General features: G+C 36.5%; 9 protein-coding genes and 1 non-coding gene across 11 annotated transcripts; 3 read left to right on the top strand and 7 right to left on the bottom strand.

The window, feature by feature from the left end:
- The first annotated feature begins 1,802 nt into the window (after positions 1 to 1,802).
- On the top strand, positions 1,803 to 4,778 carry LOC147273800 (uncharacterized). Of its 2 annotated transcripts, none has more exons than XM_086227772.1 (2): positions 1,803 to 2,152; positions 4,661 to 4,778. In XM_086227772.1, the coding sequence occupies exon 1, from the start codon at positions 1,938 to 1,940 to the stop codon at positions 2,106 to 2,108; it is 171 nt and encodes a 56-aa protein (XP_086083898.1). In that variant the 5' UTR covers positions 1,803 to 1,937; the 3' UTR covers positions 2,109 to 2,152; positions 4,661 to 4,778. The 2 variants fall into 2 exon arrangements, with proteins under 2 accessions (XP_086083898.1, XP_086083899.1); XM_086227773.1 differs by lacking the exon at positions 4,661 to 4,778 and adding an exon at positions 3,546 to 3,563.
- On the bottom strand, positions 4,672 to 7,200 carry LOC147273799 (uncharacterized). Its single transcript, XM_086227771.1, has one exon. It carries the CDS (start codon positions 6,943 to 6,945, stop codon positions 4,672 to 4,674), a length of 2,274 nt encoding a protein of 757 aa, XP_086083897.1. The 5' UTR covers positions 6,946 to 7,200.
- A 2,489-nt stretch (positions 7,201 to 9,689) lies between these two features.
- LOC147273798 (uncharacterized) lies at positions 9,690 to 11,990 on the bottom strand. The gene has a single exon (XM_086228273.1). It carries the CDS (start codon positions 11,988 to 11,990, stop codon positions 9,690 to 9,692), a length of 2,301 nt encoding a protein of 766 aa, XP_086084399.1.
- A 4,725-nt stretch (positions 11,991 to 16,715) lies between these two features.
- On the top strand, positions 16,716 to 21,784 carry LOC147273797 (uncharacterized). The gene is made up of 15 exons (XM_086257670.1): positions 16,716 to 16,846; positions 16,954 to 17,140; positions 17,250 to 17,301; positions 17,392 to 17,440; positions 18,059 to 18,112; positions 18,345 to 18,457; positions 18,580 to 18,645; positions 18,736 to 18,863; positions 19,086 to 19,146; positions 19,268 to 19,329; positions 19,429 to 19,533; positions 20,181 to 20,256; positions 20,826 to 20,938; positions 21,321 to 21,380; positions 21,470 to 21,784. Exons 1-15 carry the CDS (start codon positions 16,759 to 16,761, stop codon positions 21,573 to 21,575), a joined length of 1,320 nt encoding a protein of 439 aa, XP_086113796.1. The 5' UTR covers positions 16,716 to 16,758; the 3' UTR covers positions 21,576 to 21,784.
- Positions 21,785 to 27,448: 5,664 nt separating this feature from the next.
- On the top strand, positions 27,449 to 28,802 carry LOC147273796 (leukocyte receptor cluster-like protein). Its single transcript, XM_086227736.1, has 2 exons — positions 27,449 to 27,532; positions 27,982 to 28,802. The coding sequence occupies exon 2, from the start codon at positions 28,013 to 28,015 to the stop codon at positions 28,679 to 28,681; it is 669 nt and encodes a 222-aa protein (XP_086083862.1). The 5' UTR covers positions 27,449 to 27,532; positions 27,982 to 28,012; the 3' UTR covers positions 28,682 to 28,802.
- A 712-nt stretch (positions 28,803 to 29,514) lies between these two features.
- On the bottom strand, positions 29,515 to 29,586 carry TRNAD-GUC (transfer RNA aspartic acid (anticodon GUC)). Its single transcript has one exon. It is a non-coding gene; the product is annotated as a tRNA-Asp (tRNA).
- Positions 29,587 to 30,358: 772 nt separating this feature from the next.
- On the bottom strand, positions 30,359 to 31,581 carry LOC147273794 (small heat shock protein, chloroplastic-like). Its single transcript, XM_086227515.1, has 2 exons — positions 31,123 to 31,581; positions 30,359 to 30,909 (listed from the first exon to the last, which is right to left on the bottom strand). The coding sequence occupies exons 1-2, from the start codon at positions 31,349 to 31,351 to the stop codon at positions 30,500 to 30,502; spliced, it is 639 nt and encodes a 212-aa protein (XP_086083641.1). The 5' UTR covers positions 31,352 to 31,581; the 3' UTR covers positions 30,359 to 30,499.
- A 1,593-nt stretch (positions 31,582 to 33,174) lies between these two features.
- On the bottom strand, positions 33,175 to 37,350 carry LOC147273793 (vesicle-associated protein 1-2-like). The gene is made up of 8 exons (XM_086256184.1): positions 37,024 to 37,350; positions 36,826 to 36,896; positions 36,300 to 36,381; positions 36,078 to 36,193; positions 35,820 to 35,984; positions 35,675 to 35,725; positions 34,413 to 34,490; positions 33,175 to 33,693 (listed from the first exon to the last, which is right to left on the bottom strand). Exons 1-8 carry the CDS (start codon positions 37,073 to 37,075, stop codon positions 33,583 to 33,585), a joined length of 726 nt encoding a protein of 241 aa, XP_086112310.1. The 5' UTR covers positions 37,076 to 37,350; the 3' UTR covers positions 33,175 to 33,582.
- Positions 37,351 to 38,888: 1,538 nt separating this feature from the next.
- Positions 38,889 to 43,319, bottom strand: LOC147273792 (Sec14p-like phosphatidylinositol transfer family protein). The gene is made up of 11 exons (XM_086227742.1): positions 42,742 to 43,319; positions 42,311 to 42,410; positions 41,477 to 41,743; positions 40,964 to 41,041; positions 40,516 to 40,617; positions 40,366 to 40,415; positions 40,102 to 40,210; positions 39,904 to 39,984; positions 39,449 to 39,490; positions 39,318 to 39,359; positions 38,889 to 39,228 (listed from the first exon to the last, which is right to left on the bottom strand). The coding sequence occupies exons 1-11, from the start codon at positions 43,083 to 43,085 to the stop codon at positions 39,178 to 39,180; spliced, it is 1,266 nt and encodes a 421-aa protein (XP_086083868.1). The 5' UTR covers positions 43,086 to 43,319; the 3' UTR covers positions 38,889 to 39,177.
- A 7,983-nt stretch (positions 43,320 to 51,302) lies between these two features.
- Positions 51,303 to 53,057, bottom strand: LOC147273791 (Eukaryotic aspartyl protease family protein). Its single transcript, XM_086227478.1, has one exon. The coding sequence runs from the start codon at positions 52,953 to 52,955 to the stop codon at positions 51,510 to 51,512; it is 1,446 nt and encodes a 481-aa protein (XP_086083604.1). The 5' UTR covers positions 52,956 to 53,057; the 3' UTR covers positions 51,303 to 51,509.
- Positions 53,058 to 57,287: the final 4,230 nt, after the last annotated feature.

The raw sequence follows: 57,287 nt of genomic DNA, 5'->3' as shown, positions 1-57,287 counted from the left end.
GATGTTCGGAAGTTGGTAGTTTTGAGCAAGGTAGACTCCGGTCACTGCGCCCAGTAGAAACTGGAAGCCGCTTGTGATGATGCCCATTGTTGATTGCTGCACAATTGCAATGTCTCTCTCTTCTTACAGTTATCACTTATCAGACAATTTTTGGGTTTGAATTTGGGGGGTTTGGATCGGTGTCAATTTTATAAGGAGAAGCTTCTTGCTCCTCAAGTCTCCAAAGGAGAGGTTCACTCCTTGCTTGCTTGTGTGATGGGTTAACTCCTTCCTCAAGTATGTGAAAATCATCGTAACCATAATGAATTGTTATACAACTCTAACTTGTTTTTTAAAATAGAATATTACGGTCTATTATATATGGATTGGAAAACAAGATTATATACATATTGTTTTAGTCGGTCAAATCAACTTTATATTGAAGTCAAAAATCTAGTTGGTTAGATACCTAAAATTGTAAGAAAATACAAAAGAAAAAAAAAAACCGTGGTGTTAAACGGGCGGACAAGCACAAGCATGACACAAGCACAACACAAATAAAACGGGTACAACATGACACGAGTAAATGGGATAGGCCGATCTGAAGTTTTAAGTATATCAAGCACGACACAAGCACAAACATAAAATGAGCACGACTTATTTAACATTATTTTTTTCATTTTAAAGAAATTTTTTTAAAAAATTCAACTTTTCAAGAAAAAATGTTAATATTTTAATTATAAGAAAGAAAAAATATTATAAGGTTAGTTTCACTCCCTAAAAAAAAAAAAGAAAAAAAAAAAGCACATGGGCCGGCCTGTTTAAGGCACGACACAAGCACAAGTAGACCATAAGCTGTGGGCCGTACTGAAGTACACCTTAGCTATATGGGCTAGCACGAGCACGACACGAAAATATAAATAGACCCAACTTAAACCTAGCTCTAAGCCTAATAAATAAGGCCACAAGTTACAACCTAATGTGATGTCAATATGTCACATTGATAAATATATATATATATATGTTATGTTACATTATTATGTCTAAAAAGTAAAATGTATGAATTGTCATTATATTAATAGAAAGAAATCTTCTATACTTGGGCATAAGGCTTATATTGGTGGCTAGGGGAATAAGAAAGCCTATTTTTTCTTCAAGGGGCGGCAAGAGTACTTTATTTTTGTTGGGGTAGGAAAAAGTAATTAAATATGAAATTGGGGTGGATAATTAAACATCATTTTCTTTGTTGTGTGTGTTTTCTTATAATTGTAGGTCTTTAAAGGAGTTTAATGGATTTTAAAATTCATATAATTCATCAAAATTCAAAGAAATTGAATGAAATTCTCATGAAATTTGTTATGTGCAAAAAATGCATTCAAATCCATCTAAATCCATTAAAATTTTTCACATAATGAAATCTATAACTTTTTTAGGACACCTGGATTTAATTGAAATCCATTAAAATCTGAGTTGGGAACACCTAAATTTCATTGGAATCCATTAAAATTTAAATTGGGGACACCTAAATTTTATTGGACTTTTAAAATCTAATGAAATCTAAGTTGGTGACACCCTCCTTTAATTGACCAAAACAAAAATTATAAACTCGATCTTCTTTTCTATTCTTTCTCCTAATATACCACATTTTAGAATAATAGACCACAATATTCTATTGTAAAAGATTAAAGAAAAAAAAAAAACAAGTCATAATTGGATATCTATAACAAATTAACAATTCATTTTTCTTTATGATTTTCACTTGGGGAAGGAGTTAACCCGTCACCCAAGCAAGCAAGTAGTTAGTGAACCTATAGAGACTTGAGGTGCAAGAAGCTTCTTCTCCTTATTTAATTCATACCCCGATCCAAATATCACCCAAACCCTAAACCCAAAAATCTCGGATAACCGTAAGAGAATAGACCCATTTTTCTGAGGACCCAAATTGTCAACAAGCAACAATGGGCATCATCAAAAGCAGCTTCCAGTTTCTACTGGGCACAGTGGCCGGAGTCTACGTTGCTCAAAACTACAACGTTCCCAACATCCAGAAGCTCTCCACCACTTGGCTCGTGATCGCCAAGCACGTCGAAGAGAATTACCGCAAGCCCAAGAAGAAGGACGACGAGTAGAAGATTCAGTAGATCCCCCTATGCGAAGTCGTTTTCCCAGACAGGTTCTTTTTTCTTTTTCTGAAGAAATAAAAAATGTAGAGGGGACTTTGTTTCCAGAGATTCGTAGTGGATTGAAGGCGATTATAGATCATAATTTGGTTGGGGGTTTTTCTTTTTAGTATTTGGTTCTGATGGAAATCGGAGCCGTTTGGTTCTTAGTTTCAGTATTTTAATGTAATTTAAGCTGTGAATTCGTTTTTTTTCCCCATTTGGTTGCTGAGAAAGTGTAGGAAATAGAAGGAAAATTTTGGAACTTTTCAAAAGTTTGGATTTTTTCTATTGGGTATTATTCAATGAGTTTGGAATTATTATGAATTCATTTATTTTCCTGTTTGGAATTGTTCAATGCGCATAGCTACCATCCTCATCAATTTGTTAATGCTAATTGCTGTGCAAGTGAATTCTTCATAGATAAAATGGACTTGCTTTTTTTTTTTTTTTGGATAAGAAACACAATTCCATTAAACTTTAAAGATTGCAAGTCAAATGGAAGATACCCACCAACAAACAGAGAAACCATGAGCAATAACAACCCTGCCCAAGCTATCAACCCTGCAAGAACAATGCACCCACACAAAAAATGCAACCCAGAAACCTAAATAACTGCAGCTCTTTACTGAAAACAATTGGTAGATGTTCTGTTGCCATACGATGTGTACTTGATTATGGTTAGTGACTTGGAACAATGCTTGCTGAATTTGATGGAATATATAATTAGGGCAATATGGATAGTGAGACCCAATTTTAATTGAATTAGAACTAAATTCATTAGTGGACAATATTACCTCAAATGTCAAGAATGCAGAATTTGATCGAATTCTAGTAGTTAAGGATCAACTATTCATGGAATCTTGGAGGTACTGCTTTCCATCAACTAATAATTATCGCTCATCTTTCATGCATTGTAGTCTTTTGATTTTTGCCTCTCATGTGCATGTGATGGATGATATTCCTCGTGTATCCTAACTTTTCCATTTTGCATTTTTATTTTAGTATTCAAATGGGTTATGTATCTTTACAGTTTTTCTGATTTATTTCTGTTGGTCAAGATACAAAAAACGGACTATGTTACATAGACATTGGCCAAACAGCTTCCATTGATATCTGGGTTTAAATAGAAGGACTATTTTTGACTAAGACAATTTTCTTTTACTTACCATTGTGATTAAATATTGTAGATAGAGCCATGCTATCAAAAGAACCAATTGGGGGCTATTGTTGGTAGCACTGCCTTAAGCATTTAACAAATCATGGAAGAAACCTTAGTTGGATCATTTTAGATTACAAAAAAAACAGGGATTTTTATGGGATGGAAGCTTGTTTGTAGATTTATGTTTCAAGCAATGTTTTGGTGGGTCTCTCTCTCTCACTGTGTGTGTGTGTGTGTGAACGCAGGTCTGTGTTTGTGTGTGCATTCTTACTAATCCTAGGTGATGGTCGTTGGAAGAAAGTCACAGACTCACTAGATTGTTGGCTCATACCAGCTTTTTGAATTATTGTTCAAATATGCCTATGTTTTTGTTTTCTTAATTTCATGTCATAGATGTTAGATAATCTTGTAACTGTATGCAACATGAAGGGAAGAAGGGTTAAAATGGTTGCTTTTTCGTTTTTGTTTGTTTACTACTCTAGATTCACTGCCCTTGGCTTGTTGAATTATTTTTTCCTTGAAAAATAGAGCAGCCATAATCTTGTTCTTGCTCAATAAGTTATATCAATATGAACAGTCTCGAGCTTGCATGCATAGTAATCATCAAGTAGAATCAACTGAATCAATAAGGTTGAAAGGTAAAGCCGTTTGCTCAAATTTGAAAAGGAGATCATACTTTTTCCTATTATTGTCATCCTTACTAAATCCATAAATTTTGATGCTTCCGGTAAAGGGATTTGGTTTGAACGGTTCATACAAATCAATGGAAATTAGGATTTAATCTTTTCTTGGAATTCTTGCCATGTGGTTCTGTTGAATTTATCATGCTTGTCCAAACAATTGGATTTGGATATGATCAGAATGTAATTCAATGTCAATATGCAACTGATTTGAGGTCCTGAGGTCAAATCAATTTCCTCCAGTTAATTACAAACCATGTATTCCTATCCCCAACAAAAAAAAAAAACAATACAAACCATGTAATCTCACATGGATGGTAATAACTGATGATCATCACTTGGTTTTAGATTTTAATGCCTTTCAAGTGGGTACTTTAGTATAAGTTGCTCTTCATTTTGTATGCTCAGGTGTTATCTTGTCTGTGGTAGCTTTGCTAATGGTATATTTCTAAAACTGCTGACAGAAATTAGGAATGACATCCATCCAAAATAGATAAGATCATGAAGTCTATTATGTAGTTTTCCCTCTAGATGAAAATCTCTGTTACATATCTACTTTAGTTACAATATACACATAAAAAAAAAAAAAAAAGTACATATATGAAGCAGAAGTTGGAAGTTGCTTCAACTACTTTTGTACTGACATGTGAATCATAAGCTACATCTGTTGTGAACTCCAGGGTTGTGAATTCTAGTCAATGAGCAGATAGAAGTCACTTAAAACAGAAGAAGCTCTGCCACTCTCCGATAGAGATGAAGAAGGGAAGGCCAAAGGGCTCTTCTGCTTGTGCAACAAACGCCACTCATCCATGCATGAAATTTGGTGAGGGTCCAAATTTGGGGGAATTCTCTGGTCTAGAATATTCAGAATCTTTTCAGTTTTACCAAGAATGTAAACTGCATGCCTCACACTTTCCTCCCTTTCTTCAATGGTGCTGCACAAACATTTCATGCTTATAACTTTCTGTAAATTAGTGAGACAAGCACCCAGTATGTCAGAGATCATGACAGTCAATACTTCAAATAATCTCTCATCTGTCAGGTTGGTGCTGCCTTCATAATTTAGCAGAATAGTTTGACTTATCCTATACATGGAATTAGCAGCCAATTCGTTAATGGGCCATTTTGAAGGACTATCTCTTAAACATACATTCATAATCATTTGCTTCTTTTTAGATTCTTCAAATACGAGTTTTGCAGTTTCAGAAAGTCCTTCAAGTATTTCCTTTGAGCTCTTTCCCTGAAGTGACAATTTACGAAGATCCACATCCAGCCATTTGTGGTAGAGATCCACTCCTAGCCACACAACGGTTGCTGCATTTCTGATGTTGGTAAGATCTTCTTGACTATCCAGGTGACTTTCAATGAGATTTATGTACATGAGCCCTTCATTTACACCACATATCAACTTTTTGATTACACAGCTGCTGATGTTTGGAAGTGCAAGAGCGATACTTATTAGTGTTGCAACAGGTAAAGCCCAACAATTTGGAGGTTCTTCAGAATCTAGAGAGGGAACTTGGTCACTGTCAAAATCTGCTACTCCTCTGAATCCTTGAGAAAATGGTGCTTTCTCCAACATTTCAATGAGATATTTAGGTTCTCTTTTCTTTCCTCTCTGAAACCAATGATCAGTAGCATCACAGTTGCATCTCATCATGAGCTCAACCAACGCATTCTCCCCTTCAAGATGCAAAACATAACAGCTAAGATCTAGCTTTGGGTTTGGCTGTGACTTTAGCCCTGAGTCATTGCTTACAACAGCATTGAATCTTAACTTCTTCTTCCACAGTTTGCAGCAGTCGTAGCATAACAAGATCTGACTTACAAAGAAAATGGAAATGAGCCGAATCACTTTACTCGCTAGGACAATCCCTGTCTGCATTCCAATACATAAGTCCAACAATTTGTTTTTTGTCTCATAAGCAAGTTTCCTGCAGTGCCGATTTTGGATTCTTAAAGTTAATGGACACCTTTTCCACTCTACCAGTCCCTGGATCCAGTATCTTTCTAATTTGAATTCTTTCTTGTAGCTTGTGTTTCCTCTTTTTGCACACCTGAAATTTATGGCAATGAACCATCTAGATGCTGGAGCAATTGTACCAACTCCTACTGCAATCGTCTGTGTAGCAAGAACCAAAGTGGTTGACCACCTGTAGTCAGACTCCCCGCTGCAAAATTTAAATGACCAGGGCATCAAGTAAGTTCGAACCATGGTTTCTCCTAAAATCATGGCACTCAAAAGACATAATGCTCCAGAAGCAGTGCATGTTGCTGAACGCCCCATCACAAACTGGGGGCTAGAGGTATGAGCCATCATCCAATATTTCGTCAGATCCTCTCTAAGTTTGCTAACCACTCTTCTACCAGTTTCATTTGAGCCTTCTTTCAGAGCTAATTGGTGCCTTTTATTGTACTTATGTTCTAAATAACGTTTACAAGTTGGAACAGTTAAAGCAGAAAAATTCAACATGATAAGTAAAACAAGCATGATGAACATGATGCAAGCATGCTCCAAGCAGAAAACAAAGATTGCACCAGTAGCTAGTTGAATGCAGATATTCACGATAAGGGTAATAACTAGAATTCCAAAGGCCATTGCATTCATCAAGATTTCTTTATTCTCCATGGCTCCAAGAGAAGGCATAGAGTTACCCATTACTGTGCAGATCAAGACAGAGCTGCTGAGTTTGGCAAGTTGATCCTGGCGGTTAGGCATCGGAGTATTTAGATCTACTGACAGTTTAATTGCTACACCTATCAAGGTCAAAGAAGTGGCATTGATAGAGAAGAACTTGCAAGGGAACCAGAGTTTCCAGTGTCGGAAGCCATGGATAACATCTGCAGCCATTGCAACTAGGCAGGCCAGGGATGCTACTGCTACATAGATTCCGATCCAAGGCAACGGCGCGCTGAACTTCTCCTGATTCAAGTTCCCATCAATATCACAGCCTAGCCTACCCATCTTTCTGAATCTCTGAATCTTTTCTCAGGTGACCTATTCTTGGGTGAGAGGTTTCTGTTCTGGTTGTGTCGCTGAATGTTATCTAGTCAAGAATTGCAGGTCCACTTGGTTGTAAATGCTTGACATGTTGACACTGTTACATGGCCCTCATTAGTGTTTGACTGATTTTGGACGACTGATGAATCATGCATGAATAAGAATTATTCTTTTTCTTCCTATCATTTATTGGTTGGACTTGTTGAGAGCAGGTTAAGCTTTTTTGTATTTTACTAATTGCACTCAAGTGCCGCAGTTTGGGTAATACTCATCTTGCTTTTATATAATATATTACTGATGGCTGACGTGTGTGATTCCGTCACCAAGCATGGCTTCAACTACAACGAGTAAAGAATGAGAGCATTGATCTCTAGATCTTGGATTGAATGATGAAATGAATTGGTCTTGGGTCCCATCAGCTAAACTCTCCTCCTGCTTGTTATGTTTTGTTAGTAGCTGAGGCCCCTTCAAGTTGTGAGTTTTCTTTCTTTGTTTGAGCACTGGGCCCTTTAAAAAAATTAAATAAATTAAAGGAATGCTTTTGTGTAACTTTCAAGTGTGCATAGGTGAGCCTTTATTTTTGTGATAGAAATCTTCCAGCAATTTATGGTTATATATAAATGAGGAATCTTGCTTGCCCAAAAAAAAAAAAAAAAGAGGAATCTTGCATAAATTAAAAAGTTTGATAAAAATATAGGCTCTGATCGATATGTATGGCGGCAATGGCAGCGTTTGTGGCAGTGGAAGATTATTGGGAAAAATGAGAGACATAAAGCCCGACTATGACACAGGGTTCACTTGTAAGTTGTAAACTTGTAACACAGGGTAGTTCTTGAAGCAACTTCTATTGGAAAACCGACACTATCGAAATACTTATTTTTTATTTCAAAGTCAAGCATAAACAAGCATGGAAAATATCTGAATTATATAAAATAAAAAAAATACTTTTAATTCTATAAGAAACTAAACCAAACTATGATGGGACCTCTCGTCTTCCATATATTCTATACTCCATTACAAATATGCCTCACAAATATAGTCTTATAGAGTCATAATCATCCATCAACCAGAGTTTAAGCTTATACATAGTAATTCCGTTCAAAAAGCTTAGACATGGTAATATAAACTTAATGATAACCAAAGAGAGAGACATTGTGAGCCTACAATGTCTAGATGAGGCTGAAGATCAATGCTTCAATTATTTATGCTAGTGGCCCAATCTCTGAATATGTGCTGCTATCTGGGGAAGAAAACACAAAACGTAGTGAGACAAATCTTAATATATAAGCTCGAATCATTTTCGAGCTTTGCGAATCTATTTTAAAAACTTGTTTGAAATTAAGCATTCTCTAAAATTCATATGCCAACATAGGTTAAGACTTCAGATATACAACTGAAGTAACTGAAGAAATCTTTTGATACATATATATGCTATCAATATAGTAAAGATATTGAGTGCGTACGTTGTAATCTACTCATCATATGATAGCTGAGCAGTACATCGATCATATATTCATATACCAAATAAATATCATATACAGAATGATAAATCACGTTCGATTGCAGATCCAAGTTATGGAAGAAAATCATAATATGTTGCAAGCACTAAATCATCATACATGGGTTTTCAAGTAATAACATGAGTAAAATATCAATAAACATTTTGAGTTTATTAAAATATATTTAGCAAACAAAAGTCCTTATAGTTCAATTAGAGCCATGTTGCATGCGAGAAAATATTGTGTGTGACTGTAACACCACATGATATAATGATGTGGCGTTACCAATTCACCAAAATTATAACACGTGTACAATCATTAATTTCTAAAACCCTAAATCTTAAAAAGTACCCTTAAAATCGTACATGTATTATAATTTAGTAAATTGGTAACACCACGTCATCATGTCACGTGGTGTTACAGTCACATACAATAATTTTCGTCGTATGCATATACAAATAAATAATTAAACTAAAGACCCACCACAATTCATGGAGTAAAACATTCATACAACGGATGTTTATAATTATTGTCTTGTACATGTATCTCTCTTATCACGTGATCTAGTATATGATAAGAGAGAGATAGATATATGAAATATATACACCCGTGATAGGTAAATCTTTCTTCAATTAGAGACTGCACCATCCATACTCGCGAATCTCAATTAGAGACTCTTGTCACGCATGCACACTGAGGTGATCATTCTTTTGGAAAAATCCTAAGAGAAAGACTTCCATGTAATGAGTGTATACACCATTGTGTCTATCTCTCTCTCATCATGTGCTAGATCACATAATAAGAAAACATAGACACATAGGGTATACAACCGTGATAGGTAAGTTATTTCCATATTGTAATTATCAATAATCTGTTAACAAGTGTGTATCTTCTTATTTTCACTTAAACACATGAGTACTATGACATGTATTACATCCAAAATTTTAAAAATATTTTATTTAGATTATATACGGAATGCGATTCATTAAGCATGTTCATATAATATATCCATTACTGTCCTATTGTTATTATTATTATTAGTTATTAATATTAATTGTTAGTATATATAGTACTATGATGTAGTTTTTCTGCTAGATAAAAATCTCTATTACCTATTTACACTAGTTGCAAATATCACAAAAAATATTATATATGAAGCAAAATTTCAAAGTGGTTTCAACTAGGTTTTGGACTAACTTGTAAATCAAGCTACCACTGTTGTAAACTCTGCACGTGTGAACTCAAGTCAATGGACGTGTAGAAGTGATCACTTGAACCAGAAGAGCCTTTGTCACTCTGTGATCGAAATGAAGGCAGCAAGCCAAAAGGGGTCTTCTGTTTGTGCCACAAACGCCACTCATCAATGCCTGCCATTTGGTGAGGATCCACGTTTGAAGGAATTCCCTGGTCCACAATGTTAAGAACCCTCTCAGTTTTGCCAAGAATGTAAACTGCTTGCCTCACACTCTCTTCCCTCTTTTCAATTGGGCTGTTAAAACACTTCATGAGAACAACTTGCTGTAAATTAGTGAGACAAGCACCCATTATGTCAGAGATCATGACAACCAGTACTTCATATAGTCTCTGCTCATCACCTGTTTGATAATTTAGCAGAATGGTTTGGCTTATTCTGTACATGGAGTTAGCAGCCAATTCCTTGACAGACCATTTTGAAGGGCCATCTCTGAAACATGAATTCTTAGCCATTTGCTTCTTTTTAGCTTCTTTAAACATGGATTCTGCGGTTTCAGCAAGTTCTTCAAGTATTTCCTTTGGGGTCTTGCTTTGAAGTGATGACAGTTTACTGAGGTCCACATCTAGCCATGTGTTATAGAGATCAATTTTTAGCCACACCCTGTTTGCTGCCTTTCTGATGTTGGTGAGATCTCCTTTGCTATCCATGTGTTTTTCAATGGCATTGATGTACATGAGCCCTTGGTTCACACCATGTATCAAGGTTTTGGTTAGACCACTGCTGATGTTTGGGAGTGCAAGAGCAATGCTTGTTAGTGTTACAACAGGAAGAGCCCAACAATTTGGAGGTTCTTGACCATCAGAGTCTAGAGAGGGGACTTGGTGACTGTCAAACTCTGCTACTCCTTTGAACCCTTGTGAGAATGTTGATTTTTCCAACAGTTCACTGAGGTATTTGGGCTCTCCTGTCTTTCCCTTTCGAAACCAATGCTCAGTAGCATCACAATTTGCTTTCATCATGAAATGAACCAGAGCATCCTCACCTTGAAGATGCAGAACATAAAAGCTAAGATCTTTCCTTGGGTTTGTTCTTGACTCCGGTCCTGTGACATTGCCTAAACCAGTACTGTTGAACTCGAACTTCTTCTTCAACTCTTTGCAAAAGTCCCAGAATAAAAACAATCGACTCACGAAGAAAATGGAAATGAATCGAATCACTTTGCTTGCTAGAACAATCCCTTTCTGCATCCCAATACATAAGTCAAGAAGTTTGTTCCTCGTCTCATGAGCAATTTTCCTGCAGTGCCTATTTTGGATTCTTAAAGGTAGTGGACACTTTTTCCACTCTACTAGTCCCTGGATCCAGTATCTTTCGATTTCTAGTTCTTTTTTGTAGCTTATGTTTCCTCTTTTTGGACACTTAAAATTTATGGCTATGAACCACCTAAATGCTGGAGCAATAGTACCAACTCCAACTGCAACAGCCTGTGTAAAAAGAATCAAAGTGGTTGAAAACTTGTAGTCAGACTCGCCGCTGCAGAACTTAAACATCCATGGCATCAAGTATGTTCTTAAAATGGCTTCCACCAAAATCATGGCGCCCAAAAGACATAATGCTCCAGAAGCAGTGCACGTCACAGAACGGCCCACCACGAATTGGGGGCTAGAGGTGTGAGCCATAACCCAATGCTTAGTCAATGCCTCTCTGAGTTGCCCAACCTCTCTTATTTTATCTGAGCCTTCTTTAAGAGCCAATTGGTACTTTTTCTTGTAACTTTTTTCCAAATAACGTTTAGTGGTGGGAACAGATAAAGAAGAAAAAACCATCATGATGAGCAAAACAAGCATAATAAACACGACTGCAGCATGTTCCTTCCAGAAAACAAAGATTGCACCAGTAGCTAATTGAATGCAAACATTCACTATAAGGGTTATGACCAATATTCCCAAAGCAATCACATTCATGAACATTTCTTCATTCTCCATAGCTCCTAGAGAAGGCATGGAGTTGCTCATTGCTGTGCAGATCAAGACTGAGCTGCTGAGCTTTGCAAGCTGGTCCTGGCGGCTAGGCATGGGAGTGTTTAAATCTACTGAAAGTTTAATTGCTACGCCTATCAAGGTCAAAGAAGTGGCATTGATAGAGAAGAACTTGCAAGGGAACCAGAGTTTACGGTGCCTGATGCCAAGGATTACATCTGCAGCCATGGCAATTAGGCAGGCCAGGGATGCTGCTGCTACATAGATTCCAATCCAAGGCATCGGCGTGCTGAACTTTTCCTCATGCAGTTTCCCATCTATGTCACAGCCACCCATCTTCTAACTCAGTCTCTGTGTTTATAAATCTTTTCTTATATTCTCTTGGAAGAGAGCTTTGATATGTTCTGATTGTTTTGCTGAATGTTAATTATGTCATCAAGAGTTTCAGGTTGACTTGGTTATCAAATGCTTTAGTATGGTGACACTGTTTACATGGATTCATTGATTTTTGATATTTGAGTACGTGTGGAAGAATGTTGGATGCATTTGAATATGTTTTCTTATAGTCTGGTTTTTACTTGTTGTTGAGAGCAGGTTAAGGTTGTTTGTATTTTAGCTAGTCAGGGGAGTCAAGTGGAGTGGTTTAAGCTTATTTTAGTATTCAACCGTCATTAATTGATGACTTATGTGCTTGATTCCGCCACAAGTTATGGCTAGAAGTCTAGAACGAGCATTATTTTTTAATCTTATTCGGTTTCAAACTTAGATCTTTTAATATTGTGGAGAGAAATACCACTATCTTAATGATTAGAGGAGTGTTCTAAAACTAACCAGTTAACAAGTTAATACGAAGCTAACCATGCTTTTGGGCCCACCATATCACTAATCTCATAATCCAAACCATTAATTATTTAGGCCTTACTTCAAAGATATCATTGCAAAAAATTAACTAAATCGAAAATCATGTAGCCATCTAATTGAGATCAAATAAATAGACGATCAGTATTTTCGATAAAAGGCATAGAAATAGTTGTTATTATAATCAAATTGCTAAATGACTTCCGATTTTGAAGATTTTTTTACAGAAATGATCTTTGAAGTATGGCCTAAAAAATAAACGGTTCGGATTTTGAAATTACATTGTGCAGTGGGCCCAACATGGTGGTTAGTTTTATATTAACTTACTAACTAATTAGTTTTATAGCATTCTTGCTAATGATTAATTGTTGTTATGACGAATATTACTAAATACATCAAAATCAACTCCAAACTTTTCATTGCATATTTAAGTTTACTTTTAATCTAGAGTGCTGCTATTTGCACACCCTTTTTTTTCTTTTTGCACACCCTTTTATAAAAAAATAATAAAAAATTAAAAAAAAAGACACACTTACCCTCACCCAACACACCCCAACTCCATTTTTTCTCTTTTGCACACCCCATCAACAGACAAAAAAAAAACACACACACCCAGCCACACACACCCCCCTTCATCTCCCTCACCCGACCACACCCACCCACCCACGCAGCCCTCTGTTTTTTTTTCCTTCCAAGCCCGGCAGCCCCTTTCTCCTTTCCACTCGCCCAATCACCACCGCGCGCAGCACCACCTTCCTCGGCTCCTCCATCTCTCTCTCTCTCCTTCCCTCTCTCCTCTCTCCCTTCTCTCTTCCCTCCCTTTCTCTGTCGCTGCGGTTGGTTCGGTAGACAACCACCGAACGAAACTAATGGTTTCGGCAAATGACTGCCGAACGAAACTAACAGCTTCGACTGATGGCTACCGAACGAACCCGCCGGTTTCGGCGGATGACTACCGAACGGCCTGCGCGCGAGGATGGTCCGGTGGTGGTACTGTTGCGAGCAGAATGGTGCAGAAGGTGCTGCGCGGGTGTGTTAACAGAGAAAGAGAGAGAGGGAAGGAGAGAGAGTGGGGCCGGGGCTGGGTGGAGGGGAGGGAGGAGGTCGGGCTGGGTTGGGCGCTGCGCGCGGTGGCTGGAGGGCTGGGGTGGTCGGGGCTGGGTTGGGCGCGGGGAGGGTGGTGCAGCAGGGAGGAGAGAGAGGGGTGGTGCATGGTGGTGGGCACGGGGAGAGTGGTGCAGCAGGGTGGTGGGCGCACGGTGGTGGTGCTGCGCGCGGGGAGGGTGGTGCAGCAGGGTGGTGGGCGCAAGGTGGTGGTGCTGCGCGCGGGGAGGGTAGTGCAGCATGGTGGTGGGCGCGGGGAGGTTGGTGCAGCAGGGTGGTGGGCGGCGCACGGTGCTGCGCCAACGGCACGGTAAGAAAGCAAAGCAACCATAGGCAGCAGTGTTATTTGAGTATGCCCTGTGCTTTTTGCCCTCCGTCTATTCACTTTGTAACATATTTCCATTTAAAGGCCAAAGAAACAAATATGCTCAAGTTGATAGAGGAGTATGCCTATCGAGTCTGTAAAGCAGCATACACGTTGCTTAATATCTGTTTGGAGGCCGTACCAGTCATTCTCCAAGAGAATGGTTTGTTGGAAGGAAGAACTTCAAAGTCTACCAGTCGCAAAAAAAGTGTTTCTGGTTGTCTAATAGAAAATAAAGAGATAACCCAACAAAACGCTTTGAACTAGCTATCAGCCCACAATTCGAATCCCAAGTTGTTCAGGTTTATATATACATTACAAAAAGAAAACATGCTGAACAGCAGAGCTGAAGCTGGTGCATGGTTCTAAGTACTTCTAAATAATGGCATTCACCAAGACAAGGAATTGGGAATTGCGTTGCCTCAGTAGGCTATCAATATATATGCCCCAAATATGTGAAATCTTGCACCAACGGTGGAATCAAGTTCAATCTTGCACCAACGGTGCTGCGCGAGGGTGGTGCAGCGGTGGAGAGGTGGGGAGGGGGTGTGTACGGGGGGGGGGGGGGGAGATGGGGATGGGGTGTGTGAGTTTTGGGTGTGTGTGTGTGTTTTTTTTTTTTCTGTTTAGGGAGGGTGTGCAAAAAGAAAAATGGATGGGGGTGTGTGGGTGAGGGAAGGGCCAAATGGTCTTTTCTCTTGAGTTTTTTTTTTTCTTTTTTTCAAGAAAGGGTGTGCAAAGAGAAATTTAGGGTGTGCAAATAGCAGCACTCTTAATCTATCTTTAACCAAGTCATCAATGTGGGTGTGTTTCATTTTATATTTACGTTCACTCTGAGTCTTATTTATTTCTAATCTTGCATCATATAGTTTAAATGACTAAAATAATAAAAAAGTTCAAATAACTCTAGTCTCGGATTTGACATTTGATTTAGGATCACAATGAGTAATTAAAAATTGGAACATAGAATTGAATGATCTTTCATTAGACATAGTTCATTAATGAAACATTTAAATGGTCATTGCAATCCAAATGTGACTATTTTGATTCTATTGTATTGAATTTTGCTTTGATCTTACCTTCCTTTTAAGGTTTAATAGTCATTTTGTTCTATCAACTATGATGCGGGGTGTCAAATTGCCCTTTAAATTAAAAATTTGGTTAATTTACCCTTACAACTTTTAAAAATAGGCCAATGTGATTGTGTCAAAATTCCATCAATATTTTTCACCCAAACACATGTTAGTGGCATGTAAGTGAGGATAAAATTACTATTATGCCTAAAATAAAATAAAAACCCAAAAAAAGATTAATAACTATTATTTATTATTTATTTTTGTTGTTTTTTTTTTTTTCAAGTTTTTAATTTATTTTTAATTTTAGGTATAATGACTATTTACCCCAAGTTTGGACATAAAATTATTCATTTTACTCTTATGCGCATGGCCCATGACATGCGTTTGGATAAAAATATGAATGAAGTCTTAAGAAATTGACGAAATAAGCCACATTGACTTATTTTTTAAATTTTGAGGGGTAAATTAACCAAATTTTTAGCTTATGAGGCAATTTGACGGGGGAGCCATAGTTGATGGGGTATAATGACTATTAAGCCTTCTTTTCATTAAAAATTTAAAACTATGTTCAATTATCATAACGATGTTCATAAGAACACCATCAACTTCTCATCAGAGCAAAAAATATCGCAATCATTGAGGTCATGATATATGCCATACTAGACAAGACTTGACTATACTAAATTATAATGAATTAGACAATATTTTACTATGTGAAGTTTTTAGAGCTCTTTAACAGTACTTAAGCTTCAAATAAATTTCAAATTTGTGCCTAATACAATATATATCTAATGTACAATTAAGTATAGTACGGTGTACCCAACACGCCTTAGAATAACGTTATAATATTCACTAATCATATTATTGATTTTTGACAAAAAAAAAAAGGAGATATATTATTGATTACATCTCTCATAATCAATGATCATTTAGTCTAATGAATGTCACCCGCTCTCCATTTGTTGGAATATGTCATGAGTTCAAATTTGATAGACCACAATTGATTAATAATAATAAAAAAAAGGCTCAGGCTATTCCGATCACCTTAAATTTTTGAGTTGACTATCATATTTTTAAATTTCAATTTTACCCTTAAAATAAAAAATTTTAATTTTATTCGTTAGGTCATTCGACATTTGTCTGTCGAAATATTTGTGGTTATTCGGCACCTAACTGTCGGACATTGACGAAATTTTTAATAAGTAACTGCCGAATGGAAATGAAAAAGGCGTTCGACAGTATTCTGTCGAACATTGTCATTATATTTAGCTGTAAACTGCCGAACTCCTTAGTATATTTCGGTGGCATGCTGCCGAATAGGTCTGGGTGATTCCATAATTTTTTGCAAGAAGGGGTAAAATAGGAAAAATTTGACCAAAATATGTTAAGGTAGTCAATTCAGCAATGAAGGGTGGTCAGAATAGCCTCCGCAAAAAAAAAAAAACTTCAATTGATCAATTACCCAATTAACCTGTATGGGCTTGAGAATTGACCTTCAAGTTTCATCACTTCTAAGTCAACTGTCATAGAGAGCCCATCTCAAAGAGGCCCAATCTCACTTTCTCTTGGGCCCATACCTTCCTGACCCATCACCCCCTTCTTCTTCTTCTTCTTCTTCTTCTTCTTCTTCTTCTTCTTCTTCTTCTTCATCGGACCACACCTCTTCTATATATTTACTCTGCAAAACACGCAGAGCTAGAAAATGGGGACGAGGACAAATTTCTACAAGAATCCTTCCATTACTTACAAGAAAGATCTCAGTCTCTCCTCCGTTCTTCATAACCTGAAAGGTACGCTGTAAGCACCATTTACCTTTCTTGTTTTTTTCCTCATCGACCAAAACCGACCTCCAAACGCTACGTTTTGGTTGGTTTACCTCAATTTCTGCTATTTTCAGCTTACAACGTCGCCACCGGCAATGCTGCACCGGTTGAAGAACAGCCACGACCTGCGCACGGAAAAACGGCATGTCGTAAACGCCAGCGCAATCCGAAACTACCTCCGACTCGTCGTCCGAACCTCGAAATTGAAATCGAAGAGAAAGATGGACCTATGTCTCACCAGGACTACATAGACAAGAGAAGGCAAAAGCTGATTCTAAATTTTTAATTCCAATTATCAAATTCAAATTCTTGTTGTTGTTTTTTTTATTTTTTATTGCTTATTAAATTAGTTTGTGAAATGCATGAGCAGGAAAGAAGTTTGTGCAACGCAAGGTTATGAAGAATTAACTGCGGATGTTTTGGTAATTGAAGTTGTTTGCCGTTTAATTTGTTTGCATTTTAGTTGATAATGTCGCATTTTGAGATTTGGTTTCGGTTTCTTGCTGTGGCAGGGATCGCAGGGAGCTTCCAATTCGTGTTTGAATTTGGTACAATATGAAAGTAAGTATTTTTTGTGGGTTTGTGTTATTGTGTTGAAGTTTCAGCAATGCTAGAATTGATCAAGGCTCGCTTGCAATTTGATGAGATTACAGTTTAGTTTTGCTTGAATCATGGATAATGAGTTCAAGGGAGGGTAGTTTACTAATTTTACTTATCGAAACCGAAAAATAAATGTTAAAAGGAAATCACTAGTTGTAAAATAGTAAAATGATTTGAGGTTGTTGATTAGTTGGTTTTCTTCATTTTAGTGGACCAGGGCAAAGGGGTGTTGGATTCAAACTTTAAACGCAAAAAGAAAATAAAATGCATATCTTGTTATCAAACTTTTTGGAACTTTGTGATTATACTGGTAAATTGGTACTGCTACGGTTCATCATGTGACCATGCATGTCCAGTTTGTTAAATTTGAGATACGGTTTACTGGTAAGTTATTTTTGGCTTTATGTTATCTAGTGAGGCAACCTTTTCTTAGGGTGGCTTTGGCAACTTTTTCTACTTCTCACTCCTCATTCTTTGATTTTGGTCTATGGTTTTTGCTTACTACTAGTAGAAGTTTGTCAACTGCTAGATTTTGAGATTTTGCAGCCAATGTTTATACATTGTAATTTGAAAATATAGGCGACGAAAGTACTTCTTCAGAAAGTGAAGAGAAGCAGGATCCTCCAAATTCTGGTTAGTTATATTCTTGTATAAAGAAATACAGAAAAATACATGAGTTTGCTGATAATGTCTCTTCTATATTGTCATAATCTAACTGGGTTAGGTGAATCAGCTAAAGCATATATGCATTCATTGATGTTTCTGTCTAATAAATAACTTTTTTCATAACTTTAAGGTGGCTAATCAGCCAGGCATTCATTGATTTGCCCTTGTTTATGTACTTCTCTTGGTATGCTTCTTTCAGGTCACATAAATGAATCTGATCGAGTAAAGAGCAGAAGTGAACAACGTTTCCCTCATCCAAGAGAACCTGTTTGTGTAATATGTGGTAGATATGGAGAATATATATGCGACGAGGTGGGCTCTGACGTTATGTAAACTGCATATTAAGTATTTTTAAACTTCCACTTACTGAGTCTCCTTTTCCCCCCCTACACGATTATCTCTAGACTCTAAGTAGTGTTTATCTGTTTAAATAGACCGATGACGACATCTGCAGCATGGAGTGCAAAGCTGAGTTATTGGAAGCTCGTAAAGTTGTGAAGGTGTTTAGCATTACAAATTTACAAGTTTGATGTAATGTTCAATTTATTGCTTCTGTTAGTCTGAAGCCCTCCCGCTTATTATTTTCTCAGGAGCCCTTAAGCAATCAATGCCCAGATGTCTCCTCTGGACCCAAATGTATCTTACCAGGTGAGGATACTTGGGATTATGAACACAATCGCTGGTCCAAGAAGAGCTCCAGTCTTTCTACTTATGAATGGTATTTATGTTGTTAAACATCTTGTTTTTGGTTCATCTAAGTTTCTCAAGTGTAAAAACTGGCATTAATGTTGGTTCCATGCACCAGAGGGAGGCAACTACTGTTATTATAGATTTTTTCGCCATTATATTTCCCTAAATAAATGCACTTTTTAAGTATAAAATCCATTTTCTGATCATTTTAGCTCTTTATTCACCTGTAGTTGTGAACTTGTCTGTGTAGTTGGAAATGTAAGAGGCCTGGACACCTTGCTCAAGATTGTTTGGTGGTGACAAGTAACCAGGTTCATTTTTATTTTTGGTTATATCTATGAGCCTGCACCTTACTGCTGCCATGATTAGCCTTTGTAATGAATGAAAAAGAAGGGAAGATGATATAACTTATTAAATCTATGTTTCATGTAGGTGACATTGGGCCAAAACAAATTCAATTCAATAGCCGCTGACCTTCTTGCATTGTACAGAAGGTTTGGAATCTTAGTTTTGTAAATAGTTGTTTTATTTTGCCTTCTTTCCCTTTTGGCATTTATTGCTTGGACCCTTTTGTGGCTGTTTTGTGTTTGCAGATGCCACCGGATAGGCAAAAACTTGTCAGCTGCAAGGTGCAATGAATGCTACAGCTCATTAACTTTGGCCACTTGCCTTGATTGTAGCATTGCCCTCTGTGACAAGTAAGCAGTATAGTTTTTTATTCTGTGGACTGATATTTAGTTTACTTGGTGTCTTATTGTTGAATCATTTTTGCATTTTTTAATCTACAGCTACCAGTTTATAATTTATTTCGCGAATGTTACAATTTGTTTGGCGTGTCAGTAATCAATATTAGCAGATGAACCTGTTTGCAACCGAAATTGCATGATGAGTAGTCAATAGTATTTGAATTCTGTTTTTCTTTTGAAATTTCTAGCATGGAATTTATAATTTATCTTTCATGATTTTTCAATCAGGTTGTTTTGTTTGCTTTTCTTAACATTTCAAATCAGTTTGAAAGTAGAAATGCTCTTCAGAAAAATACTTAAACCACTTGATATGTTTTATGCTCTGACATGGTACTGTAGAATCTTTTGTTGCTTTTGTACCATTCATTCATGGGACAGAACGAATGGTACAGAAGCAAAATAACACAAGGGAGTGAATAATACTTGAGGAAAAGAACATCCATCATAAATAACATTAACATAAGGGAGTGAATAGTAGTTCGATGTTGTTCATTGGCTTGCAAATTAATCTAGATATTTTCTATGAACATCTTCGTTCATGTTTAAATTCCATGCTCTGGCACCCAGAGCATTGATAGACTTATAATCCTAATTTCCAGTGCAGGTCATTTGAATGAGCATATACTGAGGCATCCATCCCATCGACACTATTATTCTCATAAACTCTCTCGTCTGGTGGGTACTTACTTTGCCTCACTGTTTACCTAAGGTTTTTAGAGAAGCAAGAGATGATGTATATACTAACCTGTCTTATAGTTTGAGGCTGACATGTTGATTTGTATAAGATCTTGTTGTAATAGTTTATGTAAGTGTGGACAGCATACAACATGAATATGTTCTTTCACTGAGCTTAGGGGAGTAAATCAATATATGCTAATTATTTTAGGATCTAACTATCCCTATAAAGCTTTTCCTTTGCTTCTTTTACCAACTTCTTCTGGGAAGCTGTGAGGACACGCAGTCTCTCAGGCTTCATAGTTATCACAAACACTAATGTAAGTTGTGGGCCCAAATGTAGAATAACTCCCTCTTGCCTAAAAAAAAGTAGCATTGGTTGTTATTTATTTACTTACTGACTTTTGTTTCCTTGTAAAAATAATAGAACCACTATGTAACTCACGATTGAAATCATGAATATGCATTTACGGGTAAACCATAATCCTGGTACATGTTAGGACCTATGATTCCTATCATTCAGTGGCTATTTCCTATGATCGTTAATAATTTATATTTTATTGGTGCAGGTGAAGTGCTGTAAATCAACATGCAAGGTGACTGACATCAAGGATCTTTTGACATGCCAGCGCTGTTTTGATAAAGCTTTTGATAAGTTCTATGACATGTATACTGCAACTTGGTATGGAATAGGTGACTGGAATCATTGTTTAATTTTTCAATTATATTTCGGGTTAATTACATCTTGCTACCTGTGGTTTGGCCTGAAATTAAAAAGACTAAGGACTGCTGTTCTTTTTTATTTATTCGAACTTAACAAACTTATACAAAAGAATAAAGAAAAAAAAAAGATGAGGAATCTTGAGAGAGTTTTCTTAAATAAAAAGTTCAAAGGGGTGGAATCTCAAGGATTAGATGAATAAAAGATAGAATAGAATTTAAAAGGTTAAAGGATAAAACAAAACAATCGTAAAAGATTGTAATGCTTATATTTATTTTTCATTTTCCTATAAACAAAATGATCCATCGGTGTCTAATAGATCAAATGTGCACTTGTGTTGCAGGAAAGGCACTGGGATTTCGATCATATCAGGTTCTATTTGCTGTGAGGATCACTTTGATTGGTATGCATATTAGTACTGTTATATTCTGCTTTTACCATATGGCTTCGAATCATGTCATTGATCTTCTTTATGGCCTGTTAATGCTGCAGGCATCGGATGAACTGTATGAATGCTGGTGTGGAAGACAGTGCATATATTATCAGTAGGACTTCCCAGAAAGACAAGCGTATTCAGCTTAGTGACTTTATTTTCTGAAGGGATCGCCAAGGCAGACAACTGAACTTGGGTTGCTCATAATGGTACCTCTTTGTATATCCCTAGTAATATTTATAAAATAGGGCCTTTGTAGACGTTCTAAATTTCTAATGGGTGCATTCCATGTTACATGTAATTATCTGAATGTGAAATATGTGTTCATGTATTGCTGCTGCTTCATGCACATTGTATTACTGTTTCACTTTTAATTTATCCTTCTTTTTGTTGTTGCTTTTATGAATATACAATACGGTGATAGCTTGTATGTCTAATTTCATAAAAAACGTAGAAACTTTTATTTCCATATTTTGGGATTTATCGAGTTCCCTACATCTGCACATAAAGGAGGCACTTGGATCACCTACAACGGCCGGGCATGGCATAATCTGCAAGACACTCTAAGATACCAGCTAGAAGATCCATAAAAAAACTCTTGGAAACACAAAAATATGAGCTGAGAAATTGACCCTGTTGGAATGTAATGCATTTCCCTAGTTTTGGAAAAAAAATCCATCGATAAAAAAGGTAATATACAGGTTCGTTAATGCAGAACTGAAAATCAATTGGCTAATATTGTTATGATAAAAAGAAAACAGTACTCACCCAGTTCTGCAACACTGTATTTCATATCAACATATTGATCCTGGAAAAGCAACCATGTCAATGTGTCATACATTAGCAATGCAAAGGAAGCAACCCCAGTTGGAAGAAACGAAAGAAACCACATTCTAGTTAGGGCTGTCAATGGGTCGTGTCATTTCGTATCATTTTGTGTATGTGTTAAACACTAGTCAACCCTAATCTGATCCGTTTAATTAATTGTGTCGAATGACTCAACCCTAACCTAATCCGTTTATAATCGTGTCGTTTTCGGATTGATCCATATATCTCTTGAACCAAAACTTAAACATAATTTCTTGTATTTTTAAACCAAAGGAGTTACTTATGCATTACCTATAAAATATAAAAACATATTTAATATAATACTAATAAAACGATAAACAAATAAGTCATAATTCTACAATAAGTTATATAATACATATTAAAAAATGAAAAAAATTATTCATATTATTCATATAATACTAGTTAAACGTGTTTAGTATGTCACAATCGTATTATAATGTCTGATACTAATCCAACCCATTTATTATTCGTGTTTAGCGAGTCGTGTCATATTTATGTTTGTGTCAATAAATGGTCAACCCAAACCCGCTAACTTCGTCTCGAATTCGAATCGTGTTATCATGTCATGTCAAAATTTGTCGCCACTACTTCTAGTGAATGTTTAACCAATAAAACCCACCCAACGTACCCTATACAGTATGATACAAGCTGGGGGATGTAGAACCTGAAGCAGAGACGGTGAAATGCCTAATTTCCATCACAAAGTGGTCAACCATGTCAACTTTCAATCACACAACAAATTAACTTTAAAAAAAAAATGACAATTTAGAATAAAATAATCAAAGCTTCGTCGCCTTACACTCTTAGGCCTTAAAAGTGGGATGACATCTACTTTTAAATCGGGCACAAACCCAACGGACAGAACAATCCCTCGGTTCAAATTATGTTCATTTTATTCAGTATTCTCATCACTTAGCACAAGGATGTAATATAATCAGCATAATCTTCATTGGCGCCAAATGTTCTTAATTTACTTAAGCAATTCTATAAAAAAAATAAAAGACAATTATTAAATTGGTGTAAAGAGAAAGAAAAAAAAAAAAAAGAAGAGAAAGAGAGAGAGAGAGGGGATAGGTGGCCGACGGTGGGAGGGGATAAGGCGCCGGTAGGGAGGAGTGCTTCTCCATCTTTTTGCTGTTCCCATGCATTTTTATAATTCTCATCAAATTTTATTCAGCGTAAAATTTGAAATTTTAGAAAAAAAAAAAAAAAAAACACAAACAAACTGTAGGAGTATAGAGAATAAAACAGGGGGTTTTGAATATAAATTTTCTTTAAAAAGTTACAAGGTAAAATTCAATTCCATCTAATTTTTTGACAAGGTGTTAACCTTGTAGGTGAGAGAACTTAAGTGAGAGTGGGTTCAAATGGACAAAAAAGTCAGCACAGTGCATGCTTCTCACATAGCGTCGAGTAAAACTTGTCTATCCCCGAGATAAGGGATGTGGCATCACACTAAGAGAGAGAAAGAGAGAAAAACAGAAAGAGAGAGAAAGAGTAAAGAGAGAGAACATTTTTTCTCTCTTTCTCTCTCTTGGAGTGATGCCACATCCCCCTACTCGGGGATAGGCAAGTTTTACTCCATAGCGTCAAGTCAGTATAGTGTATGTTTCTCACGTGTTGTCATGTTAGCACAGTGCATGCTTCTCACGTGTTGAGCACAGTGCATGCCTCTCACGTGTTGAGCACAGTGCATGATCACTTGTTGAGCACAATGCATGCTTCTTATCGAATGTTGTCATGTTAGCACTCCGTTAACAATTTACACATAGTTGAGCTTTTGTCGTGGATTGCAAAGTAAACCAAACTAATATAATTGCAAACTTAACTACATGATAGAAAATGGAGTCAAACTATAAGGACCAAAATATAATTTTTCAAAAATAAAAAAGCATCAAATTGAATATTCATGTCCATTATTCCAATAGTTTCATTGGTAATGTTGAGAAAAATCTCACGTCGAAAATGTGAGGCATTGTATAATGGTTTATAAGAGTCTTGAGTGCCTCATATTGTCAATTGGAAATAGATGCCTAGATTTTTTCATGGTATCTGAGTATATATACTATCCACGTGTTGAGCGCAACAATTACATGTGTTCCTATGTCACTCGATATGAATTGGTTTGAAATCAGCGTACACTACAAATGCGAAGGGAGTGCCTGATAATCCCTATAATGTTTTGTAAAATGTCGTCGGTCACCTTAAAAAACCCTCGCTAGTAGAGGTGGTGGGAGGTCCTTTATTATTATTATTTTTTTTGCCATTGGAGGTCCTTTATATATTTACGGGGTTGGTAGCACAAAATGACACTATTTTATGTGCCATAACAATTCTTTTTTGTCTTTTTACATTTGTATCTAATTTGGCAATGAAAATCCATCAATAAAAATTAGGGGTGTGTTTCGAAAATAGGGTGTTCCAATTCCAATCCAAAAATTTTTGAAATTTCTATTTCTATTTCAATTTCCATTCAAAAGAATCAGAATTTCAACACCTCATTCTGATTTGGATTTCTCCTAATTTTTGAATTTTTTCAGAATATTTTTTTTTTGAATAATAATAAAATTAATTGCCCCATCTTCGATCTCCCCTCCCCCTAATAAAAACAAAATAGTAATTACAACTACAAAAAAATGTGGGTGTTTTTGTTAGCATTTATGTTATTATGATACACATAGATTTATAATATACATATGTTTATATTAATAGTATTAGTCATATATCTTTTTTTTAATATATATATTTATATGTACAGTAATGATCACTAGCTCGTTCAACAATTCTCCGCTCACCTAACCACCTAGCAACAAATTTCAATTATTGGAACCGTCCATATTTTAGGGTATCATTCAAAGATTACCCTTGCAAAAAATCAACCCAATCGGAAACTTTTTAGCCAGTGTATTACTGTCAACATCATTTCAACCTTATCTGTCGAACTGTATTTGTCTGCAAAGTTTAAAGGACCAAACAATTATCAATTTGGCTGATTTTTTACTGGGACGACCCTTAAGGGTAGACTCAAAAAATGGATGGTCTCAATTATTGAATTTCATGCTCTGTGGTAAGCGGGTGGTTAGGTGAGCAAGTGATCATTTCTGTTTGAAATAAATAATAAATTAATAAAACATATAGTAGAAAACTAAATAAATGATAAAATATATAATACTTAATATAAATATGAAATAAATTGGAAATTTTTGAAAATATTAGATCGGAATGCCTTAGGAAAATTGTTGAATTTTTTGAATTGGAATTCGGATCGAATCAGAATTTACAGAAACATTCCAACTCCAATCCAATTTTTTTTCAAAATTTTCGAATTTCGGATTTTATTCAGATGTTTCAAAATTGAAAATTTTCGGATCGAAATCGGTCGGATTCGAATTTTCCTATCCAAATCACCCCCCTAATAAAAATAGTATCATTTCTGGGAACACATGTACATATGTAGAAGAACACATGTTTTACATGCATTTCCTCATTCGAGAGGAGTTAGCGATGAAAACATATGTAGAAGAACACATGTTTTACATGCATTTCCTTAGTTAAGAGGAGTTATCGATGAAATAAAAAACATTAAATTTGGTTTTGGAGGCAATGAAAATCCATCAATAAAAATAGTACCATATATGGGAAAACATATGTAGAAGAACACATGTTTTACATACATTTCCTTAGTTGAGAGAAGTTAGCGATGAAATCAAAAACATTAAATTTGGTTTTGGATTCTCTCAATTTATTACTTTGGTATCGGGGTTATATTTGAGTCGTTATTGATGTGGGACATGTGTCATACATGTTCAAATTTCTCACGCATTTTGCGTCTCTAACATTTTTGGTTTGGTGCCATTATGACCATATATCTTCTTAGATTTTTTTTTTTTCTGATTTTGTTTCAACAAACCAATTATTACTGGTCCTATTGACATGTTTTCAAATAATTTTTCATTTTTAACATTACTAAGGTATAGATACAAAATTATGGCACGTACACGAGCCAAACAGAGCATAGTTATGAGCACGAGCACGAAATGAACCCGAAGACACCACTCATTTTACATTTTGTTTTTCCTTTTTTAAAAAAACTTTTCAATTAGAAAACTCATTTTAATTTAAGTAAAATATGTTAATATTTAATTATAAGAAAGAAAATATAATGTAAGATAATTTTTTAGCCCTAAAAAAAATACAAATGACTTTTCAGCAAGTATCTAATCTAAAAAGTTTTGAGGATTACACTAAAGAGACCTGCCCAAGTAGCCAACTAAAAATGTCTTCTAGCATCGTGGGAGAAAAAAGACCCTAGCCGCTAGAGAGAAAAAAAACCTCCAAAATTTTGTCTGTGGCGGCGGCCTAAGGATCCTTCAGGCCTCCGCATGCTAGTGATTTAATCTTCTTAGGTTTTGAGTCCTTTTCTTGATCGAGAGTTAGTTTTTAGTTTTTAATTTTGTTTTGTCGAGTCTCTTCTTATTCTTTGAGAAGGTTTGTCTAGAGTTTTTCTCTGACTTAATTTTTGTCATGAACTCTAGCCATTTTCTTGTTGGTGTGTTTTCAACTGTTTTTTAAGGTCAATAGTGCTTTCGATCTCATTTTGGGGTAAAGTGGTGCGGGTGCGATTGTTTGTGATCGCACATAGAGGTTGTGGTGGTTATGGCCCTACCTCTTGGTCGTATTACTTCCTCCCAACAAGTAGAGATTGACGTTTATGTACGAGATTCGATTTGTCTTGGGTGCTAGGTTTTCTTCTATTCTCTTGAAGTTTAATCGATTTCAGATGATTAAGGAGGATTTAGCCTTTGACGGGCATCTTTTGGAGGAGGTTAAGCAAGTTTTGGTTTCAATTATTTGAGATTTGCAGTAGTTATGTGTCTATAATTATGGGACAACACATGTTCTTGTCTATTTTAGTTTACATTCATTAGATCTTATTAGTTGGGTGGGCGAAGCTCTTGTATGGCTTCAACAGCCGCTTCAATTTCATTGTAACTCTGTTTAGTTTTTATTCATAAAGTTTTTTCAATAAAAAAAAATCTAAAAAGTTTTGGAATTCTTATATTTAAAAGGAAAAATCATTAAAATTTTGGAAAACCCCCTAAAGAAAAATAAAAATAAAAAACAAACAAAACGAAAAAAATAAAGAAAAGAAAAGGTATAAATACGGCAAAACCCAACCCAGTAGAACACGCGGTCCCTTTTTTGGGTTCTTGAGTCTTGAGAATATTGGCGCTTGGGTTCTCCTCTGTTCGATTGTTTCTACAAGATAAGCTGTAAGTTATGGTCGTTATTGGTTATTTGTATCTTATTAATGTTATGTTTGTACATCATATACTGCATCAATTACTATCCCATTCTAGTTTGCAGTAAGTAATTTGCAGCTCGTCTTAATTTCACCAATTTCCTTTTTTTCGTTTCCGAAACCCTAATTTGTTGCTTTGCATAATTCTATGACCTTGGATTTTTCCAATTCCGTATGAAATTATTGCATTTACCTCGGAATCGTATTTCTTCTTCGTAACCTAGATTTAATTTTGGAAGACCCCAATTCTATGCAGCCAATTACATAGCTTTCGAAACCCTGATTTCGTTTTCTTTTAAACTCTTTTTTTCCAACATGCATAATCGAATCTTTACCTAAAAAGATTTCTGAGTCTGACCCTTTAAATTTTGATTCTTTTTGGCAAAAACCCAAATGATCGTTTTTTCATATTATATGCAGGTAAAGCTATAATTTGAAGTTAAAAGTAGTAATGGGAGGTCACGGAGGTCTGAATATACTGCCCCAGAAGCGGTGGAATGTGTACAACTTTGATAACAGAGAGAAGGTGCGGCAGGATGAAGAAGCTGCCGCCAAAGAAGAGCAGCTCAAGCGTGAACAGTCACGAAAGCGGGATGCTGAGTTCCGTCTTGAGCAGCTCCGGGTAGCCCGTGGCTTGGCTCCAATGATCGAAGCTGAGAAGCCTGCTGAAGTGGAATCGAAGCCGGGTCATATTAATCTCTTTGAAGGGATAAAGATTTTTGACCCTATTAAGGGGTTGGAGAAGGAGGGAGATGATGCTAAAGATGGGTTTAAGAAGAATAAGAAGATGAAGAAAGAGGAAGCGAAGCCCAAGGTTGTGACAGCAGAGGATGAGAAGTATAGATTGGGCTATGGAGTTGCTGGTAAAGGAGTTAAACTGCCATGGTACCTTGAAAAGCTGAGTGCGGATGCAAATGATGAGAGTGGTGAGGATGATGAATCGTCAAGAGGGGTCAAAGAGGAGAAGAAGAACAAGAGTGGAAAAAAGACATTGGAAGAATTGAGGGAAGAACGGTTGAGAAGGGAGAAGCGAGAAAAGGAAAGGGAACACACTTTACTTCTGAACAAGAGCCGAAAAGATGGAGCTGCTTTTAAGGCTAGAGGGTTTTCTAGGAGATGAGTATACAAAGTACCAGAAGTGTTGTTTAACTAAGTAGCACTTTGAATTTTCTGATTCCAATTGTTCTTTGTAGTCTGTATAATGAAATCTTTGGTGTTTAATATTTTAAATGCTTGATGTATCCAATGTTGTTATGGCTGCTTGACTTGTTTCTATGATGATGTTACAATTACATTACATACAGGGGATGATGTCCTGCAAGTGGCCAAACTGTTTTCCATTTTGCTTTGTATATGAATGCTTATGTGGTACTTGAAAGCTGTAAGATCAGATCCCACTTTTCTTGGTTAAAAAAATCAATGAGACTATGTAGAGTTTCTTATTCATTAGAGTCCTTTAAACAAAGAGAAGAGAGCGATAACCATGACAATGTGGTTCAGAGCTATTTAGATGAAGAGCATTTCGGTGTTGGTGATAACCGGAAAAGCACCTCCTGAGTTTGGATGTATTGTAAACATGTTCTCTATTGCGATTTAGCACCTATCCTCATTCTCATTCCTCACCACCCCCCCCCCCCCCAACACATCTTGTTAAGCAGTTCATTAGCCCTTAAAATTATCAATATGTGGGTGATGAATTAGTTTTGTACTGCCGATGTTTTTGCAAATGTCTAGAGAACAACCTTTGCTTCAGCATAATGAATGGAACAACAAGATGCATGAATGACAACTAAATCACCTTTGCCAGTGTCCATCATTTGGCATATACGTAACAATATTAATGCAAAGCAATGCTTATTGAAGAGGGGTTGGTGAAGAAAACCAATGAGTTTAAGAGAATTGCACAATTGATTGTGTTTTTTTTTTGGGGTCAAAATTCTGCAAAACCAAAATCGCCGTTGCCGGGGATCGAACCCGGGTCACCCGCGTGACAGGCGGGAATACTTACCACTATACTACAACGACTGATTGTGAAAATATTTGGTCCATAAGTATATGAATTAAGTACTTATTGAGGTAGAAAAACAACACTTGATTCAGCCGGAAAAAAAAAAATAATATACAGACTGGTGTGCGAAGGTGAAAAATCACTTTGAAGTAATCCGATTTGTCATATTTATGAACATTATATAGGCCTTCGGCTTCAGAAATGGATAAAAACAAAAAAAAAATTTATTTTATTTTTTATTTTGATATAAATTTCTATAAGATGATCATATACGTCTAATAATTTATCAGATACAGAAAAAAAAAAAAAACGATTTTATAGAAATTTTTGTCAAATAAACATTGCAATTTAAAACTAGCTCTGTGCCTAAATACATAACATCATAGGACAACCATTGGTGTAAATACTTAGGAAACTGATTCATCCAAATTTGTGGAGACGGAGTACTATGTCCAACTCTAAGTGACACCAAGATATTTGCAGCAGAATTTGGCTTCTTGAAAACTATGAACCAGTGGAATATTTATTTATCGCCTGCTGGCAAATGACTAGTTCGAAGTTTTCGAACACGGAACACAAGATGACTTTCATGCGGCATAAACGAGAGAGTTTGGAGAAACCGGGTCGTGTCCTGCGTGATCTTGTTTAATCTTATTAGTATATGATTCACAATGCAATGCTGATAGCAGCATAGCACTAAAATGAATCAGAATGCAACCTTAGCATAGTGTACTATAGTGAACCATGAGATGTACATTGAAGCCAACCAATAAGGGATTATCGATGTCATTTCTAGAAAAGCTGACAATTATATCCATTTATTCATCCAAATGCCGAGGTTACAACTAAAAACAAAACCATTAAACCAAAATTTACATACTCAAACACCAAACAAAAAACCCAAGTCCTAAATTCACACACTGACTCTCTTCACTCAATCTTAACCTGAAACACATTCTCCTTCTCCTCCTCTTTGACCTTAGGAACCACCAACTTCAGAACCCCATTCTTCATCTCAGCCCTGATGGAATCAAGCTTGTACAGATTCGGAGGCAGATCCAGTCTGCTAGTAACCCTTCTCCCCCCACCACTCTCTTCGTCCTCTTCGTCCTTGGCCTCCCCTTTCACTATCAGCGTGTTCTGCTCCACAGACACCTTCACGTCCTCCTTGTCGAGCCCTGGCATGTCCATCCTCAGAAACAGAGCATCCTCGCTTTCCTTCACATCCCACCCTCTTCTCGACCCTCTAGAGCCTCCGAGAAATGGGTTCTCCATCATCTGGTCCATCAAGTTCAGAACTTGGCTCAGACTCCTCGTCGGTGAAAATGGATCGAACACATCTGCAACTCACGAAATTGACAAGAACCCAATTCAGATCACCATGTATTCTATACAATAAACCAAAAAAATAAACAAAACCCAATTGAGTTGATCCAGAATACTATACAATGAAACCAAAAAATTGGCAAAACCAAATTGAGATAACCCTGAATTCCGATAAAACTAGTTGATTGAAATTTTGGGAAAATGGGAAGAACCTAGATGACAACTACCTGAAAATAAGCTGGGAGCAGAGTCACGGCGGCGAGAGAGGGATCTGTCGGAGCCGCGATCGACGGGAATCGAACGCTCGTCGTCGTCGTAGTTGGTGAGCTGGGCGTTGGTATTGAAGAAGCGGGAAACAGAGGGGGCTACAGAGGCAGAGCGAATGGGGTTGGAGAGCTTGGAAAACAGAGTTGGGGATGAGGCTCTTCTGAGAAGGATTGAAACTGACGAAGCCATTGTTCTGGTTGCTAAGGAATGTGGGATGCTTTCGAAGGTTTAAGCTTGAACAGAGAGAGATAGAGAGAAACGGAAGATGATAGGTTTGGGTGTTGTGCTCTGTGTTTGGATATTTTTGGTACGTGGTGGGTTTGAGAAGGAGGTTTTAAATAGAGCAGACTGAGTTGTGACGATTAGAGGGGAAAGAGGGAGAGAGTTGGAGAAGGTTCCAGAGCTGAGGGATACTCTGAAGGTTCTAGAAACAAACACATTCATGTTCATCTCAATACCGTTATATTTGGGCCTATGGGTTTTGGGTTTAGACTTTAGACTTTTGAGTCCCAAACAAAGAATAAAAAGCTACTTCAATTAAAAATACGATTCTTACTAAATTAGAGCATCTCTTTTAAGATCAAAATTTCTCACCTCGTAAGAAATTTGCTAATTACACCAAATTATGCTGTGAAGCTGGATGGCAATGTCGTACCTTCAAACTCCAAAATAGGGTGGTGTACCTGCAAAAGGTATTCTGATGCCTAAGTAGTTCAATGCTCTAATAAGTGTGTAAACTCTCAAAATGATTGTGTGCCCCAATTTGAAGCATGATTCTTCTATTTATAGTTGGCTCAGTCTTGAAGCCCAAGTACCATGATCTCCATGATGGGTTAATGGGCATGTTCTTACCCAGCTCTAGGAAGTGGTGACACTCATTCTGGGATCACCCTTCACTTAACCCTCAGTGAGAATAACTTTTACGTAAAGATAGTAACGTGGCATCACAAATATGAGAAAAAAGCAGTCTCACATCTTAATGTTTGAAATTTCCCTCTCATGTTTGTGATGTCATCTCACTATTTTTCTTACACACAAGTTATTTTAGAAGGAACCCACTTTAATTGTTCAATGGGACATACTCTCACAATGAAGTTGGCTTCATAAGTTATGGGTATCACCTCATTTTGAAAGGATGCTCCATTTGGGTAGTCCCGTGAAAGACTCTCTCATGGACCCCTAACTGCCAATTATTCACCAACTTCACTTTTATTTACTAATTTAAGTGGTACTCAAATGCTGTGTATGTTACTGCATGGTATGTTTAACGCGTGCAGAAGGGAAGGGAAGAAATATGTGCCCCTAACCACATATGTTGAAGTGGAAAATTCCCACATGAGATAGTGTAATTCTCGATGAGTTACACTAGTCAAGATTTGAACGCTTGTGATAAAAATTCCTACACTCATGGGTGAGTTCAAACTCTCATGAGAGAAAAATTCTACCTTGCAATCACTACATGTAATCCACTAGACACTTCTGACCATTAGATGTTGATAGAAGTTCTCATTATAAGGTTGCCCATCTTTTGAGTTGGATGCTCTACGAACTTTAGTTTTGTTAATTAAATTAAGAAAAGGATGTACATTAAAATTCAGTCATCATCATATTCGTGATCTGGATCAGACGCAAGTATATTAAGGTAGAGATATATTGTTAATATCATTTTCAACCAATTTAACTAAATAGTTACAAAAGACAAAAGACAACAAAAAATAAGCAAATGATGCATAAGCAAAATCAAAAGTGAAGGTTTAGACTTTAGAACCTTCAGTTCAGGCCTCCTGTTTCTTCGAATCAAACAACCTTAACATATGGCCAGTCAAGGTGGGACCTAGGAATCAACTTGACATGGAATAATTAAGAATTTTAAGATACTTTATTACCAAGTCTGGACAAATAGTTACTATCAATATTCAATGCAAACCAATAAAATAGTATGCACAATTGTTGTTTGCCCATACAACCCAAAGTTTAGAGGAGAGGTTTAGATTCATCAACCCAAACAACCAAACACAAAAACAAATAAATAAATGAGAATCCGAGATTCATTAGGATAGCTACAGACAAACAAAAACAATATAAAACAAATGAACACATGTTTTACATCACACTGAGATGTATAAAATTATTAACCATCAGAGATACAGTTAACCAAAATCTCTCAAGTTGAACCACAAAAAGAGAAACAAAGTGAAAATCATCCTCTTAAGTTACAAAAATAATGTAAGTTTACCATCGAGTTCCACGCACTATTCTAGAATTCCAGCACCTACAGATCCATGACCCCATCTAAGCAAAGTTTGGAAACTTTCGCAAAGCTAACTAAAAATGATCACCGCTTCTTAATTTCTCCTTCCGCAATCATTCTTCAATGACTGAGAAGGAACCAGTTTGACAAAAGATCCAGAACAGAGTGCTTATGACTTCTTTATGAGGTAACCCAAAAGTATGCCAAGCAATGCAACAATAATGACAAAAATGATCGAAACACCACCACCACTTTTGGCCCCTTTGTGCCTCAAGAGTTCCTACACAATAACTTAATAAGAAAAAGCAAAACAATATTTGGGAAGCAAGAGAATAACAATGCAGAAATGTGAAATCCATGGAAGAAATTGTTAAATGCCTTTTCATCGTGAATAAAAGAGAATGATTAATACCAAGCGACCACGCTTTTATCCATTTGCTCTTACTTCCATATTTTTAACATAGTTTTCATATTCCCTATTTAATGATGTAGAGACAGAACCATAAGCTTCACATCACATCCAATTCGCAAAAATATATTAGTATAATAGGATGGGAAAATTACTGTAGCCTTTGAAAGTAGATGTAGAAACTTCAGAAAAGTTAAATAAGAAAACAAATCTAAATCAGTATAATAAGGAAACAAATTTTGCATTCTACATTTTGGTACTATATACACAAATCAATGAGTCAAAAAGGTTTTGAAAAGAACAAAGACAACATGAAAGTTACTATAACCTCCCTAATCTACCCTCTGTTCTTCTAAACAATGCTTAGTACTCTTTCTTCTCTTTGGCCAAATCAAGATCTAGTACTCATAAGTCATAACTAGTGAGTGATAAGTATATCTACTTACGGTGACCTTTCAATAGGCCTTACACAATTCCATAGAAATTTCATAGAATCAATACACAATCCATAGGCAAATTGGCATTACACAATCAATACAGAATAAAGAAGAGGACAAACATAATTCCATAGAAATTTCATAAACTCTCACCAGCTCCTGACGAAGCCGGCTACTTTGTTGAAGTGCACTATTCTTTTCCTCTGTCAGTTTCAAAATAAGCGCTTTTGCCTGCAATTATACAAGTAAAAGGATTAAGACTAGACTGGAAACACCAAAAGTTAAATGGTAGAGACCTACTACTTATGGCATAAGCAACAGTATCAACAGCAGAAGTGGATGCAGCTTACATGATTCACTTGTGTAGCTTACTCACCAATTCAATATTGGTTGTTTCTTAATAAGATGCAGGAAACACTCAAATCTTGCAAATGAAAGGCATTTGCAAGAAATGGTAGAGTTTCAAGCCCCATTAAAAACATAAAATAGCTCTTTTGAGATATCTGGCATGTTGATGATGCTTTGATAGGCCACAACTAGATCTCTAAGACAGTCAAATAAGCAAGAAATAACACTCGTCATCCAAGGAACAATCACAAAAAACCAAAAGCTGGAGTCCGAAAATTTTCCATCATTTTCTGACAATCCCCAGATTCAGGTAAGGCTGAACTCTGAAAGGTAACTAAACCAGGGGGAAAAACAGTGATTACAGTCATTTCTCTAATGACGGGTTCATCCTAATATATAGCCATTTATGTACAAAAGGATCATGAAAGAGAACATTGTGCCATACTAAAATTCTGTAAGCATGAATTGCAAAACAAGGAAAACATCTTAGTACAACATTCCATGTTATGCAAGACAACAGAATTCAAATTCCACATACAATACCCGACAGACATTTGATGTTATTTTTCTGTAGTTTGAGGATAAATGTACATGCATGGATAACAAGTATAAGATAAATCACACTATAAAGGATTGCACCAGCGATAACTGTAGTACAATAAAGCCCAGAAAAAAAAAAAATACTATTCCATGTGTGCTCATGAGTGCATGCATGTGTGTGTGTGTGTGTGTGTGTGTGTGTGAAACAAATATCAGGCTAGACAGGTTTTGTTAGCATCATAAAACATCAACCCAATTATCAAATAGATACACAAGATACTAAGCAAGGTCACATGAAGCTTGTTGTCACAGTAACTAGTTCAGAAACCAATTTATAATTCTTTCTACTAAGCTTGTACACAACTCAATCATAATGATAATTAAAAAGCAGAACAATGTAACAGGCATCCGACCTAAAAACAAACATAACAGACCTTATGAAGTACAAACAAAAAAACTCAGGAACTGGATAAGGTATAAGGCACTACATAATCTTAGAATTTTGTCCTGTGTGTGTAGGCATTTACCTCTGCAGATCTGTCCTGAGGATCAAGCCGCTCCACAAATGCTCTTTGAGCCTGTAATCGCCAATAAACAGCATGCCAATCAATATCTTTCTGCTGACTGAAGATAATAATTCATCATATAGTCTTATACTCATCAAGTACTCACATTGGAAAACTCAGCACCATTCACATTTCCATTCTCTGAAAAAGAACCCCTTGGTGAAGACCCTTCTTCTGACCCTTCTGGAACTGGAGAAGGTGGTTGAGGTGCAGAAACATATACCACTTTCAATTTGCACTCCTCAACCACATTTCCCGACTCTTTATTGAACTACACAACCCCAATTCAAAAAATAAATAACATTCAACATAAAATACACAAACACATCAGAATTCACAACATTGTGTAATATAATATAACTACCACTTCTGGAGTAATATCCTTTGAAGTTGCACCATCATTGGTTTTTACACTCTGAAGCAGAAACTTGTCCTTGCATTGCATGTCAGAAGGAGCCTCCTTCTGTGCTTGCATTGTAACTAAATCACAACAACGATAAAACAATAATTAATCGTTAATATCTATAAAAACCACAAAACATATATATATATATATAAACCATAGAACAAAATGAACATTATGCACCTATAACATCACATGTGGATCGAGGCATGACAACTCCCGTGTTGGGACGAACACAATACTTCTTGGGATTTGTAGTCTTGACCTGAGCATAATCAAATCAATATCAAACATCCAAAGCATCCTAGAAACCTTACAAATACATGCTTCATCTCAACCCGCAATTTGGTTATAGGAAAAGCACAATAAATTATTAAAAAAAAAAAAAACCCAATCTTAATTACAAATTTCGGATTTGAATTTTGTTATTCATGTTGTCTGATTTGCAACATACCCAAACACAGCCAAATGCAACAAAATTAAAAAAAAAAAAAAAAAAGAATAATTCAAGCTTAATTGAGTGGATGCGTTCACATTCACAATTTTCCCACATTTTCCCAACAACCAAATGGAGAATATAAGCATTCTTAGAAAAGAAAAAAAAAAGAAAAAGATGACATAATATTATAATTCGTAGAAGCATTTCAATTTCAATTTGAAGCTGAAGCACATGTGCAAAAACAAAACAAAAAAAGAGAGGAGGGAATACCTTGAAAGCGACATGGCTATCGGTCTTATTCGACAGCAGAAGCGAGCAAGAGATCTGTTTCTTCAATTCAACTGAATAAAAAGCCAAAATAAAAACGATGAAAATGGAAACAAAAACCGCAACATGCAAGCCCTGAAAAACAGAAACAAACAAAAACAGATCGGAAAGAAAGCGTTTCGTTTGGTAATATTTACTGACAGGGGAACTTGAGCTCCAGAGGCTCGATGCTGAGAAGCTCGCCCATGCTCATTGGATTGATCGATCGGTTGATTTTCGGTTTGAACTGGAAAACAAAGATGGGCGGAGAGATCGAGAGAGAGGGGTTCGGAAATTGTGAAAATGATGATGATTGTGAATGAATTTATGAGTGAAAGTGTTTTTCTTTGTATTTTGTGTTTCTGTTTCTGAGAAACAAATACTCTTTTGGTTTTTTTTTTTTTTTTTTCTCTGACTTCTTGAGTTATGAGTATTTACTAATTGCTAATTATGAATCAACGTGCGTTGAACAACGCAACTCAAGCCTCGCTCTGTGACTCTGTCTCTCTCTGTAGTCTGTGATCTCTCTATACCTTCTTTTTTTTTTTCTTTTTTTTTCTTTGTTTTTTTTTTCTTTTTTTCAATTTTTCTTCTTTTTTTTTTTAATTATTTTTTGTAGAACTTTATTTTGCGGTTGTTGGTGTTGCATTGCTTTGAATGGTAATTTGGTATGGGAGAGGCTTTAATGGAAAGGGAAGCATTAAAGAGGAAAGTGGAAAGGAGTTATTATTGGACACCCCAAAAGGGAAAATGGGTATACAAGATCGAGACCCTACATCAAGCACTGCTTGCTTCACTGGAGGACCATTATCAGCCCTAGATGGCTAATCTTTTTGAGATGGCACTTCTTAAAAGAAAATTAAGACTTTAACTAACTTTTCATTGGAATAGACTAAAATGTCCTTCAAATCTTGTTGAATTGAGTGGTAAAGATTTGAATTTGAGATCTCTCTTAACAAAATAAAGAGAAATACTATTAAATCAGTTAGTAAATATCGTTTAAATTTAACATGACAAACTAAATATAAGGTAAGATAACACGAATTTGTGATGGGGAAACTGCATCACCCTCTACACTATGATGTAAGTAATCCGAATTTATGAGTTAAAAAATGAATGTCCCATATAAAAAAAAGCTCTTTAATCGGTGTATATGTGACATGTGTGATTTTTTTTTCTTGGAGAGCATGCCAAAGCTTAAAGAACAGGAGATTATGATATCCATAGAAATCATATTCGCTGTGCTAAAAAAAATCTAGAGTACTTAAGTAAAATCTAAAAAATTAATAACTTGAAATGGTATTTTTGAAGAAGATTTTGTGTCAATACCCTGCATATCAAGAACTTGGGATGAGGGGATCCACGAAACCCTATCAGTATCACACTTGAAAAGGTTTTGTATTTTACACCGGCATTTGTATTGAACCAAAAGAATGATTAAAGATATCATCGAATTATGTTTCATGGTTTTTTTGCTCTTTAAAAATTTGAGTATTGAAACCCAAATTCTTGTTGCATATATGCATGTACCTTTGAGATATGGGCACTCATTGAAGCTCCCAAGGATCGGATTTCATTTGTACTACAGCCATGAATTATTACAACAATTATCAGCCACATCTTGTTGAGGAAGGGGCCCTAAAGAAAGTAATATTGTGCTGTTATGTGAAAATGACAATACAAGTCATTAGTCATTACCAAAGTTGATCATACCATTGCCTTCTTTTCTAAAAAGCATTTTGTCCTATATCGGGATTTGACACTGACTCCAAAGTCAAAAATGGGAAATCTTTAGCATTATAACAAATATTTTTGTCCATATCTATACTAAGTGGCCCAGTGGGAATCCCTCTTGATCAAACTCCTTATATAATGCCACTGTTGCTGTTACAAAGCCAACCAGTGCTGAGGTCAGGTTTTCAAAGCCTACCCACTGAGGTTGGTCCAATTGTATAAACTATAAAGAAGAAGAAGAAGAAGAAGAAGAAGAAGAAGAAGAAGAAGAAGAAGAAGAAGAAGAAGAGGTGGTCTAAATTCCAAATTTGCAACCAGAAAAGAATACATAACATTGATTTATTGGTTAGTCTTGATCCCCATGCACAAGACACGAAGTGGGTTCATGGCACAAATGCACAATGCAGATTCCAGAATGGATTTTAACAGAAACAAGACAATTTAGAAGTCCCTAAAAATATAAATTTTTGGCTTGGGAATAGAAAAAGGGGAGGGAGTGCAGAGCCCTTGGGAGGAGCCCTAATAGTGTTTCTTTAGAAAGGAACACATTTTTATTGGCTAACTTGAGCTGGGTTGTACTTCCTAAGAAGTAGATCTCAAGTCTTCTGCATGCAGCCAAAGTTCTTTCAAGACCTGTCAGGAGAAGAGAGTGAGAGACTCAATAAAAGATGATTCAGGTTAATACCAATAAGAAGAAAAATGTCTGGGAAGTTAGAACTCACTATCTTGGTTTCCTCAAGAGCAGCTTCTAATGCTTCAATTTTCTGCAACACAACAAGAATTAGCATATGTTTGCACAATCTGCTGGGCAAATGATGGAAATAAGAGGCGTAAGTATTTGTATCCAACTCACTTTTTTGGCTTCTCTAAGTGCTGCTTCCAAAGCCTGGATTTTCTGTGATGCAATTCCACACAAAATGCATTAGATCACAATGAACTGATTCAATTGAAGTCCTTTTTTTCAACAAAGAAAAAGAAGATGAATCCAAAAGTACTAAGTAAGAGAGCACTATTAAGATGATTTCATTGTCATGAAAAATAAAAAATATCAAAAAACGTTTGAGAAATCGTGACAAGAAAAATTGAAACAAAAGAAACATTTCATGTTTTTGCAACTAAAATAAGTACATCAAACAACCTATCTGAATGAAAATTGTGCTAGATTATGCCAGGCTTGTTTTCTGCAGAAGGGAAATGTAACCTCAAAGCAGATAGAATGGTGTGTGCTTTCAGGAATTCAACTGTACAAGTTTTTTAGATATTGAACAGAACTATGCAAGCAAGATCCTGGTTATAAGAGGTGATTACCCTATTGCGCGCCAACACTTCTTCCGAATCCTTAGTACCGTTTTCTTCATAATTGTTTACCTCATTTCCCATAGAGATTGCCTGAAAGATATAGATAAAATTATAAGCAAACATGTTACCTGAAAAGCCTATAATCTGATGCAACAAAACTTGCATTAAAACACTTTGGAAGGAAAATCTTCCTAAAAATTTGATGACCTGAAGCATTTCTGTAATTTCCGGATTATTCCAGGGTCCTTTGTCACTAAAAAGGCAGCCCCCATAGTCAGAACAGCTGCAGCTTCCACCCAGAAAAGTTGGCAAATTACTGCAGAATTGAATTTTAGCAATTAGTGTGGGACCATCACCATAAGGAGAGTTTTAAATAACATTTTATGTGCACAAATATCTGAATGAATGGACCAAGAAACCATCAGTGCTTGTTCATGCAAATCTGTACAAATTTGCACTTGATATGCTTACCTTTGATCAACTAGATCAAACAGGTCACTTTGATAATTGTATCCCAGCACCTGAAATAGTAATCTCATATGTTCAAAATAATTATTCCACTATCTGAAAGGACAGCGTGACTGTCTGACTGCTAATCTAACATGGAGAAAAGAATCCTACTTGAATCTTCGCTAACGTGCGTGCATCAAGGAAAGCCTTCACTGCTTTCCACAGCATTTTAAACCCGGATCCAGCATTGACAATAAAGAGGCGATTTAGAGTCTGAAATATCAATTGCCTCAAAGTCATTGACAAATCTATATAAGCATAAAAACTAAACATGTCTGTTAGCAGTGTGTGTGTAACTAAACATGTCCTCAGCTCCAGTGAGTTATCTAAAGTTGAATCCTTTGGACCTGGCCAATCACCAATTTTTAGAAGGGACTTGGCCTTTTTTTTCTCTAATGAAAATACACAGCCTTGTAACACTCAGTAACTCATCAATAACATCATCATCATCAATTATGTTGATCTTTGTTTGGAATCAAGGTCCTAATCCCCTGACTCACCAATCCAACCATCTTCTTGTTCACATAGCATCACTGCAGGGCAATGACAACCCACGTACCTCTGGGTAGTAATTGCTATCAATCTTCTGAATTTCCATAAAGAGATATCTTGCAGGCTTTGAGAAATTAGCCAGACCCTAATCATAGACAAAATTCACAATTTAGAACTTGGTATTTAAAGTCAACAACAATAGTTATAACCAACAAAAGGTTAATGGCATGAAATTGATTTTTGTTAAATAAAAATCAACCTTCATGAAGAACAAAGAAAATTTTGGAACCAGAATTCGAGTGCCAAGCCCCCAAACAGGCTTAATTGCATGGAATTTGTAAACAACTAAAAAAACAGAATTTCTCTGTCTCACACAGAGTTCATGTCCTTCAGTACTATAAGCTAGCAACACACTGTGCCAATACTTCAGTAGATTTAACTCTTTGGGGAAAATGTCAATAATTATATACAGATAGTCTTTAGCAAGATCATGGATCACATTGACTTGTATAGATAAAGTGATAAATAACTCTATGTTGAAAGGTTAGCTCTAGATGGACTATGAGAAAAAGATACTCACCACTCCATGCACATCTAAAATGCTTGTTGTAGATGCTACATGCCTCTTAGCTGCAATTGAACATGCAGGGTATCTAAAATTTAATGTTTTCTCTTGTTCGGACACATGATGCTTTGTAAATCTTTCAAGGGTAGTTACTTGCAGTAGTTTGTTAAGGTCTACCATCCCAATCCTTTCGATGTATACTGGTCTACCATATCGGTCTACCCCATGATATCCGTGAGGATAGCATTTCTTTACTGCTTCATATTCCTCAAACTTAAACTCCTGCAATAATTAATCCCACAAGTATCTTATTGATTAAAGCACCAGAACCTCATCATATATCTCATTTTTTGTAACCAAAAAAAAAAAAACGAATAAGGTAGAAGATGTTCTTTCAATTTTAATTTTTTTCCAGTTAGATAGCAGAAGACAACTTGGAAAATGGTGTATGGAAAACAATGACTGGTGATAGATGATGACTACAAATTGAAGACTAAGTTTGGAAGCAGGTGAGAGTTTACAGTATTGAAAACTCAGGTTTTAAATCATCTTAATAACCTTACAACATCTTATATTAGCTAGCCAAAAAATCAATGCTTTTAATGAAGAGTTATCAAAATGCAACTGCATTATTGTGCTCTCAGGGAGGAAATGAAGAAACCCTGCATTGTGATTCAAGCACACCAAATTCAATTCAAATGCCATTTCTGGAAAATCTGCTTTTCCAAAACACCAAATGGATTCTATTACTTGGAACTGATAAGATGTCATGCTGGAAAACCAATATCATACATGATTTTCCACACAATTTCTAGTAGAAAATATAGGAAAATTCAGTTTGAAACTCACCTTTGGAATTGCATCAACCATATTATCCTCTCGCCACTTAAGATAAATCAAGAACGCATCTTTTGCTTTAGCGACATCAAAGTCCCTCATTCGGAGAAACCTAAAAAAACAAATCATAGTAAAACATTATCAATGATACCATTAATTGTTAAGCATTTAGGCAACCACCAAACCCCAAAATTTTAAACTCGGAGAAACAAACATATAGGTGCACCTTACATCTTGCAAACCACAAAGAAATGGGATGGATTTTGAGGTATGAATCCAAAACCTCCTACTACTAACAATGTATATGAATTAGCTAACATTCGTCTACAAACATTGCGTACCAACAGAAGTATGCATGTTTAAAAATCACTTGTTTTCAATGGAAAAATGAGAAACACTTTGCATGTTATTCATGTATGTGATAATGTTGCCATCAAACTTACCTTAAAAGGGTATGATAATCATTGTGCTGTGGAGGAAGTTGACCCTCAAGAAAAAGCATTTCCCTGAGAGATTCAACAAGTTTTTCATCTTTTGGATCATGAACTCCTCCAAGAACCATTTTCAAGCTCTTACTACTCCCTCCAAGTTTACGAAACTTGAGCGACAATGACTTGAAGCCTAAGCTTGACATTGAAGAAGACTTTTTCCCTGGTTGAGGAGGGAGATGCCAATGGGTTTCAATGGGTGGATGAATGGTTTTGGCCTTCCCTGAACTTGAGGATTTATCACCATCTCCATCACCTCTCCATATATCTATATCCCTATCTTCTTTTGATTTATGCATACGTGAATAACAAAAGTATGACCTTATGGAATCCAAGTTTAATTAATGTGTTTAATTTTTGAAGGGGAATTGAAGAAACTTGAACTTATTCTTGAACAAAAACAAAATAGAGAGAACATCACTTTGTTTATCATACTAGGAATTGAAGAAGCTAGCTTGAACTTAGATTCTTGTACCAATTACAGGAAGATTAATAAAACCTAAGAGAAAACAAAGACTGAATGGTTTCATGGAAAAAACTGTTTAGCTACAGAGAGAATGGCAATCCCGTTACAGTGTTAGTGGGCAGGGAGTTGTTGAATTTGAAATGTAAGTGAAATTTGAAAGGCACAAAGAGAGAAAGAAAAGAAGGTGCAGAACAAACGTAAATACAAAAAAGATATGAAAGCTTTGAAAGGAAGAAAGGTGAAACCCTGTTGGGTTGGGAATCGAATTCCATGCTTTGCTTGCACTCTGGAATGTCTGAGCGTCAAGTAAACTAGCTGTGGTGTAATGTTTTATATGCAGAGGGAACGAGTTTTCTCCATGCCATAAATCGTCGTCTAAGATCATATTGAATTCAAATTAAGCAAAATGTGAACATAACGCAATAAAATCTTATAAGAGTTTATAAGAGTTGAAGCACGCTGAACTTGTGCATTTTATACGTGAAACTCTTCAATCAATCCTAACCTCACACGAAAAACGAATGTGTTTAAGGATTTTTAATTTAAGATATCAGTTTAATATAAGAGTCATCTATTCTAACTTGTTTTCGAATCTAATTCAATGTAAATGAACCATATTCCTAATAGATTAACCCCAAAATAACATTCAAATATCTAACTCGTTTCACAAATCTAAAAATTATTTTTGGTACACACAAATCTAAAATTTTATTATACTTGTTTTTTTTTTTTTGGGCAAATATACTTGTTTTTGTTTAGAACTAAAAAGTCTAAAAAAAATACATAGAAAACTAGTTCACAAGTGTACAAATTCCCATTGAAATTTTTTTTCATGGTTTGTTATTTTTGTTGAAAATTGAATTGTGCGAGGACTTGGGGTAGGCCAGTTGGCCAAGCAGTTGTGCTGCCCCCACCTCACCGGGTTTCGATCCCCCTTCCCCCCTCTAGGCCTCTTTCCTTGGCCTCCTCCCTTTGTAACCAAAAAAAAAAAAATTGAATTGTGCGTTTCATGATTTTCATCCTAGCGAAAAAAAAAAAAATTTGTTTGTTTGATTTGTTCAGATAAGTATCCGGGCCGAATCTGATATAATATTTGAGTGGGCTGAACTTTGGGCTCAAGCATGTGTTCATAATATGGGCCGACATGAATGCTCAAGTAATAATCCTTTACAAGGACGAAATTGTATAAGACTATACTAAATTTTTTTTTTTCAATGAACTATACTAAACTTTTAATCTTAGGGTTTTTTTTAAAGGTGCCTACAACCAGGCCCGGAGCTTCCATGTCGCCGACACCTTCGAGGAGGCCACGCATGAGGGGAAATAGGTTGGGTCGCAGAGGGGGTGGCTTTGGCTTGGGCTTGGGCTTGGGCTTGGTGAGGGTGAGGGTGAGGGTGAAGGTGGGGAGGGGCTGTTGTTGGTGCTGGTGCTGGGTTTGGAATAAGACAAAGATGGTGATTTGGGGTGGGAGGTGCTCAGCTGGGGAGGGGAAGGGAGGAAGAAGATAGAGTTTTTTTATTTTATTCAGAAAAAATTTAAAATATTAAATGTTTTTTACATATGGTGAAAAAACAAAAATATCTTTGCTACGTTAGCAGATAATGCTCTTATTGACAGAAAAAAAAAATTGAGATACTTTTTTGTGAATTTTCAAAATTAAAGTACTAACTTAAAACAACATATAAAGTTGAGGTATTAAATTATAATTTACTCTTATATACATTGATGGATCTAGAAATCTACTGGTATGAAAGCAAAATTAACCCAACAAGGGTGGAAGCGAGGCTTGCGACTTGCGAGCAAAGGCAGCAGCCAGCAGGGGGCGACAGGTAACGGCAAGGGAGTAGGGGCGATGGCAACATCAAGGGAGTAGGGGGCGACGGCCAACGACGACAAGATTTGATTCTTGCCCCCTGCTCTGCAATCTTGCCCCTACCAGCCATGGCTACAATCAAGACTCAAGCTTCATTCATGGGGTCAAGATTTTTCTTCAAGCCCAGCCTTTCTGAGTTCATGGAGTCAAGTGACCCCCTTGTAGATTCGCCCCTGCTTATATATAAGTAATTTTTTGATATAACTATAATATCACCAAATGGTATCAGGGTAAGTGGCAATTGTAGATGCAACAAATGCAGAATATGCTTGTAAGTAATTAAGTAGGTATCTTTTTGAATAATTTAATAATTTTTTTATCTTTATTTTTTGGGTAGGAATAAATTTTTTTTATCTTTGAAAGTAATAAATCTAAAATTTTGAGTGTTCCGATCACACTCAACCTTTTTTCATCGTATACGAACTCTTCCACGTAATGAGTCTAGTTTTGTGTCATACGCGTAACAATTTTGCCAAAAAAAGAAAAAGCGTGTGTGTGTAACAGTGGGGCCTACAGAGTATAAAGGTAGGGAAGCATCTAGAAGAACACGTACGGCGACAGCATGAGCCAGCTGTATCCAAGCTCAAAGACATTGCTTTTAGCTCTTCGGAAAGTGGAAAACTACAAATCCGTTGACGTCATGCCCAAGCTTCAAATAAATAAATCATTAAAGTTCGCGGGAAGTCGTGGCGGCTTTTTTATTATGTTATTTATCCACGTGTAACCCCCTATTAAATAAATACGAAAAGCCAATAGTACTGTATGGTCGGGCCTATGTTAGCTCTGTTGAGTCCGTTTACTTGCTCGACTCCGATAGCATGAAAGGCATAATCTATTATCAATTAAGCTACTCCCACCTATAGCTCTCGTGCGATTGGTCGAAACTAGTGACAAAGACACAAAGTATAGTAGGTGATTCATGAATCATGAGGCCAAAATTGAGATTACAAGGTGGGACCAAATTAAAGAAGGTAGCATCAAATATCTAGTTTGTGCGTACAGCTGGCTTGAATGAGTGAATATCTGGCAGCTTTGGGAGCCGCACACACCTTTAAACCAAGGCATTTTTTTAGGCCGGGAAACCAAGGCATTTGAATCAGGGATTTACATGACAACAAAATCTTCTTTTGTATTTTATGAGTGCCCACAACATCTTTCCAAAATTCTACAATCTTGTCACCACTGTAGAGTATAGATTTGCATACTAATCGCATCAAAATCTCAATAGCCACGTGTTGTCTAGTTTGCAAATCAAGAAAATTACGTTCTTCAAATTTATGTTACGCGGCCACGAGACCGAACATACAAATGATAGGTTGCACAAAACTGACTTTCATTCAGGCGACCGTCAACTGAGAAATGAACATCTCTTAATTGCAAAGGTTTTGATGTCTTGGCTGCAAGAACTTAGGGTAGTGTAGCCGAAGTTGGTGTGATGGTGATACGGTGAGTGAAAGTGAAAGTGCGAATGATGGATGTAAAATCGAAATCTAATAAATAGAAATTAATTGTAAAAACAAAATCAAAACGCATGCAATCTTTGAAATTAACTGTAGTAATACGAGTATGAACTGTAAATCACATAATCTACAACTAAACTAATATAAGAAAGCAATAAACCTACTAATGCAGAATTTAAAGAACAAGAAGGTAAACTCTAAACTAATAATATGCGAATCAAAAACACATACTCATATTAATGCTAATAAAAACTGAAGAACACAAAGGTTTTTATCCTATGTTCTTAAGAGAAACTATAAGATTTTTTCAAGAATACCTAAAAACTGAAAAGAAAAACTAAAAGAACATAGTAACAACCTATGATAATCAAAGAACTAAGGTTTTTGATGCTCTTGTCTTTGGGATTTTTCTGGGAGTGAAAGTTGTGTTCTTGGTAGCTTAAAGCCTCTGTTTATAGTGGTGAACCCTAACAAGTGACTTGGATTCCAAGAGTCATGATCCTTCAAGAAGTTGTAACCGACAAAAATCTTAAAAGGTTATGACTCTTGATCTTCTGAGGATGTTTCGGTTCCTTGTTCAAGTGGGAATAACTTCCTTGGGTTGTCTTTTATTGCCACTGGGCTCGGCCCGTAATGCTTCTTTGTCTAGTGCTGGGCTTTACCTTGTATTCGGCCCATCTTTCTTGATTATTGGGCCTGCAGCGAACGGTCCAAGCTTGACCTTATTGAGAAAAATGCAAATTAAGGCTCAAACATATACTAAACTGGTTTATTTTCGCGTATTAAAATTTAAATTTTTTATCATTAAATATGAATCTATGATATTTATAATTGTACTTTAGATGTTGACCATATTCTTTTAACATTGTTGCATAATATATATATATACATATATAGGAAGCTTCAAGTGTGAGATTCCATATTTATAGGATTTCAATGTGGGGTCTACTCCACATCGTATTTCAACAATTCGAACTGTCTGCTTTTAAGTCTATATTCAAAGATCATTCTTGCAAAAAATTAAGCAAATCAGAAACTATTAAGCTATCAAACTTTTATCAAACGGTCAAATGGTTTCCGATTAACCTAATTTTTTGCAAATACGATCCTTCAATGGAGACAAAAAAAAAGTAGACGATTTTAATTATCGAAATACAATGTGGAGTGGGCCCCATGAGAGATCCCACAAATAAGCCTAAATGTAGGATCTCACACCTGAAGGGCCCCTTTAGTTATTAGATCCTACAATTTAGTATTAAATGTGGGATAGAGCAGATGGGCCCACTTCATGTAGGTTTTCAACAATCCGAACCGTCTATTCTTTAGACCTCTATTTATAGATCATCCTTGCAAAAAATTAGCCAAATAAAAAATCATTTGTTTATCTAACTTTGATCAAATAAATAGACGAACCAAATATTTTCGATAAAACCGTCTATTTGTTTGATCAAAGTTAAATATGCAAATAATTTTCGATTTGACTAATTTTTTGCAATGATGATTTATGAATATATGCCTAAAAAATAGACTGTTCAGATTGTTATAAAACTACATGAAGTAGACTCATCCGCCTTATCCCACATTTAACACTAAATATGAGATCTCACACTTGAAGCTTCCTATATATATATATAATTCATGCATAATATGAGAGAGCTCTTTATGTGAACAATTCTTATTTACAATACTCCGTCAAACAACAATTTTGACACTTGTAATTAAATTTATTTTTCATTTAATTAAAATCAGATCATGGATTTCGCAAATTATAAGTGGTAACAATATGATTATAATCTCTAAAATATTTCTAACAATTACATGATTATATGATATATAAAGCATTACTTATGAAATTAAATCATCGAAATCACATTTATTTATCAACATTGTTGATTGCATTAATTTTGCATGAAGATAGAATTCACCAAAAAGGAATTTTTCAATACAAGTCAATCTTTACTCCTATAAAAAATGTAGTCACATAAAAGCAAGTTGAGTTGTGATTGTTGTTAAACATAAGAGCAAGTTGAGCCTCTAGTACATAAGCTTACATTTGGTCCATAGAATTCTGCAACATGCACGCAGTCCATCTTCCAAGGTAACCTTGGAGGGACTCATTCATAAGTTCTATATTACTTTGAAAGCCACACCTTTAATCTCTAGGGCTCCCACAGATGCTGCATTACACAACATAATTCGTTTCATTATATCACACGTTTGTCAATTTGCTAACTTGGAATGGCTCAATTTGATTCGAAATGGGAAAATTAAACTTCCGTGAATAATTTGGTGTACGTCAATAATAGAAATGTCAATTTATTCATTTTTAGGCCTACTCTAAACTTCCTTTATTTATTAACTTGGTAAAATCAACAAGTTTTTGTAGTATTATTAAATTCATAATATGAGAGAAATGTGACAAATCTTAAAATTAAAAGTGCATAAACGTAATTTTTTCATTCAGCTTTTAAAGCTTTGAAAGATATATGCTTGTTTTTTTTCAAGCAAAAATTTATTGCGCCAAAAGGAGAGCTACAACTTTACTAAGGACGAGTCCTATTTATACAAACACTTGTATTAGAGATTTTGTGCACAATATGATGAATATTGCAAGGGAAAAGTGCATGATGGACTGTTGAACCAAGTAGAGCAAGAAAGTGCCTAATTTGCACCAATTGGGCACCCATGCCTAGTAGCAGCCGAGCCTTTTGGTGGATGATTGAGATTCACCATGAGCCTATTGCAGCATAACGTATGTCAGAGAAAAATATTGAGATCCATCACTCATCAATGGCTTTATTCATGACTTGGCTGAGGGTGTACGCTATCAAGCCTTAAAGAGCATGTACATTGTACTGAAAATTCCTTCTCCTTTCATGTAACCAAGCGTAAAGGATAAAACCAAGAACAAGATATTGTGTATTTGTACACCTGGATTTGATGGGGTCTCTGTAGTCTCAAAATTAGGAAAATTTTCTAAGGTTTTGTTTGATGTATATAATAGATTGAATAGTTTAAATAGTTAGATTCACATGTATTTAAGAAATAAGACGATGTCTTTTAATTTAAAGAAAGAAGATGAGAAAATGATGAATTAGCCATAATGTGAAACTTATTCCTACTAATCCCACTATTTTTGTGAAAATTAAAAATTTAGAATGGATAAGTTTCTCTTATAATTAATTAATTTTTTTTTATCTTCTTTCTTTAATTTAGAAACTTATTCTTTAATACATATAAATCTAACTATTTAACATATCAATTCCAATCTTACAAATCAAACGAGACCTTAAACTATTGTCCCTACCAATTAACAGACTGTTAATCAAAATTATTAATTTACATGCCTTCTCATTTTATAATATAATTCATATTAAAATATAATTATATAACATATTTATATTCTTATTTGAACAAAAATGCTCTAAAATTAAGTAGTTAGTAAGTTAATACAAAGTTAACCATCCTGTTGGGCTCACTGCACAATGTAATCTCAAAATCCGAACCATTTATTTTTTAGGCCCTACTTCAAAGATCATTCATGTAAAAAATCTCCAAAATTATAAGTCATTTAGCCATTTGATTATAATAACAACTATTTCTATGCTTTTATCGAAAATAATGATCGTCTATTTATTTGATCTCAATTAGATGATTACATGATTTTCGATTTAATTGATTTTTTGCAATGATGATCTTTGAAGTAGGGCCTAAATAATTGATGGTTCAGATTATGAAATTAGTTATGTGGTAGACCCAAAAGTATGGTTAGTTTCATATTAACTTACTAACTTGTTAGGTTTAGAACACTCCTCTTTATTTGAATATATAATCCAAGTTAAGAATATTCTAATATAACATATTCCATATACGACAAAATAACATTGCCCATCAAAAGCTAATACTACTTAAGGCATGAAAATTTCATATTCAGGTATGAAAGACAAAGAAGAGGGAAAGAGATGATGGAGGGTGGTGGTCGCCGGCACCGGCACCGAAGGTGGAGAGTGGCTGGAGCCGACAGTGGAGATGTGTGCGGCTGCTGCTGGGTTGGGTGGGGTGGGTCGGTGGAGTTCTTGATTTATTTATTTATTTTTCTATTTTGGATATTAGTTTCTATTTCATGATTCCAAATATATTTTTTGTAGACAAAATTAACTATAGTTAGGTTCTAAGCCACATGGCAGATGCACAATAAGGTGACTCACCACCATTTTTAAGGCAGATGCACAATAAGATGACTCGATCACCACCATTTTTAAGGTGGTAAGCAAATTTGCTCTCATAAAATATAACTATACCCTTCAAAATATCTGAGCAAGGATCCCTGAGCAATGGTGAACAAAGTACATTAATTAACAACAATTATGATGCGCCCACCTCTCTTGTCCTATGGCTTCTGAGACCTAACTATGTCAATGCATTAAACTTCCTCTATTTACTGCCATATTCTGAACCAAGTCCAATCCTAATTGGAAGTAAATTTAAGTAAGCTGCTTGCTTAATGCTGGTGCAAAGTACAAGCCAATTGACTACACAAACAAAAGTGACAACTTCACTTAAATCATATTTGCTTTACACAAAATTCACTTTAATTCTGGCTCTGTCAACGCTTCATCTTTCGCATCAGGCTTCCAAATTAATGGGAATAACTTCATATATAAACAATTTACATGTACAAGTTTGTAGCAGAAAATGCAAATGATGAAGTGTATATATATATTTCTCGATCATTCATTCGAATAACTTAACACACAAAATGAAAGATAGATACAAAATTATATATACACACACCCGTTCATTCGTTGAAACTCCTCCGCATGTGAGATTAAAGTCAAACTCAGCCATGTTCAACTACCTTTGACCTTCACTAGAAAGTCAACCGACCTTGACCATCCCAAATTCAACTCCCATTTACAGCTGGTTAAGAGTTAAGACTATCCCAAAGTAATGAACATTGCCTTCTTGCAAACCCAACTCTATGCTTCTCCAAATCATAAACAACCTCAAACCCTTGCTGCTGGTAATTCCCAAAAATAGCCCCGGGCCCACCACCCATCTCCTTCTCATCACCACCGTCCATCAACATCCAACACCCCACCTTCCTCTTTTCCCCAAGCCCATCACCACCGTCCGTAAACTCATAAAAATAGTTCTTCCTAGGCAGCACCACACTGGATTTATTCCCCACAAAATGCAACGTCACGGTCGGAACTTCCACCACCTTGTCATAGTAGTAACACGGGCCGAGCCCGGTTTTGTCCTCAACCTGACTCGCCCGCTCGTGAACTCGCCCAACTCGGCGGTCCAACTCAGCCACCAACTGGTTATAGAACCGCTGAGGCAGCATGGTGTAAGTCGTGCCCGAGTCCACCACCATCCCACCATTACCTTTCTCATCAACCCTTTTCAGAATCTCCGGCGCCGGAATAACCCTTTTTCCGACGGAGATTCCGGCGAGCCCAACGGAGTAAAAATAGGGATGCTTCGGGTTATCGAGCATGGAGGTGTAGACAAAGTGAGCCCCATTATCAGTGACTCGCTTCTCGTCGTACCGGCCGAGAATGAGCGGACTCGGTCTGCGAACTCGGTCCTGGTGAAATGAGTGAGAAACCAAACAGTAAGAGAACTGGTTACCAAGGTGGGGAGAGAAGGTGGCTAGCTGGGCCGGCAGAGAAAGCAGGCCGCGGCCGAACCCGGCGACCCCAATGGGTTCAGCGAGGGCCGTGTGGGCGCACCCGAAAGTGAAATTTCGGAGCATTAGCGTCGGTGATGACATGGGCATTGACAAGCTGTACTTGTAGAGCCGAGCGATTAAGCTTCCATCGCCATAAGCGTAGTAAAATGGAGGGCAGGAGAATTCGGCGCATTCGGAGACCTCTATGGACTCCAGAGGACAGCGCGCCATGGCGCAGAGGTCACGTGATGAGAGAGAGGAGTGGGTGGCGGAGCAGGATTGGGAGTCGCATGAAACGGCTGCGTTTTTGGGGATTTTGGGAGGTGGAGTTGTGGAGTTGGCCTCGCCTTCGCAGAGGATGCATTCGAAGGGAGAGCAGGGGAACCAGACGAGGTCGCTGCCGGTGTCCATGTAGAGGGAGATGGGTTGGGGAGGGTTGGAGTTGAGGGTCAGGGAGAGTGTGTAGTCGCTGCCGGGGGAGAGTGGGAGGGAGACTTGGCGCTTCTGGTGGTGGCGGTGGAAGCGACTGGCGGAGCGCGTGGTGGTGGATTTGAGGAGGTGGTGGGTACTGTTGAATTGGGTTTGGGAGAGGGAGTGGGTTAGAGGGAAGAATAGTGTTTGTGATGATGAAACAGAGCAAACAGAGTATGTGAAACAGAGTATCAAGTAAAGTAGGGACAGAGAAGAGGCCATGATTTAAAAAAAAAAAAAAAAAACAGAGTAAGAGTAGTACTGGTTATGTATATGGCTATGTGTGCTGTAGAGGTTAGAGAGAGAAAGGGTTTGAACTTTGAATCTGTTTAGAGAGAGAGAGAGAGAGAGAGAGAGAGAGTGGTGAAGGGGGGTTTATAAAGGGGTGTGGAGGAGTGAAACAGGAGGAAGGTTCTGCTGGGTGGATGGGTTTTGGTTTGGTGGCCATAGAAGGTGTATTTGAGGTAAGGATTATCTTCTTAATTAATTGTCTTGGTGTCTTTCTAATGAAGGTAGTATTGAATATTGATGTTAGTAAAGATATAGACATTGATGGTGTGTTTGGATGGAGAAAAAAAACTTGGAATTTAAACAAAACTCAGCATTTAAGAAATTACATGCTCTAATTTCCTTGTTTGGATCTATAATTATAGAATTTTGTAAATTCTATGTGGAAAAAAACTTGGGATTTAAAGGTTGTAAATTCCAAGTTTAAATTCCACCTAAATTGGTGTCATTTTCAAAATTCCAATTTTTATAAATAAAAAAAAGGTCGTGTTCACCCATCACCTTGCCAATTAATTACAATACCACCACCACTACCACCATGCCGTAGTTACCATCACCACCACCATCACCACCACTGCCACCTATGCCACCACCATCACCACCATAACCATCGACACCACTTCTGCCGCCACCACCACCTTTGCCACCACTACGACCGCCACCGCCGCCACCGTCATCACCACCACCACCGACACCGCCACCACCACTACCACACCCGCTGCCACCACCACCACCACCGACACCACCTCCGCCGCCACCACCACAGCCGCCACTACTGCCACCACCGTCGCCGCCACCGTCACCACCACTGACACTGCCACCACCACCAAAACTGACACCGCCGCCTCCATCACCAGTGCCATCACCACCACCACCACCACCACCGTCGCCGTCGTCACCACCACCACCACCACCGCCAATGTTGCCGTTGCCGCCACCTCCAATACCCCAATTTTTGCCACTACCATTTCTCTCACCGCTCATGGGCCATCACCCCTATTACCATCATCAACTCACCAAAAGCATCATTTTTATTATTGTCACCATCACCATCACCATCAGTCTTTTATAAAACTACTATAAATTTCATTTTTAAATTCTATTATGATTACATTTATCCAAACAAGAGAATTTACAAATTTTAGAATTTTAAATCACGTCATTTTTAATTCCGTCATTTGTGAATTCCTTAGTAGTTTCAAATTACTTCATCCAAACGTACCATGAGAGAAATACAAAAAATGCTCAATTAAGAATAGTATATCAAATTTTAATATTTGTTAAGATATTTTGAGAATATTATCAAAATGTTAGACCAGTGTGGTAGTGCCCTAATCATGTCAAAGTGTCCATTATCTAAATAATGGATGGTGGATAGACCTGCGATTAAGATTGTGCCTAATTAAGGGACTTCTCAACTTTTTTTTGGTCTGAAACTCTGACTGGACTTGTCAACTAATTAAGGGACTTGACAACTTTTTTTTGTCAACTAATTAAGGGACTTGTCAACTGAGCCTGCCTAATTAAACCTTTGGTTACCTTGTAGGATAGGGACGACAAAAACAGAGTCAAGCTGGGAAGGGTGTGATTTAAGTTTCTTGTACTTTCAACTCTCAACTTTGAATGGAATAGTTTTTTTGTCCTTAGGCTATGATTTGATCTTATCAAAGAAGTAGTAGAATTTAGGTAATGACATTCATCCTTGTTTGGTGGCTTGGTGCTGATTTATTTTAATCTTTGTAATTTAAATTTAAATACATATACGAAATAATCTCATTGCACCCTTTTACCATAAAAAGAAAACCAAAGTAGTATTAGACAAATAACCAATTATAGAAACTTACAAGAAAGATAAACATAGCTATTATATTTCTTATCGCTTAATTTGTTATAAGAGGTTTTAAATTCAAATTCATTATCTTGCATTTTAAAAAAAAGTACATACAAGAAATAAATTATCCTAAAATCAACGATTAGGCCTTTTAGGGTTTTTTTTTTTTTTTTTGAGTCAAAGAGAGCGAATCTACTTTGTGATCCTATTGATTATGAGTCTATGACTCAAATAAGCGAAGACATTTATAACAAAAGGAATGCTATGCACATTCTCCAATATACCTTATGTATTTTTTTTTTTTTATATTCTCATTATACAGTGTACATTTATGATCAGAACCGTTTATTTAGATCATTCTATGAAGATCATTTATGTAAAAAATTAACTAAATCAGACATTATTTGCTTATGTGTAGCTATGATCAAATAAACAGACGGTTTTAGTAACAGTTTGATTCACCGTTTGCTTATTTGAAAATAATTACATGACCAAATAATTTTTTATTTAATTGATTTTTTGTAGAGAAGATATCTAAAAAATGAACGATTCTGATCATTAAAATATACTACAGAATGAGAATAATAAAAGAAAAAGTTGGTGGAAAAAGTAAATTGAAGAAAGTGGATAATATTCCCTCTATAACAAAATTAATTTCTCCAAACAAGTGGCGAAACTGAAGACATGCAAACACATTGGACAAGAAATGAATGCTCCACAATAACAGAACACTCACCAAGGATGCAGTCAATACAAAAAGAGGGCTGCTATTTGCACACCCTTTAAAAAAAAAAAAAAAACACAAGGGAAAAGACCTTATACTCCATCCATTTTTCTTTTTGCACACCTTTCCTAAACAGAAAAAAAAAAAAAAAACACACACACACACACACCCACACACCCACACACCCATCCCCGATCACCTCCCTCCCCACCTCTCCTCTCTTCGGCACACGCCGAGCAGCCTACCACCACCGGCGACCACCCTACCCCTCCCTGCCCCTTTCTCCTCTCTCCCTTTCTCTCTCTTGCTCTCTCTTAAAAAAAAATTGGAGCGGGTTCGGTGGACCAGTGTCGAACCCGATGGTTTCGTTCGGTAGGTACCTACCGAACAATCCTATTCTATTCGATGGGTACCTGTCGAACGAAACCACCGGGTTCGACACTGGTCCGCCGAATCCGCTGCAATTTTTTATTTTTTTGGCTGTCTGCTTGGGTGAGAGGAGAGAGGGAAGGAGAGATAGAGAGAGAGAGAGAGAGAGAGAGAGAGAGAGAGAGAGAGAGAGAGAGAGAAAGGGGAAGAATGTGGTGGTGGCTGTTTTGGTTGTGCAGGTGGTGGCTGTTTGTAGGTGGTGCATGCAGGGAAGAGGGGAGGGCTCGGGGGGAGGTGGTTGGGGTGGGGGGAAGAAGAAGAAGAGAAATGGTGGGGGATGGGCTTCGATCGTGAAGAAGAAAAAAAAAAGATGGAGATGGGGAGATGGGGTGTGTACCAGGGGAGGGGGGAGATGGGGATGAGGGGGGTGTGTGGGTGAGGGGAGGGCCAAATGGTCTTTTTTCTTGAGGTTTTTTTTTTTTTTTTTTTCAAAAAGGATGTACAAAAAGAAATTTAAGAGTGTGTAAATAACAGTCCTCTAAAAAAAGTGGTGTCACTTTCCAAAATAATATGAGAGAAATTGGCTCGAGAAGCTTGAATGCAGTTGCACAACTCGCATCAAGTTTTGGATAGAGTTTGCACTAAACATGAAAGTGTTCTAGAAGTTAAAAAACCAATCCATTGTCCTTTTGAGTAAGTTTGAAAGTTAGCAACGCCTTATAAGTAACAGACACTAAAAAGACACATAATTTGTATTTGCATTGCATGGTGTGACGAGCCTGTGATGCCGTGGCTGGGAGTGTCACATGAATTAAAGCAATATCAGTGATCAGCAAAGGTCGCAGTGGTGAGATACATACAACCAGCGCAAGACAAAACATAAAGGAGGCCACAAAACAAAAATTGAGGGGCAACAAATAAATGGTAAAACACTAAAACCAGTAGTGGAAATGTGCAATTGTGCAAAGTTACCTAATTTAGTAATCTATGCACCTTAAGCGTAAAAGTGATTTCATATGATTTGGTGGATTATTAAATCAATGCCAATTAGAAATTCAAGATATGGAAATGGGCAGATTTATGATAATGATCAGAGCAATTGTATTGATATTTGATTTGATACCCATAATTAATATAATTCTCCCAAGAATATTCTGATTGTATATATAATTAAGACGATGATAGGATTTGATAGGGGCATTAATAACCTTTAATTTGTTAGAGATCATTAATATATTATCATCAATTCATGAAAATGAGGCATTATCATGCCATAATTCTGATGTTTTTTTTTTTTTTTGCATTGTTGGCGCCCTAGAGCCTAGCTTGAAAAAAAGGGTTA

Source organism: Dryas octopetala, chromosome 9 (assembly GCF_963921425.1).
Source record: "Dryas octopetala chromosome 9, drDryOcto1.1, whole genome shotgun sequence".
In the NCBI taxonomy this organism is placed as follows: domain Eukaryota; kingdom Viridiplantae; phylum Streptophyta; class Magnoliopsida; order Rosales; family Rosaceae; genus Dryas; species Dryas octopetala.
Note: the sequence above shows the minus strand (reverse complement) of the source record. Positions and strands in the feature narration are given on the sequence as shown.

Coding starts and splice junctions, on each gene's coding strand:
- LOC147273800 (XM_086227772.1), top strand. CDS start 1,938: ATGGGCATCATCAAAAGCAGCTTCCAGTTTCTACTGGGCACAGTGGCC.
- LOC147273799 (XM_086227771.1), bottom strand. CDS start 6,945: ATGGGTAGGCTAGGCTGTGATATTGATGGGAACTTGAATCAGGAGAAG.
- LOC147273798 (XM_086228273.1), bottom strand. CDS start 11,990: ATGGGTGGCTGTGACATAGATGGGAAACTGCATGAGGAAAAGTTCAGC.
- LOC147273797 (XM_086257670.1), top strand. CDS start 16,759: ATGGGGACGAGGACAAATTTCTACAAGAATCCTTCCATTACTTACAAG. Junction 17,302..17,391: donor AATTAACTGCGGATGTTTTG/GTAATTGAAGTT, acceptor TTGCTGTGGCAG/GGATCGCAGGGAGCTTCCAA. Junction 19,147..19,267: donor TGGTGGTGACAAGTAACCAG/GTTCATTTTTAT, acceptor TGTTTCATGTAG/GTGACATTGGGCCAAAACAA.
- LOC147273796 (XM_086227736.1), top strand. CDS start 28,013: ATGGGAGGTCACGGAGGTCTGAATATACTGCCCCAGAAGCGGTGGAAT.
- LOC147273794 (XM_086227515.1), bottom strand. CDS start 31,351: ATGGCTTCGTCAGTTTCAATCCTTCTCAGAAGAGCCTCATCCCCAACT. Junction 30,910..31,122: donor TGCTCCCAGCTTATTTTCAG/GTAGTTGTCATC, acceptor CGTGAGTTGCAG/ATGTGTTCGATCCATTTTCA.
- LOC147273793 (XM_086256184.1), bottom strand. CDS start 37,075: ATGAGCATGGGCGAGCTTCTCAGCATCGAGCCTCTGGAGCTCAAGTTC. Junction 36,194..36,299: donor ATCCACATGTGATGTTATAG/GTGCATAATGTT, acceptor GTTGTGATTTAG/TTACAATGCAAGCACAGAAG. Junction 33,694..34,412: donor GCCGGCTTCGTCAGGAGCTG/GTGAGAGTTTAT, acceptor GTTATTGTGTAG/GAACTCTTGAGGCACAAAGG.
- LOC147273792 (XM_086227742.1), bottom strand. CDS start 43,085: ATGCATAAATCAAAAGAAGATAGGGATATAGATATATGGAGAGGTGAT. Junction 41,744..42,310: donor TGGTTGATGCAATTCCAAAG/GTGAGTTTCAAA, acceptor TAATTATTGCAG/GAGTTTAAGTTTGAGGAATA. Junction 39,491..39,903: donor AAGTGTTGGCGCGCAATAGG/GTAATCACCTCT, acceptor ATTGCATCACAG/AAAATCCAGGCTTTGGAAGC.
- LOC147273791 (XM_086227478.1), bottom strand. CDS start 52,955: ATGGCCTCTTCTCTGTCCCTACTTTACTTGATACTCTGTTTCACATAC.